This window comes from Sinohyriopsis cumingii, unplaced genomic scaffold (genome assembly GCF_028554795.1).
Source record: "Sinohyriopsis cumingii isolate HCF-2022 unplaced genomic scaffold, ASM2855479v2 utg002437l, whole genome shotgun sequence".
Classification (NCBI taxonomy): domain Eukaryota; kingdom Metazoa; phylum Mollusca; class Bivalvia; order Unionida; family Unionidae; genus Sinohyriopsis; species Sinohyriopsis cumingii.
The window spans coordinates 164,140-236,228 of record NW_028316211.1 but is presented as its reverse complement, the minus strand read 5'-3'; the positions used below and the strand labels follow the sequence as shown (position 1 = coordinate 236,228).

Below are 72,089 nucleotides of genomic sequence, written 5' to 3'. Positions count from 1 at the left end.
GATTGTCAAGAACAAAAGTGTCACCATGGAGTACCACAAAGTAGCTCGTCGCTTCTTGATGAAATTTGAGCGGAGTAAAATCCTGTCCATTTCATTTTGTCCTGAATTGTTTGACATGTTGGGTGGAGACATGGAGATGAGGAAGAAATTTGATCAAAAAGGTGAGCAAGTAATCATTTACGACAACGAGTCTTTTGCCAAGTGTTTTCGTACCCCGGTAGAACTGAACCAAGGACTGAATTTGATCTTTGTGTACTCCGATGTGGTGGAGTACAACGTAGTGGGACACACTTCCGTACCGTTACTGCGTGTCATTCCTTTCAAAGTGGATTCTGCCACGCTCGCTGACGAGGAAGGTGGAAACACTTATCATGTCCACCGCGAATTTGTCCATCCTCACTATTTGACGGTCAGCAAGTCGTATTTGGACACGGTCAACATTACTATAAAAGGAGATTTGGGACAAAATATTTCATTCACCAAAGGAAAAGTCACGGTGAAACTCCATTTTCGAAAACGGTTTTCTCACGACTCGTAAGTAAGTCATGTATCCAGTGTACCGAGGGGTCGCACGACAGCGAGGACACGGTTTAGGAGATATGTTAAAATCGGCCTTTAGTTCGGTGGCCCCAGTGTTGAAACCGATGGTGACACGCGGATTGCACGCCTTGAAAGATGCGGCACTGACGCAAGGCAAAGAATTTCTCCAAAATGTCATCGTCGACAAACAAAACCCTAATGAAGCCTTCATGAGGGCTGGCAAAAATGTCTTGCTGCAAACGGGCAAAGACATTTTGGGTCGACGAGACACACCTATAAATGCCCTGCACGCTACCGAGTCAGCCATTCAGCAAGGACAAGGCAGAAAGAGACGACGAAGAAAACACCCTTTCACCAGACTTCAAGCTAGAAAGGCCAAGAAAAGAAGAACCGTTCGAGACTTAGACGTTTTCGATTATTGAAACACAGGAAAAAAATGATGCACCGAGAGTCTTGCGCTTGTTCCAAGACGGAACTGGATATGTTTGCCATGCCCCCCACCATGATGACCATGCAAGAATCCCAATGGGTGGAATTTCACCCCGTCTCCTCATTGACCGATTCCGCTCCCATCGAGTTTGAAATCAAGGGACAGCCCGAAGATTACATCGATCTGAATAGCAGTTACTTGTACTTGAAATTCCAAGTTCTAGATAAAGATGATGGTCCAGTAGAAGACACTGAAGAAATAGCTCCCGTCAACAATTTCATGCATTCCTTGTTCAGCTCAGTGGATTTGTACTTAAATAACAAACTAGTCAGCAGCAGCATGGATACTTACCCTTACCGTGCCTACCTGGAAAATCTCTTGACGTACGGAGTAGATGCCAAGGATACTCATCTCAATGCCTGTGTGCTGTGGGTACCTGACGAAGCGGGCAAGTTCGACAAATTGGATGGAAGCAATTCCGGCTTTGAGGCAAGAGAAAGCAAAATCTTAGACAAGAAGAGTTTAGAACTGATGGATCGTTTGCATTTGGACATGTGGTTGCAAGAGAAATATTTGCTGAACGGGGTGAATGTCCGCTTGAGACTGAATCGGAGCAGTACCGCTTTCCATTTGCATGCTGATCCTGCTAAGGCTCCTAAAAGCAAAATCGAAGAGGCCAAACTCTACGTACGACGCGTGGAAGTGTTACCCAAAGTAGGTAACGACATCAGTCAAACGTTGAGCAGAACGACCGCCAAGTATCCCATACGACGCGTGGAAGTGAAAACGTTCACCATTCCCGTTGGACATCATTCCATGATCGAAGATCATCTGTTCCAAGGACAGCTACCCAAACGTTTGATCCTTGGTATGGTCTCGAATGAAGCCTTCAACGGAGCCTTCGCTCAAAATCCTTTCAACTTTCAACACTTTAACGTGAAGAAAATCGAAGTCAGTCGCGATGGCAAAACCTTGTGTACCCGACCTTTCGAACCTGACTTTAAAGAGAAGAATTACTTGAGATCGTACTTGTCCCTGTACGAAGCCACCGGACAGTTAGGAACCAACACCAGTCACGGTATTACGTACGAGGATTACGCAGGAGGCTATGCTTTGTGGGCTTTCGATTTCACTCCAGACCAAGGCAGCGACGAGGGACATTTCCACCCTATAAAATCTGGCCAGATTCGTGTGGAACTTCAGTTTGCAGAACCACTGAAAGAGACAGTGAACGTGATCCTGTATGCAGAATTCGATAATACCATAGAAATCAACAGTTTGAGAGAAGTCATCCTAGATTACTAGAAACCATGGAAGACTGTTGTCCCTCTTTACCTAGTGGAGAAACTTTGGAGATGGAATGTGAGGAGACCGTGGAAAAAGAAGAAGTGATCATGATGAAGTCGAGATGGCCAGAACAAGAAGCCCATTTAGTCTCCTGTTTTGCCAAACACTTGGTCGACAAAATGACGGAATTAATCAAGAAAAATTGCTATGGATGTCAAAACGATCATCCCAGTCAAATTCAACACGATAAATGCCTGATGTTGAGCCAAAAAGAAAAATTGGACGAGTATCTGGACGAAGCTTGGAGTCTCATCTCGAACAAAGACGTGTTGCACCAGTGGTATAAAGACTTGCGTGAACATTCTTGTCCACCATTAACTACTCAAGAGATCCATCGTATCGAAGCTCTCCTGAATCAGAGTGAGGAAACAGAACGAATAACCGTTTATTCGTCAGACATTTTCAAGCAAAAAGTCAGGATCGAATTGACGACTTATTATTACCTGTGAAGAAGAAAACCACAAAACAATGGATACCTGGGAACTTTATTACCTTTTGAACCACAGTTCGTATACAGCTTCTTGGAATCCTGTCGTCTGTGCTAAAGATGAACTCCCTCATCGCAAACCTCAAGACCATCAAGCTTACGTGATCAACACGGACGACAGTCATCTCCCAGGAACCCACTGGGTAGCCGTTTACTTTCCTCAAGAAGGATGTGTGGAATATTTCGATTCGTACGGATTGCCCCCTTTGGAAGACGATATCATTGACTTTATGAGAAGAAATGCTCAAACCACCCGATTCAATAATGTGAAATTACAAGGCACAGATTCCTTGGTGTGTGGACAATATTGTGTGTATTTTCTGCATCATCGCAGCCTGGGCTATTCCTTAGAACATTTAGTGACTCATTTCGATCCTCGTTCTTCTGCTAGAAATGATGTGAAAGTAGACCGATGGTTTTGTGACCATTATGCTTATCTTTTGTCTCAAGCTAGGAAACGTAGTGTCCATCAATGGCCTAATGATTTCCAACAGTGGAAATCACAATTTCATTCACAACGTTGTCAGCCCTGTTCAAAGTAGTTAGTATTTGAAGAAAAAAATGTTTGTGATTAGAAAAAGATTGTTTGATGTTATAGTGTTGGATTATTGTTAAAAATGTTAGAAATGTTGTTGTTTAGTGTTAAGTGATTTTTGAATAAAAAATGTTGTGTTTAGAAAAAAATGCCTTTGTCTTTTGTTTAGCTATAAGAATGTTGGATTGATGCTCTTTCATTTCTTACTATCCCTCTCATGACACTCACTAAACGTTGCGACTCAAAAACCGTGTGGGGATGTTTTCCTTCACGTCCGCGCTTTGACTTTAAGAACCGGTTTGTTCCCAGTCTAACCATCCATTGTCGACTCATCCTCCTAAGAAGATGTGTTCCAAACTAGCTAAGCTCAACGAAGCCTACGTGAATTTGCATAGGGTCAGACACAGTCTGATACCGAAGCCAGAAGAAATAGAGAATGTGAGAATGTTAAAAATCACTGAAGACCTGATAGAAGAGCTCTTCAGAGAAGAAATGAACAGGGAGAAAGAAGAATGGACAGAGAAGTACAGACTTCAGAGACAGCAGCAAGAGCAGCAACAACAGCAACAACAACAACAACAGCAGCAACCTGAAGCTGACAGAGGCTTTGTCGATTGTCGTATCGACACCAAAGAGTTCTTCTTCTCTTTCCGAAGAAGCAGACCTATCGCCAGAAAGTCTATCCTCAGAGGACATCGCATTCTTAGAAACTAAAAAAGAATGCCATAGCAAAACAAAAAAAAACAGCCCTTTTCAGGGCTACCCAATACTCTAGAAAAGAAATAACGATCGATTTGCCAATGTGTGTAGGTAGAGTAGTGTAAATATAAACACTAACTCTTTATTAATAGTGGAAGTGTATGTGTTTGTGTGTTTGTGCTTGTAAATGCTGAAGTAAGTTTGTGTGAATAGTAGATTATGGGTTTATTTATTGACTCTTAGCGTATGTAGAGAGTATAGTTAGGGTTATATTATATGAAATGAGAAAGTAGGGGATGTTTTCCTTCACGTCCGCGCGTTGTTGGGTCATGATCTAGGTAAGATCCATTTTATGTTTTAGGGGGATGTTTTCCTTCACGTCCGCGCTTTCACTATAAGAACCCACAGTGTTGGTCGTTCGCACCATTCTACGGAATAACGGAAAGAAAATGGTAGCTGTATCTGATCTGTTCAACAACTTGAGACACTGTTATTACAGGATAGTAGATGGAGTATATGTTGTAGAAAGAGTAGAAAAGGAATGGAAATATCCAGTTACAAGGGATTTTGTGACCAGACAAGTGAGGAGTCTGAAACTAGCTATGGATCTCCTTGACGGTATGTTACAAGAAGAAGTGAAGAAAATAAGAGGATTAATTAACCCTCCCTATGTAAGAGTAGGTAGCTTAAAGGAAGCTCTAGATAATACAACATTAGTAAGATGTTTCCTACAAGATATCTTTGTTTGGAGTGAGTGGTCTTTTGTGAAATGGGGTGTTGACCAAGTTATAAAAGCCGAGGAACTTATGAAACGAGTGCTGACCCAAGAAGTAGAGAACATAAAGGAAAGGTGGACTAAAGAAAGAAAGGAAGAACAGAATAAGAAGAAGAAATTAGAATTCGACCAACTGAATAACAACTGGATGAAAATACAGGCCAAGTTCCGAGCCATGGGTCACCCGGACTGGATGCCGGAAACAGAAAAGAAAAAGAAGAAAGGAATGATGGACAAAATAAGAGGATGGTGGAAGAAGTTAAGAAGTTAAAAGAAGAAGAAGAAAAACCCAAAGGCCCTTTTCAGGGCCAGCCATATATCTCGAAAAGAGATAGCCTTTCCATTGCCTACCCCTTTTTTTATTTCATTTTTTAGAGATAGAGACCCTCCCTGTTTCAATTTTACATAGACCCTATACAGTCCCAGGGTTTTTTTGGCCATGTTAAATTTACATAGACCCTATATTGTCCCAGGGGTTTTTGGCCATGTTAATTCCCATAGACCCTATATTGTCCCACGATTTTTCTCCATGTTAATTCCCATAGACCCTATATTGTCCCACGATTTTTCTCCATGTTAAATTTACATAGACCCTATATTGTCCCAAGGGTATTTTTAATGATAAGTCCCATAGACCCTATAGGATCCCCATTCACTACTGTTGTGTGATGCTTGAAAACATATTTTGCAACTGATCAAACACGTTTGTATTCTGACTTGATGTCGTCGGAAAATTCATTAATATGTTTTTTCAGGAATTTGTCTTTATTAATATAATCATCATAATAAAATTTAAGTTCTATTGAAGTTTTGTACTATCAGATGCAACGGAAGTAGATTCCACATGACTCCATGGAAGATTTTTTGATTTTCGGGAAGCTTCAAGAATATTTTCTTGTCCGTGGAGAAATCGACCCGTTGTGGTTCTAACGGTCCTTGATAAACAGATGGTATCTCTGTCCATCCTAATACTGTTCGGATTAACGATTGATATATATCTACAACATCATTTAGCGAGTTTATTTTTCTAGCGGCTGATAATGTTCGTTCGTGAACAGTGAAAGTTATTTCAGATTCTTCTCTCGTTATAGCTTTAATTCTGGGCTGAAATACATCGCTGATTTGTTCCACTGGATAACAACCTTTGGGAATACTAAAAACGTGCCAATCGGGGATTCCATCTGGTTTATGTTTATGTGAAAATACCAGTGAATTATTTGCTCGCAACCCACTGAATGAATTTGATCTAATATTTGGCCAACTATGATATAGTCGTAATTGTCCTAGTGGTAGTTCCTTTGCTGAAATTGCGGTTGAAAAGTTGACGCTGAACTCAGGATTGGTTGAGCTTGCTGATATCATAGTGGTTTTTAACAGAGTTGTATTAGCGATGATCTGTTACATTAATACTTATGATGACGACATTAATGTTAAATCCTGATTCTAAATCACGATTTTCTAAATTTGATGTAGATTCTGATGCAGTCATTGTCTCGTTGTAAATCTTAATCATTACTGTAAACTCAGTATCTGATATTATTATATCGCTGAGGCTTGATGATATCAACAAAGATAATTTGGAGTACGTTATCATCGCTGTTTGCAACTTTATTGTATACTCATGCAATTTTATATTTGTACACGCAGATATATTTTGCGATGATATTAAGAATATCAGCAATTGTTGTTGCAGCTGAAACACAAAATGTCAAAATTCTGCTCTTGATGTCATTGTTATTGTTGATAGCAATACGCCGGTTTCAGCGATAATAGCGGACACCGACTACACAATTATGTCAACGTCAACTACACGTCTGCAATATTTTTTTTACTTTTACTGTATTCTCGTCAACGATATTTTTCAGTTTGGTTTGCCACTCACACACTTGATTGTATTTGTAATGTTGAACGTCGATTTGGGAGCTCATTAAATAGTAGGTGGTAGTTTAGAGACTAATTAAAGACACCAATAATACCACAAACCTAAATATTCTTCTTCGGGTTCCACTACGAATGTTTCCTCATTGTTTTGCTCCAGCAACACTAACATATATCTAGAGGATCAAGTACTATAGTGGATAACGCCGTGATATTGTGGTAGATATCGTAACTGTCGTAGTGCCGAGTACTGAGAACCTGTATATACCGGTAACCTCAGCGCGATGTTTGATGGATTTATTAAGTGATGTCCATAATGTTGATCCAGATGCTACTGTATATATTACACTGTCGATGATCTTTTTTATGTCAGAGAGTTTAATACCGATAAATGTTGGCTTTCCAAAGAAATCATCAACAATTCCGTTTATTTTTTGCGAAAATTTTTCAACGATTGTACATGATTAAAATATTCAGATCGAAATGTGGTTAATCCATCATTGATTGTCATTGACGATGTCATCATCGGAATGTTGGTATTGTCGACGTATTTCTTCGTTGCAGCTTAATCGTCTATTAATGGTTCTCTCAAATAAGCAATGATATTACTAGCCATATTGAAATTGCCAGTCATTGTATCACCGGCTTTAGCAACATATTTACTGATCTCAGTTCTGATCGTGTTATTGTTGCTGTCTACTGCTGTTTTGTTACTACACCATCGTCTGATTTTGGTTCTCTCACATTAATAATTGTTTCTTTACTCATATTGAGATCATCATACATAATATCCCCAATTCTTCTGATGTGACCAGTAATCTCTCCCATGAGTGTTAAGACTGATTCCTTTGAGTTTTTAATTTTACCGTTTTTAGCAAACATCACTAAGTTATCTTCTGTCGCATCTGGAACCCGCAGAATAATATCTGTCAACGGGATATTACTCGTCTTTAATAGTCCTTGTTTATCCTGAAAAACAACAACTTCAGTTTGGTCCACATTTGCGAGACTCAAAAGATTAGCGAGTCCATCCTTGATCTCATGAAGAGTTGCATATTTAGATAAGTTGCCTTGCTGAGTTTACTCGGGCGAGATCTTGTGTAAATATATACCATTATACTTTAAGATCTGTTTAAAACGATGGTGGACGGTTATACCGTCTACGTGTATACTCGTGCACGACTTCATGAGGTGGTGTCAGAGACCCTGACACGGCGTTGAGTACAGCAATTACTTCACGGCCACATATTGGCGGATCGGATATTGTCTGTGTTGGTAATGTTGAATACTAGACGGGAGTGCTTTTAAGATGAGTGCTTTGCACTCTGCCGACATATTTTAAAAATTCTTTCGGTGGCGCAAACCCATACGAATCGAAATAAATAATTCCACGTGGATCAATCGCGTATGCAACCCAATGAGTATTTGGACCAGAACTTCCATCGAGATTAATGATACCGGTTTCAACACGGTTTCGTTGTTTTGGTAATTGATCACGGATAAAAATACCTCTGAAGTTTTAGATGTTTAATTGTTTAGCAGCATCAAGTAAATCAAAATTGAACATAAGAAGGAAACGCTTTGCATCTAACGAAGTGTCCCGGGGAGTCTTAAACATTTTACGTACCATGAATGGGGAGTTCCTGGTAGTCTTAGGCCCTTTCCCATTTTTTGGAAGTCTTTATTCCGTGACCTGTTACTTTCTGTAGTTCCATCTCAGCAGCAGTTCCAACAGCACCAAGTTCAACTGCTTTTGCAATAGCTGGGGTTTCAGCGGCTATCAACGCTGATATAGCTGAAAGAAGTGGAAATACACCACCCGTCTTGACTGCGTCTTTAATGTCACCCACAGAAATATTAAGTCAGAACCGGGTTTTGATTCTTCAGCTTTATTGAAGTGGCTGAGTTGACGTTCTGGCAATGACAATTTATTTTGACCACCTTCAATTTGTTCTTTTTTTTAAGTGATATTTTTATTCGACAGTTCCTTGCTGATTTCGACTGAAGGTTTTTAATCTGACCAGTGGTCAGAGTAACACTTACATGATGATATGACATTATGATATCATGAGCGATTTAATTACATGTTTTCCATCAATAACTCACTCATCCACCAACACCTTCAAGTAGCATTGTTTTGTCTGCGAGTATAACAGCGATTGCTCTGTAACCACCAGGAATAACTAGTGGATCGGGTATTCTTGGTGGTGATTGCGCTACACGAGCTCGGAAGTGTATATCAACGACAGATTGCCTGAGTAAGTCTAAATGTTTCAAAGAAAAGTAATAGATTGGATACAGCGTTGTAAAATCAGGCTTAGATATCTGAGAACCAGAATCAACATTCTGATCACGCCCCATATATGTCATCAACTGATGATAAGCACGTGATACATGATTGTGATAAAAACTCATTAATAATACTACTTCGGATGATTCCTGATGCACATTTATCCTGAAAGAAACTTCACGAACTCCAAGCGTGTCAAATACCATTGGATTTCGTGCTTGTGTGTTTTCTCGTGCATTTCCTGAAATGCGAGAAATATATGTCGCGGTGCAGAAATACCCTGCTGTGATGCGATCTGCCGTGTAAATAAACCAGCAGCATCACTTGAAATACTGTCTGTTGTTGTCGTCAACCATGACAATGTTGATTTACCACATTGACTCATAAAAGAGAGTAGACGTTCTTCTTCAGGTATTGTTGGAGTCATTACTGGCATCCACTATGAAAGTTTTTTTAGTCTTACTATACACGCACCAGCTGCGTCGGGTCGTCAGATTTCATCATTGTCGTTTTCTTTTCTAACAAGTACATCTGTATGTTTGGCTCCGAAAATAACCTTTCTGACATGTCTACAAAATCCAAATAGATGTGATGGTGGAATCACACATGAAAATTCTTCTTCACTATTTAACATTAGTCTACGTGCCGAAAATCCTAAGTTGAATTCTGGATTAGCATCTTGATCCACCGGCCACACATCAACGTCAGCGCCGTCGGCGGCGTTTCGTGGTCGTCTTATATCATAGTGTCTGCTTTCTGGATGATCAGTTGTATCCTTTGCAAACATCATTGATGGACCAGCTGATCTTGAGTAATCATCGCTGTCATCTTGAAAAGCCAAGTATCGTCTTGGCAATATCGACCTTTTCCAGGCATGATTCAATGGGTCTTCCGTCAGTTATATATATGGCCCTTTTAAATAACGCCATAATATCATTGTTAACAAAACCAGCTCGATCACCAGTTCTGATTCCTGTACCATCTGCTTGTAAAAGTCTACCTTCCACTTCAATAAATGCTTCAGCGGGTAAGAAATATCTGCTTGTATCTTGCACATGCAGTTCGATTCGTCCACGCTGATTCGGTTCCCGTGCGTCGTAAGAATAATACTGATAATCGCGCACAGACTCATCCTTGAGAACTGGCGCATCCTTGTCAAATGCTGGATCAGATACATGTATGAACATTTTTTTTTTATAATTGTTATCGTCTAACACGAAGACCACTTCCTGCTATTAAACTTGCAGTTATATTTGTTTCTTTTTCTGGTAGTGGTACACCAGCCAACTCTGCTAGTTTAAGATTTGCAACTTGATTTATTATTTTCTAACATTTGAAGGCATATGTTCGGTGCTGGGTAATTTTACTGGCTGCGTTTTTCGTCTTGTTAATCGTGCTAGGCTATCCTTGATTGCTGTGAATGCTTTACCAGCAACATCACCAACAGCACCAATACCTTTATCACGAACAACATCAATAGCTTTCATTCCCAGCTGATTTGCAATCGGTATTGTTTTTGGGGCTATCCTTCTAAATAAACCATGAAAAACATCACCGAGTCCATCACCGTAGGTAACTTTATACATAGGTAATCGCGAATTTATCATCCTGACCATGATCGGTTCACGTCGAGCATTATGTATGATCATCTTATTGTAGTCATTGTATCTATTTGCATACCCTCAATCACTGTGGTAATCATCGGCGATTTCATCGATAAGGACCGATAAACATTAATGTCCTTGATACCGCCTGTAAATGATCGTTGACAAATATTGGCTGTTTCATTAATAATTTCTGAGGAATTATTACGGGCTCGTCTTCCGCCAATCAGAATATCTAATCATTCATCATCGGCAAGGACATTTGTGGGACATGGAGTAATAAGACCACTTCCTCGAGTAACAAGAACACTTCCAGTTGCTCCTTCTTCCTCACTTTTTGTTTTATCTGCTTTTTTCTTCCATGCTCTTGAGGCTGATTTCCTTTCTGCTTTTGCTTGTTCAAGTCGCTGCTTCAATTTTTCTTATCTTAGTCTCCTTTCTTTCTTTACTTGTTCAATATACTCATATACTGTATTGTTGAAGAGGTCAAAACTATTAATATCTTGCTCAGATCTGATTTGCGGAGTATCAGTAGCGATGCGATATATATCGCGGACCCAATCTGCAGCTTTTAGAGTATTAATATATATTAATATATTTTTATCGCGATATCCATTAGCGGCAATATTATTTCTTGGTTTGGGTCTTTGACAGAGTGAATTTATTTGTAATGTTAATTCTGACTTTTGGCAGAGGTTGTGGTTGAACTTGAGGTTGCGGTTGAGGAGTTTGCTGGGTTGGTGGTTAAGCTGCCTGAAGACGGCCAACAATATCAACAGGCAAGTCTCATTAGCTTTTTGAGCCGTCCCAGTTGCTGTACAAATATTTTTGTTGATTCGACAATTGGTTTAAATAACTGTTCTGTACCTTCTGCAAATTCCACCCGAGACTCCTGACGCGCTTGTAGTTGCTGCTTGACAGCATCAGGAACAGGGATATATTTCTCAATTGTCTCTAATCTCTCTCTGTATGAGATTGCATTATTGATATAATAATGATTTAATTACTCACACACTACAGCGTCAGGGAGGGTACGACCAACAATGAGTGTCCGGGTGGGTAAACAAACACACAGACAAATTTGAAAACACAAGCATTAAAGATAAAGTAACAAAGTGAGCTAACCCAACTAGAGAAAATCTCGGTCGGTTAGAGGCTTCGCTTTGACGTTATTGACCTTGTATTTGCATTTTTTCGTATGAAGCTTTATTTTTCAAAGAAGACTTGCTCCAAAATAGGTCTGTTCACCCTTCCTGTTGCATTAAATAGCCGACTAATTTAACTTATCGTATCGACATGCTATTGGAACTATGTATCATTGATATTATGAACACTGTAGATAGATCACAAGGAAACTGTAAACTTACGGTTACGACGAACCATTTTTTTGTAGGTTACTTGGTACAAGTTCAGTTTTAATATTTTCGTCCAGAGCAATTTGTTGTTCTCTCTCACTCCAGATTTTTGCACATGTTTTACCTTACGCACGAGAGGGAGAGGGGAACTGAAAAAAAGAAAGGATTCCGATGAAATTATGTACCATTTTAATTTCATTTAGAAAACAGGGACTATTAACACTTGTTATCATTATTTTCATATTTCATTTATGATTAATGAGTAGAAATTCATAATTGATCTATATGCTTGCAGTTGAAAGAATGTTTATATATTCGTATTATTGCGCCATCGGCGGATCACAATTTTATATACCAGTAGTATTGTTATATCAATTTGCTGTATACCAATACTTTAAAAGACATGTTTTTTTTAAATATATATATATATATATATAGAGAGAGAGAGAGAGAGAGCACCCTGTCAAGCACACGCCCTTACATATTCCATGATATTAAGGTTATATAGGTTATATATCATGTACTGCTGTCTGTCTGTATAATCTCCCTAATATATGGTAGGGGGTTCAAAATTTCAAGACTACCATTTGAACGGTTTATTTTAAAGTTTCAGTAGTTTTCTGTTTAATCAATATGTTACTTTATTGTAACGAAAAGGTAAACAAATGTTAAAAGTACCACTGGCATTTCATCGCTGCTACGACGAGAATTGCCTAGGCATCAGTGTTAATCTGAGTTGCAATGATACACGAATACCGTTGTAACGAAGATATCGGCGGTTTTTACCCTTTCTTAAACACAACGATACTGACTGCGTTTCCCCTTAAACAATATTTGTTATATATACCAGTAGATCCTGACACATGCCCTGGTAGCAAAGCATAACTGGTTGTTAGTCATCGATATCAAAATGCGCCGAATTTAAACTTCCTGGTACTTAACTGAAAAATATCCTGTGTGTAAACCGATAGTGTCAGTAATGGACATGTATCAATTGTGGATAATTGTCCAGCTTATGCTACTTTTCTCTGACTAAATGTAAATAAAACTTTATTTTCGCATGTAAACTGCTTGAACACATGCAAATTGGATCGATAAGTCGAGAACAGTCGTTTCTACAGTTGATATTTTGCTTTTGACCAAGTTATAATACTTATAATTTTATCTCGGTCACTTCAGATGAATAGATTAGTAAGGGGTGCAATAATTTGCTTCGGGGTGAAGCAGGTGGGAAGAAAAGATGATGTAATAAACTGACATCCTTTGGGCAGAACTCATATTCTGCTTGTTCTTTTACACTATATTAGCCGTAATATGTCCAGGATATTTGATGTAAATATGCAAAGGAATTTTTCTTTTTATTTATGCAATTATTTTCAGCATTTTGAAATTGTTACGCTCCAATTTCATATACCTGATGGATGACACCTCATATTCATTTAAATTTTGAAATATGAACATGAATTGTCTCCCCTGGTTGATAGACTGGGGATGTGTAATTGTGTTGTAAAAACTTTTTTAAATCACATATAAAACGTTTTTAAAACAATTTTCAGTGATAATTAAGGCAGACACGGTTTGGTGGTCGAGTATAGATATGAAATAGTCATATTAGTACATTACCATTACCATGTTAGTGATTAATAAGACGCAATGTTTCTACATTTTCGATATAGTTGAAATGAATACGATATAACTTGATTAGGGAAGTAACGGGTATCTTTATCTGCATATATAAACTATAACCACAAGAACAATGTACATGTTCATGTTTTAATCGATAACAGTATATATGTGTATTTATGCATGTGTATCGTTCCATGTTGATGTCTATGCTGCTATCTGTTTAGGGCATTGCTATCCATTTGCATTCTAGTATATGAAGGCATCATAGGAAACGAAATATAGTATTCACTTCCATTATGAATGTGTATCATACTGGATACTTATAATGTTTTCATATTGGTACAGCTTTCCATGTATAGCTTTACAGTCATCCGTTCTTTTATCGGTTTCTCTGTTTCATCCGCTTGAGTATTTGACTTTAATTGCAAACTAGTTCAATCACGCCGTAACTAAACAGTGCCAACAGTATTTTGAATTTGTTAAAATGACGGTTTCAAATTAACATTGCCAAAGTATATGATAACATAATTTAGGAATTATCGGGCGAGATGAAAGGTAAGACACGATTATAACAAATGCCTTCTCCTTGAATTTGGGTCTATCCTGATTAAGTACGATTGTGGATACATACATACATACATACATACATATGTATACCATTAGTATAAATATGTATTTTGAAGAGAAAAGAAAAACAGCAAAAAACTCTTTTCAAAACATTGTAGATTTAACAAGCTTTTCAGTACTATATAGTTTCTGATCTATGTGACTTTAAGGGTTATAAAGTTTACTTTCTAAGGACCGTGTTAAGATACCACGGTCAATTTCACTGGGTCGGAATGCTGTCCCTTTGAAGTTTACAATGACATGCGGGGAGATTAATGAAAAAAGGTCGAAGTGATCCTTCACAAAGACTTTCTGGCTTAAATGCGATGGGACTTTAATTGCTCAATGCATTCAACTTTAAAATTCTCTGTAATTCAAAATTCGACACTTCACAATTACACACATTGGACATTCTGTGTTAAAACATGATTTTTTTTCTGTGTAAAATGTTCCGGAAGGACACCTGCTGTTTGATTTACAGTTTATGACACAATCTACTTTTACATGTTAATGGTTGTAGAATTGTGTCTGGGACTAATTTCTATGCAACAAATGAAAGGTGCAGTATATGAGTCAGAATAAAAGGAACGTATTCCTTCTTCTTTCTCTCTAAACAATTTCCATTAAAATAAAACTATGTGATCAACAAAATCTCAAATGGTTAATAATTTAATATTAAATTTATATATAACAATAAATTGTAATGATTTCATCACGTCGACCACATACGATAATTACTGCTTTCACCAGATCAGTTGTTGCTTGTACCCATGTCAATATCTGACTAAATAAAGGCACATAATTTTAAAATTGATTCAAAATAAATCATTGCTTTTATATATTGTACAGTTTCAAACACATCAATCCATTTCAATCCAGTGTTATAGGCTTCTCTTTTTGTTAATCCTGAATCATTATGTTGGAACCAGTCATTCCTCTTCGTGATCATGAGTTACATAAAAATAAGGGTGAACGTGTCTTTACCATGCTTCAACTTCTTTTTGCAGCTATCGAAGGATATTTATACCCGTTTGTCTGCTGTGAAGCAATTGCAATCGTCTCCGGAAATCGAATGTCGAATGTGGAGATTGCTCGGTACAAAACACATTTGTCTGTGCTAAATGTAAGTAATAATTTGGTTTGAAACAGCACTCCTATTCATTCTTTGTTTTAAATATGCATATTACTGTTCTTGTAACGTCGCCCTCTTAGTAAGAGAGGTGGTTAATTGGATTTGGCTGGCGTTATCTAGGGAATGACCTCATTTACTTGCTTAAGGCAACTGTATTTAATAGTATGTGATAAGTAAATTACATAAAAACATTCATTGTATTGATGTTCCAAATAGCTTTAATCAAAAGATTCATAATAATACAAATGTGGTCGTGACTAAAATTAGCAATAAAGTATAGAAATTCTAGCGGACTTTAACGGAACGTGGAAAAAAATCTGAAACATAAGAGACTAAATCTAGGACCAAACTTCCAAACTGTCACGGTCTGTAAAGGAGATTAGAAAAAAGATCTGGATCAATAATATTATAATGACCTGGAGATTAACTCACAGACTTCACGTTCTAAAATTTCAATCAAATACCATATTAAGCGCGGAAAAACAGACAAGCAGTTTCTGTGGCTTTTATTGCTTGGATCGATACACATAAACATATAATTTAAAGTTAAAAACTATATGAAAGCATCAATAATTATTCAGCACAGCTTCGTGTATTGATCGCAAAATTAAACAAAACTCACCCAGAGGAAAAGATTTCTCATCGATGTTTTACCTTTGCCAGGGAACTGAAAATGGTTAAGACAAAACATATTATTTGCAGTCTTTGTGTTGTCGCATTTTAGTTTACAATCGAATAATTCGCTATTAGATCAATGCAACTACTTATGTCCAGTGGGCCCTCGGAATAGGAGCGACATTACCATTGTACACTATGTACGCTTTGTATTAGTTGAATGTGTTTGCTTGAGCCTAAGAAATTCTTGACATTTTGTTGGTGGTTTAAGAAAATTACATTATTTGAGCAAATGTTTAGATATGCGAAGAATAGTTTGAAGATCATATGTTGTCTTCCTGTCTGTAGGTTTTTACATTTTGCTCTTGGATATATTCTCAAATTTTTATTAATTCACCAACCCTCTACCAACATTGCTGATAAACGCGCATACATACCGACCCTTGTATATTGAATGACATTTAGTTTTATAAGTCAGATTCTACCTGTCGCTATAATCTTTCTTATATATAGTGTAAACAATATCAATCTACCGTTTAGTCTGGTACCGATATTTCGTTCCAACTCTACATTTCATTGGTGCAGCGTTGCTTTTGCCGTTGACGTGAGAAAAGTTACCGTTGCAATCAAAAACTATCTCTCAATTTGCTTGATTTGTTTACTGTGTAAAACCGGCTTGGTGTATAATTTTAAAAGTTCTACTGAGTGCGGCCACCACCATCACCAATTAAAATAGAATAAAGGAACAGGAAAACAAGAACAAAGAAATAATACCAAGAAGAGGAAACGATTAGCAAACCGCCAAGCCGTGAACAAAGGAATTGAACAGAACAAAGGAACTATCAAACAAAGGAACGATAGGAACACGTAACAGAAAACAAAGGAGAGACTTTTAGCGGAGGAGCAGACTGGGTTAGGACAAAAACAAAAGATAAGTCATCATTCAATGCTATACGCAATTTAAGTAGAAGAATGCAAACTAGGTCCAAACAAATGGCTCTATTCAATCCAAACACGCAAAACACACAAACCACCGAACAACCCTATCAATAAATCAGTAAAAATATTGGATGTATAACAACTCCAAACAGCACCAATAAAGCATGTAAAACAAGATTAACGCAAATAGTGCCAACCACAGCAAACTCGAATTCAACCAACATCACACTGGGACCCCAAATTCTGATCTCAAACACAGACCAAACAAACCACAAACCAGCAGACATAATTAACACACCCCCACCCCACCAACAGAAGCTACTAGAAATACAAAATTACACTCCAGGGAACAATATAAATACAATGCCAATACTATCGCCAATCCTCTTCAAGAAAGCGGAAAAACCAAACACAAATGTAGATAGACACCACTATTCCAAACCTAACAAATGAATTTGACAGTAACCTACATACCTTAAACTCCCCACAATTAGACCACATAACCATAACCAGCACCCCAAAATTCACCAAAAATGAAATAACCAATTCTAGAAGCATGCAAACAAACCAACAACAGGAAATCAAGCAAACAACAATAAATCAAAACATTAGGAAAGAAACTAGACACTCAAGCCAAACTCCTGGACCATATGGGATAATAACAGCAAGGGAACCACCAACCTATGGGAACAAATCCAATGAATTAGACACTACAAAACGACCCAGCAGCATCACTAATATGGCAACCCAAAGACCCCAAACAACCCAAAACACATACTTAGGTAATGGCAAGGGCCCGCTAAAACCCCAAAACAACCCCAAAAAACCCACAAGTACGGTTAACTCAAAACTGGAAATAAAACAACAACATAGCCCCCAAAACAAAATGTACAGTTATCATTCCATCGAACACACCATATACATAATCAGCAGGTGCAACATAATTACTAGTCTAAGTACCAATAGTATTATGACAGCACTGGTCAAAATTCACACTGGACAATTCAAACTGATAAGACCAAGGCGAAACTACCTCATTGTCCAATGCAGCACAATTCAACAGGTGGAAAAATTCATCCACATTGAAACTATAGGCCCAATAAAGATCAAAGTAGAGAGACACCATAGCACTCAGAGGAAACCACGAGTCACTTCGAACTCCAAACACAGTGAAACCACAACTAATCTGGCTGAACCCACTAAAACCACTATCTTTAAAAAAAGTAATAGCACTAAACGGATACAACAAGGACATAAGCAATGAACTCCTACTTCATAAACTCACAGCAAATGGAACACAGACCACCAAAGTATATCGTCTTAAAAATCACAAGGGACAAGGAACAAACAAAGCAGTTATAGAGGCTACAGAGGCAATACCCTCAATAATAAAACTAGGACAGTCAGGAGTGTACCATAAGCTGGAAAACTACATAAATATGCCAAAATTTTACACCAAATGCCTGCATTGGGGACACTATGCCCTCAGATGTAGATTCAAACCAAGATGTAAGTACTGCGGAGGTCAACACAAAGGAGAATGCCACACAATTAAACAAAAATGTGCTAACTGTAAAGAAAACCATTATCCTAGATCGGCAGAATGCAGATTTTCAATAAAAGAGAAACAAATACTGGACTTAATGAACGAAAAACACCTCACCTACCATTCTGCCAAAAACATTATTTGTAAAAACAACCCCAGCACACCAAAATCTACCTCTGAAACAATCAATGAACACCAAAACTCTCCACGCAGAATCAGAAGGGAAAACATTGCACCACAAAACATGCCCTCGAATCAGGAAACAAAAGAACCAAAAACTACAACCCACATTGTAACAAACCATGACCACCCTGATAACACTCCAGTTACAAACAAAACTGTCACCCCAAACATCCCCAGATCTAACACACACCCCAACACAGAATTAATACAGGAAGTAATGAACCTAACAACACGAACCATAATGCAAGATCTCAGTAGCATAATCAGAACCCTCAAAACCATTTTCACCATACTAGCTGATTGGACCACAAGACTATCAGATAAAGACAACGTCAAAAATGAATAGTACAAAAAAATAATAAAATCACCATCTGGCAATGGAACTGCAGAGGAATCTTTAAAAACCTATCAGAACTGCAGTACAAACTGAATAATACGGCCATAAATCCAGACATAATCTGCCTACAGGAAACCCTCATAACACAAGAACACAAACGCCTGCCCAAACTACAAGGCTATACCCAGGGAATTTTTAACAACAGACCCATGGGGCAGAAAGGGGGTGGACTAGCAATTTTTTTAATAGATACACTAATCTACTATGAAGTAATAGAAGTACCCCCAACCTAAACATCAATAATAGCATCGAAATAATGTCAGTAATGATAAATATAGGAACCACAAACATTCAAATAATAAATGCATACGACCCAGGGGGTACCTTCTGCCCTACCAACCTAATCTCACTAAAGGCAATCACTAATAACAACAACAACAATCTAATGATCTGTGGCGACTTCAACGCACACAGTGAATTATGGGGAGGTAAAAAGAAAGATCAAAGAGGGAAAATGGTTGAAAAATGGATAACTGAGAACAATCTGGTCATCTTAAATGACGGGTCGAACACTAGATTAAACCCTGAGGATGGCACTCTCTCAGCCATAGACCTAACCATCACTACCCCAAAATTGGCTCAAATCACAAATTGGTGGGTGGATCAGGAAGATACGTTAGGAAGTGACCATTTTCCCATCACAATCAATATTCAAACAAAAACTCAACACATTCCTAACGAAACCCCACCTAAATGGAGGTACCAACAGGCAGACTGGGACCAATTCCAATTATTACTAGCTAGAGTAAATCCAGATAACTTAGAAAGCCCAAGTATTGACGTGTATTATGATAACATAACAGACACAATTATAGAAGCAGCTAACCGATGCATACCAAAGACAACTAATATCCAAAAATAAAAACCCTGTACCATGGTGGACTAAACAGTGTACTATAGCACATAAAGACAAAAAAGGGCCTTAAATAAATATAAACGCACCAAAAATTCTATCTACTTCCAGCAATATAAAGATAAAGAAAAAGCACTAAAACAAATTATAAAAACTGCTAAAATCAATCTATGGCAAACCTTTTGCTCTAAACAGAGTCTAAAATCAAACTAAAAACAAATACGGGACAAGATAAAAGCCATAAAATGGAAAGCAACTACCTCAGCCCCAAAAATTAAAAATGCCATAACAAATAAAGATAAGGCAGACCTCCTAGCGAAGCATTTTTCGAACATGAGTAGCGACAATAATCACACCAAAAACTTTCAAGAACACAAAAGTCTAATGGAGGGAACCCAACCTCAAATGTTTCAAGACCAAGGAACAAAAGAATCTCACCTAAATAGCGATATCACAGTACATGAATGGAAGATAGCACTACGATCCAAAAACGAAACATCCCCTGGTAAGGATCAGTTAGGTTACATTATCTACAAAAAACTACCTATCAATATAACAATAGCCATAATCAAACTCTTTAATAGGATATAGGATAAAGGCCAACTACCCACTAAATGGAAACAGGCCATAGTAATACCAATCCCCAAGCTAGGTAAAGATCCCAACAACATAAATTCGTACCGACCCATCTCCCTTACAAACAATATTTGCAAAATATTGGAGACAATAATCGCAAATAGGTTAAAACACCACCTAGAAACCAATGACCTACTCTCCATAAATCAATGTGGCTTTCGGAACAAACGGTCCACCACTGACCAACTTCTCAGATTGGAAACAGACATCAAACTCGCTTTTAACGCACATAGGAAAACCGATCGCAACCTCATAGCGGTTTTTTTTAGACCTAGAGAAAGCGTTCGACCTAGTATGGACCAATGGACTAATGGCCAAATTAAACCAGTTTGGAATAACTGGACGCTTATTCAACTGGATTGGCGATTTCCTCACAGGCCGGAAAATTACCACAAGAATAGGCAACACCCATTCGGAAGAATTTTCACTTGAAAATGGAACACCGCAAGGTAGTGTAATAAGTCCGTTACTATTTAACCTAATGGTAAACGACCTTGACCTCAATGAAGCCTCCACAAAAATAAACTTGACACAATTTGCAGATGATAGTGGCATATGGAGGAATGGAAATTCTGCCAATAACACAGTAGTTAAAGAAATCCAGCAGAGCCTAGACAACATAGGGAGATGGGCGGACAAATGGGGTTTCAAAATATCTCATGAAAAAACTGTGGCAATCATATTCACCCCCAAACGAAATAACAACCTAGTCTATCCAAACTTCTATATACAAAATCAATTAATCAAATACGTAACAGTAGTAAAATTCCTAGGAATGTTCTTTGACAACCACCTCACATGGAAACAGCACATTGAACAACTCACCCAGAATTGTAACAAAGATCTCAATTTACTCAGGAACATCACAGGGACTGACTGGGGATCCAACCAGTAAACACTCCTCACCATATATAAAAGCCTAATTAGATCAAAACTGGATTACGGTTGCCAGGCATATAACTCGGCTAAGCAGCCTGTACTACAAAAACTTGACACTATCCAGAGAAAAGCCTTGCTATTATGTACAGGAACACTCCCCTCAACATCATTAGAAGAACTACAAACACTAACAGGAGAACTACCCTTAAAATTACGTAGGCAAGAACTGCTTCTCCGATACTCCATTCGATTAGATACCCACCCAGACAACCATCGCACCAAAATAGCTATAAATAAGTGTAAAGTTGTTTTCAAACCCAAAATCATACCAATCACACCAAGTGGCAAAGTAATCCTTGAACTAAGAGAAAAGATACCTCTACTAAAAAAAACAGGTAACAAACAATACAGACCAGAACAAATCACCATGGTTACAAAAACCACCAAGGATTAACACTGAAGCATCCAAATTAGGCAATAAAGAAGGACAAGAAAACTTACTAAAACCTGTACTGGTAAACGAAATCAACCAAAAATACCCGAACTAGGTTAAAATATATACCGATGGATCAAAAACAATCAACCCACCAAGAACAGCAGCAGCAATAGTCATCCCTGAATTCAATATACAAACGGGATCCAGATTACCTGTCTATTGTTCCATTTACACCACTGAATTCTGGGCTATACTTGAATCACTACAATTGATCAAAGACAACCAAATACCTAAAGCAGTCATTATAAGCGATTCCCTAAGCGTTATCAAATCGATCCAAAATCGCAATACACACTCTAGGGAACAATTCCTCGACAGAGCATGCCAATTAATCGACGATATCACAACAGCACATCAATTAGTCGAGCTCATGTGGATACCGTCGCACATTGGAATCTCTGGCAATGAAACAGCAGACAAAGTTGCAAAAACCAAACTAGGAGATCAAAACTCTATCAAGCTTAACTATAGCTTTACAGAAGCAATAAGCTTCGCACAAACATATATAGACCAAACATGGCAAGATTTTTGGAACTCCTCCACAAAAGGTAAAAAGCACCATGAAACCCCAAAAAAACGTAGAAAGGAACATACAGCTACCTAAGGGTACCTATTTAGAACAGGAAACCATAAACAGGATAATAACTGGAAAAACTAAACTAGCAAGCAGTTTTGGAAGGTTTATAGGACCCAAACCAGCAACCATTAACTGCTTTAACTGCCACACCACCGAAGATCTACACCACGTATTCAATATATCGTTGCAACAACAGGTGTCCGAATATTGTTGCTGCGGTATTTAAATTCCATTGCAACGGTATGCGGATAATGTTTACAACGACACCACTGTTAAAAATATGATTGCAAAAATTACCGTTGCATCAACAAAAGTTGGAGTTGCAACGATAACTTGAAACCGCAACAAAGTTTCCAACAATTTCGAATAGGCATAGGTATTATCTATAATAGCTCTATATCAGTAGATAAATGTAAGTGCCTTGATAGCAAAGGAATACAATCTATTTGTCACCGGTGTCAACAAGCGCTGAATTTTGAACTTCCTGTTACATAGTGAAAACTATGCTATGTGTAGACTAACAGCGTCAGGGAAGGACATGTCTAACATGTGGATAATAGTGTGTGTCTTGTGGTGGTATTGCCAGATTGAATGTAAGTAACACTTAAGTTTCAGATTTTGACCGTTTAACATTTGGACTCAATACGAAGGGATCGAATGCAGCCGGTATCACACTAATCATTTGTCTTTGTACAGTTCTAACACTTGTAAATTAGTGTGGATAGCTTTAGAAGAATAAGCTAGTAAATGGAACGATCATTTGCTTCGGTTTGAAGTATTTGGGTAGAATAGATATTTTTTTGCGATGAACTAACGTCCCATGATCCTAAAGACCTTTACTCAACTTGAATCATTTTACGCCATATTAGCAGCAATAGTTTCCACGCCTAGTGAACCAAAAGGGGGCAGCTATGTCTTCTTTCTATACGGTTATTTTCATCCGCTTGAAAATTGTCTCGCCCGTTTAATAGAGACGTGTACTGTTGAATATTTATATATATTTGTATGAATTGTCTCCCCAGTTAAACAGGCATTGAGGAAGTTTAACTGCGAACTGACGTCTATATTAAGCACTCTTAATCCGTTTTAACATCACTTCCAGTGAGACTTAAGGTAGAAAACTAATCATCTCTATAACATAATGAAATTGATTGCATTCAGATTTGGTAAAGTTTGATGTAGGAAGTAAGCTAAAGTGAAAGAAGTTGGGTTAGCTGAGGTAGTTAAAAGTAATTATCTCAAACGACCTTGACTTCAAGGGGATTTTGTCATTGATATATATATATATATATATATATATATATATATATATATATATATATATATATATATATATATATATATATATATATATATATATATATATATATTTTGTTACATGGTCATGCTCTTACAAAATGTAACAAGAAATAGTGAAGACAACAAGCTTTGTCAAATCTAACAAATATATTATTTCCCTTTAAAAACAAGGTAAAAATGAGAAGAAGAAATTACGGTTTTAGGAATCAAATCCAAAAATAATCAAAGAATTAAGTCCTTAGAATAACAAGTCCTAATGAAACTGAGTTCGAATCCCGATGAAATCCAAAATGGAAGGCGATGACGTGTGCTGTGGTCAGCGTCGTACTGACGTATCAACAGTTTTTTGTTGAATCACAAAAGCTAATATTCCAGTTTTTGAATTGTGTGTAAATTTCGATAAATGTCTTTGTCAAAGAATTAATTTAGAGCACTAGTATTTCCAGGTAAAATAATCATTTTCTAAAAAATAAGTTGAAGATAATTAAAATAATTAGCTCAAAACTGGTCACAACACAAAACACTTTAACATCTGAAGTGTTAAGGCAAGAATACCAATTAATTCTCATAACATCAGTAATAAATCTAACTACAACGCAAAACAGATGCCCGGATGTGGGTCAATCCTCTGGAGAAAACAGAGCTTGTAACAATTGCTAGATGTTATTTGTCACCTAGTCCAGGTATGGCCTCGAATCCGCTTTGAAAAACTTACTCTGAGAAAGAATAAGAAAAAATTTAAAAAAACGTTGTTTGCTAAAAGCTATTACTGGTTCTGAATCAAGGTCAGAAACTAGGTCATCATTAGATAAAATGTTTTTATAAAGTTGTTTACGTAAAAAATACAAGTAAAAATCAGTCAGAACTGAACTGAATTTCTGGACAATGTCAAATCCAGTAAATAAAGTTACATTACAATAGCATGTAGTGGAATAAAAAATCTGAACTAACAAACAAACAATTAAATTAAATCAAATAAAACTTACATCAAATATACATAACAATATACATAGCAGTTCAGTTTTATCTATCAGATAAAATAGGAAAGTTATCAAGTACATAACTGCTTGATTCATCGCAGACTATGGCGGACAGTACAAACTTCTCTGTTATTTAAAATCCACCAATCGAGCTGGACTCAGGAACGCGATATAAAATAGGTTTAGTTTCAGCTACTTCTTGGCACACTATGGCAAATGTGAAAACTAATGTTAATGACGATTTTACATTTCAATCGATCCAGCCAGCTGGTCCAGTTTGGACTTCTATTAAAATACCAAAATATAACGTTACAGATCTAAATAAAGCAATACAGTTATCGATGACAACTAAAGTTGAATCTGCATTAGACAATTTTGAGCTTATTCCAAACTATAACACACTGCGTGCCAGAATCACATTGAAAAACAATTTTCTTGTTGATTTTAGTACCGCTCATAGCATCGGGCCGTTGTTAGGTTTTGATAGAAAACAATACGCTTATAAATCGCAAAGTGCTTCAGTTTTATACACTGGCAAGTCACCAGTGGATGTAACAAAAATAAATTCGTGATAAGCATAATGACTATCCATTTTGTCCAGAATCAATGTTGATCGATTACAGTTTATTATTTGATGAACAGAGAAATTATTCGCAGGGTAAATCTGTTGTTCAAAACTTAGTTCCTAATCTGCTTGACAAACGTAAATACGTTTTGCGTTACAAAAATCTTAAGCAAGCAGTTTATCATGGACTTGTTCTAAGAAACGTTCATCATGTGTTAAATTTAATCAGTCACCGTGGATGAAGGGTTATATAAACTCAAACACAGCACGACGAGCAAATGCCAAAACAGAATTCGAAAAAAACCCCCAACTTTTTCAAGCTTATGAACAACAGCGTCTTTGGCAAGACTATGGAAAACATCAGCAAGCGAGTCAATATTGAGATCGTCAATAACGTGGAATGTCGTAATAAACTTGTAACATTTGATGATTTTGTCGATATGAAAATATTTAATGAAAACTTAGTAGCCAATCAACGAAGAAAGACAAATCTAAAGTTAAACAAGCCCGTTTATGTCAGTATGGCAGTGCTTGAAATTTCACAGTGACTAATGTACCAATTTCATTACGATTGTGTTATGGTTAAGTGGCCTGATGCAGAGTTGCTATTTACAGATACTGACTCGCTTATGTACAAGATGATATTTATCAAGAGTTTTATGATAATCCGAGACATGTTTGATCTATCTTTCAGATTATCTAAAAACAGCGGATTTCGCTGTTATGGTAATGAAAAAGTAATAGGAAAATTTAAGGATGAGACAATTTTGATTCCTATCGTTGAGTTCATCGGATTACGGAGTGAAATGTTCTGTCTAAAATTAACTCATAATAAAGTTAAAATACGAGCCAAAGGAGTCAAAATAAGTGTAGCCTGTAAGGTGATAGGATTCGATACTTATAATTTCTAGTTATTTTGAGATGATGGTAATCAAATTGTCATAAAACGAAAACTGATGTTATCATAAAATCTCGTCTGAAGAGTGTCGTTGATAAAATATACTGCTCTGATGGGATCAGTACATTTGGGGTAGGATACATAAAGTCTGATAATGTTGATTTTAGCAAGGTGGATTTTTTAGGTCGGTTCTTAAAGTAAATTTTATGTGAATATTAGTTATAGTAATTTTGTATGAAAATAAATATATAAAATAACCGCAGTAGTAGTGATGTGATAAGTGGGAGTTTCTAAGCCAAAACTAAATTTTATATGACGACGATGATGATTCAATAACATATCCTCGAGTAAGGTAATCGATAATGAAATCGACGCTGTTGCCTCAGCAAAGATGTTTTCGTATTATGTTTAGACTAACATGGGGGGGGGGGAGGGTCTGGTGGGGTAAGAATATGCTTTCGTCCGAATACAAGATAGGGTTTGGCAGAGAAAACCAACTAATTACTACTATGCTTGTGGTTTTTTTTAAGTACTAAAGTACCAGTAGCCGAAGTATGATGATGTACTATCAGTCTTCCAATTAATCGCAAGAATACAATCCAAGATACCCTTGTATGAATTGACTGTAATTCCAAATTAACGTTTCTGACCAAGAATATTATTAAAAGTACGTTGAATTTCCAGTGAATAAAAATTAGAATGAATAATGCACCCAAATCAAATACTGAACACAACAATATCATTGATTTTGCTTCAAGATGTTTTACAGCAAAGAATGAGTAATTTTTAGATAAACAAGATTATAAAGCCTTCCACTTGATCTAGGTCACAGGTAACATTTTCTGGAAATACAACGAATTAATGGAATGTTCCATCCTAGAACATTCCAATTTGTTTGCAAGATAAAATCTGTTACTAAAATTATAATAAGGATGTGGTGAAAATCATGTAGGCAAAGTATTTTTTAAGGGGAATACCAATCTACTTGACCCAAACCCAAATAAATATGTTTAAGTCTATTAATAATAATCTTTATATTTAACCCACACTCTTAAAAATATTAGTGTATTATTTGTTTACCAAAATAAAAGCTACTGGTCAGGTCGACAATGAACTTGATTTGGGACAATTTTGTGCAATTAAAGATAACATAATCATGGAACAATAACTAACAGTAGTTAAGGGGGGCACTTTACGGACAATGGGAATTAGCATTACAGACCCCCCTGGGTTAGATTACGGACAATGGAAATTTAACATGGCGAAAAATCGTGGGTCAGATTACGGACAAGGGGAATTAACATGGCGATAAATCGTGGGTCACTCTACGGACAAGGGGAATTTAACATGGCGATAAATCGTGGGTCACTCTACGGACAAGGGGAATTTAACATGGGGAATAGTTTGGGCTTGTTTAGGGACAAGGGGAATTTAACATGGGATTTTTTTTTTTTTAAAAAAATTTTTTAAAAAAAGGGTAGGCAATGGAAAGGCTATCTCTTTTCAAGAAATATGGCTGGCCCTGAAAAGGGCCTTTGGGTTTTTCTTCTTCTTCTTCTTTTATCTTCTTAACTTTTTCCAACATCTTCTTAATTTGTCCATCATTCCTTTCTTCTTTTTCTTTTCTGTTTCCGGCAACCAGTCCGGGTGGCCCATGGCCCTGAACTTCTCTTGGATTTTCATCCAGTTTGTGTTCAGTTTTTCGAATTCATCCTTTTTTCTTCTATTTTCTTCGTCTTTTCTTTCATTGGACCACTTTTCTTTGATCTTCTTGACCTCTTTGGTCAGCACATTCCTCATTAGTTCTTCAGCTTTCTTAAGTTTTTCTAACCCCCACTTTGCGAAACACCAATCTGTCCATTCTACAACGTCTTCTAAAAAGCACCTTGCACTTGTCACATGATCTATTGCTTCTTTTAACTTACCCACTTTCACATACGGTGGGTTAATGAAACCTCTGATTCTCTTCTCCTCATCCTCTATCATTTCTTTCACGATGTTTACGGCTAAGTGCAGGCTGTTTACTTGTCTTGACACCAAGTCTTTTGTCACTTCATACCTCCATTCCTGTTCAACCCTTTCTGCTACACTCAATCCATCTACCATCCAATACCAACTTCCCATAAGATCGTTATATAAAGCTGAAGCTGCTGGCATCTTCTTGTTTGCTTATTCCGTAGAATGAGCTCCAATGGCCAACACTGTTAGTTTTATACTGAAAGTGCGGACGTGATGGAAAACATCCCCTCTAAAAAAAATAAAATTGATCTTACCTAGATCATGACCCAACAACGCGCGGACGTGAAGGAAAACATCCCCCTACTTTTTCATTTCATATAATATAACCCCAACTATTCTCTTCACATACTCTAAGAAACCCATAATCTACTTTATCACTTACAAACACAAACACACAATCACACTAACACTTACCCTCACATTTTTTAAAGAAAGAGTTAGTGTTTATATTCACACTACTCTACCTACACACATTGGCAAATCGATCGTTATTTCTTTTCTAGAGTATTGGGTAGCCCTGAAAAGGGCTGTTTTGTTTGGAACTTCATGGGCACCTGGTTAATGGTGGCACCTTCCGGGCCTGGCGCCACATACACATCTTATCCCCCAGTTACTTTTTACCTTTTGGGGGGAGAGAGCAGACGCAGGATATGTCGCTTCAGAATCCCAATTTTCGCTCTCTGGGATTTTGAAATTTCTTCTCTCCTTTTCCTCCTCCTCTTCTTTGTTTCTTCTTTCCTCTTTATATCTTCTTTCTTCTTCTTCTTTATATCTTCTCTCCTCCTCTTCTTTGTTTCTTCTTTCCTCCTCTCTTATCCTTCCCTCCTCGACAATGGCTTCCGCGGCCAGTTCATTTAATATGCGCCTGGCATATTCCAGATGCACATGAAGCTCCAACAGTTTCTCGAGTCTCGTGTTCATTTTTTGGTGTTGATCAATCAACAAGGGTAGCTGGACTGCCGAACGAGTTTCAATTTATACTGAAAGCGCGGACGTGAAGGAAAACATCCCCTAAAAACATAAAATTCATCTTACCTAGATCATGACCAAAAAAACAACAACGCGCGGACCTAAAAGAAACACTCACTCACTTTTTTATGCTACCCATCACAATTATAAAATTTTTTATAAATCACTTCAATAGACTATCCACATAAGCAAAACAATCCAATCTAACTCCAAATATACACCTCAAAAACCCAAAAAACATTATTTTAATCTACTATCCTCACCAACTTACGTTAGCTCTTACAAACACAAACACACCAACACATACCCTCACATTTTTTATAAAAGAGTTAGTGTTTATTTTCACACTACTCTACCTACTCACATTGGCAAATTAATAGTTATTTCTTTTCTAGAGTATTGGGTAGCCCTGAAAAGGGCTGTTTTTTTGTTTTGCTATGGCATTCTTTTTTTAGTTTCTAAGAATGCGATGTCCTCTGAGGATAGACTTTCTGGCGATAGGTCTGCTTCTTCGGAAAGAGAAGAAGAACTCTTTGGTGTCGATACGACAATCGACAAAGCCTCTGTCAGGTTCAGGTTGCTGCTGCTGCTGCTGCTGTTGTTGCTGTTGTTGCTGCTGTTGCTGCTGTCTCTGAAGTCTGTACTTCTCTGTCCATTCTTCTTTTTCCCTGTTCACTTCTTCTCTGAAGAGCTCTTCTATCAGGTCTTCAGTGATTTTTAACATTCTCACATTCTCTATTTCTTCTGGCTTCGGTATCAGACTGTGTCTGACCCTATGCAAATTCACGTAGGCTTCGTTGAGCTTAGCTAGTTTGGAGCACATCTTCTTAGGAGGATGAGTCGACAATGGATGGTTAGACTGGAAATAACCCGGTTCTTAAAGTTAAAGCGCGGACGTGAAGGAAAACATCCCCCACACGGTTTTTCGAGCCGCAACGTTCAGTGAGTGTCATGAGAGGGATAGTAAGAAATGAAAGAGCATCAATCCAACATTCTTCTAGGTAAACAAACCACAAAAGCATTTTTTCAAAACACAACATTTTTTATTCAAAAATCACTTAACATTAAACAACAACTCTAACATTTTTAACAATAATCCAATACTATAACATCAAACATTTTTTCTAATCACAAAAATTTTTTTCTCAGTGCACAACCTACTTTAAACAGGGCTGACAACGTTGTGAATGAAATTGTGATTTCCACTGTTGGAAATCATTAGGCCATTGATGGACACTACGTTTCCTAGCTTGAGACAAAAGATAAGCATAATGGTCACCAAACCATTGATCTACTTTCACATCGTTTCTAGCAGAAGAACGAGGATCAAAATGAGTCACTAAATGTTCTAAGGAATAGCCCAGGCTGCGATGATGTAGAAAATACACACAATACTGTCCACATACCAAGGAATCTGTGCCTTGTAATTTCACATTATTGAAACGGGTGATCTGAGCATTTCTTCTCATAAAGTCGATGATATCGTCTTCCAAAGGGGGCAATCCGTACGAATCGAAATAGTCCACACATCCTTCTTGAGGAAAGTAAACGGCTACCCAGTGGGTTCCTGGGAGATGACTGTCGTCCGTGTTGATCACGTAAGCTTGATGGTCTTTAGGTTTGCGATGAGGGAGTTCATCTTTAGCACAGACGACAGGATTCCAAGAAGCCGTATACGAACTGTGGTTCAAAAGGTAATAAAGTTCCCAGGTATCCATTTGTTTTGTTTTCTTCTTCACAGGTAATAATACGTCGTCAATTCGATCCTGACTTTTTGCTTGAAAATGTCTGACGAATAAACGGTTATTCGTTCTGTTTCCTCACTCTGATTCAGGAGAGCTTCGATACGATGGATCTCTTGAGTGGTTAATGGTGGACAAGAATGTTCACGCAAGTCTTTATACCACTGGTGCAACACGTCTTTGTTCGAGATGAGACTCCAAGCTTCGTCCAGATACTCGTCCAATTTTTCTTCTTGACTTAACATTAGGCATTTATCGTGTTGAATTTGACTGGGATGATCGTTTTGACATCCATAGCAATTTTTCTTGATCAATTCTGTTATTTTGTCGACCAAGTGTTTGGCAAAACAGGAGACTAAATGGGCTTCTTGTTCTGGCCATCTCGATTTCATTACGATCACTTCTTCTTCCACAGTCTCCTCACATTTCATCTCCAAAGTTTCTCCACTAGGTAAAGAGGGATAACAGTCTTCCATGATTTCTAGTAATCTAGAATGACTTCTCTCAAACTGTTGATTTCTATGGTATTATCGAATTCTGCATACAGGATGACGTTCACTGTCTCGTCCAGTGACTTTGCAAACTGAAGTTCCACACGAATCTGGCCAGATTTTATAGGGTGGAAATGTCCCTCGTCGCTGCCTTGGTCTGGAGTGAAATCGAAAGCCCACAATGCATAGCCTCCGTCATAATCGTCGTACGTAATGCCGTGACTGGTGTTGGTTCCTAACTGTCCAGTGGCTTCGTACAGGGACAAGTACGATCTCAAGTAATTCTTCTGGGTAAAGTCAGGTTCAAAGGGTCGGGTACACAAGGTCTTGCCATCGCGACTGACTTCGATCTTGGACACGCCAAAGTGATGAAAGTTGAAAGGATTTTTAGCGAAGGCTCCGTTGAAGGCTTCATTCGAGACCATACCAAGGATCAAACGTTTGGGTAACTGTCCTTGAAACAGATGATCTTCGATTATGGATTGATTGTTACGGGGAATGGTGAACGTTTTCACTTCCACGCGTCGGATGGGATACTTGGCGGTTGTTCTGCTCAACGTTTGACTGATGTCGTTACCTACTTTGGGTAACACTTCTACGCGTCGTACGTAGAGTTTGGCTTCTAGGATTTTGCTTTTGGGATTGCCACCAGTAGTAGCATCAACATCAGTCAACAAATGGAAAGCGGCACTGCTTCGATTCAGTCTCAGGCGGACATTCACTCCGTTTAGCAAATATTTCTCTTGCAACCACATGTCCAAATGCAAACGATCCATCAGTTCTAAACTTTTGTCGGCTCCCGTGATTCTCTTTCTTCGTTCTACAAATCCCTCATTGGCGGTTGTTTTTAATTTGGGGTCAGGGTCAAGACCTGTTTGATCAAATTCGCCCGCTTCGTCAGGTTGCCACAGCACACAGGCATCGAGATGAGTATCCTTGGCATCTATTCCGTACGTCAAGAGATTTTCCAGGTAGGCACGGTAAGGGTAAGTATCCATGCTGCTGCTAACCAGTTTGTTGTTCAAGTACAAGTCCACTGAGCTGAACAAGGAATGCATGAAATTGTTGACGGGAGCCACTTTCTCGTCACCGTCTATACCACCTCCATTCTTATCTAGAACTTTGACTTTCAAGTACAAGTAACTGCTATTCAGATCGATGTAATCTTCGGGTTGTCCTTTGATTTCAAACTCGATGGGAGCGGAATCGATCAGTGAGGAGACGGGGTAAAATTCCACCCATTGGGATTCTTGCATGGTCATCATGGTGGGGGGCATGGCAAACAGATCCAGTTCCGTCTTGGAACAGGCGCAAGACTCTCGGTGCATCATTTTTTGTTGCTGTGTCTCAATAATCGAAAACGTCTAAGTCTCGAACGGTTCTTCTTTTCTTGGCCTTTCTCGCTTGAAGTCTGGTGAAAGGGTGGTTTCTTCGTCGTCGTCTCTTTCTGCCTTGTCCTTGTTGAATGGCTGACTCGGTAGCGTGCAGGGCATTTATAGGTGTTTCTCGTCGGCCTAAAATGTCTTTGCCCGTTTGCAGCAAGACATTTTTGCCTGCCCTCATGAAGGCTTCTTTAGGGTTTTGTTTGTCGATGATGACATTTTGGAGAAATTCTTTGCCTTGCGTCAGTGCCGCATCTTTCAAGGCGTGCAATCCGCGTGTCACCATCGGTTTCAACACCGGGGCCACCGAACGAAAGGCCGATTTTAACATATCTCCTAAACCGTGTCCTCGTTGTCGAGCCACCCCTCGGTACACTGGATACATGACTTACTTACGAGTCGTGAGAGAACCGTTTTCGAAAATGGAGTTTCACCGTGACTTTTCCTTTGGTGAATGGAATATTTTGTCCCAAATCTCCTTTTATAGCAATGTTGACCGTGTCCAAATACGACTTGCTGACAGGCAAATAGTGAGGATGGACAAATTCGCGGTGGACGTGGTAAGTGTTTCCACCTTCCTGGTCATTGGTCGTGGTACTATCCACTTTGAAAGGAATGACACGCAGTAATGGCACGGAGGTGTGTCCCACCACGTTATACTCCACCACATCGGAGTACACGAACATCAAATTCAGTCCTTGGTTCAGTTCTACAGGGAATCGAAAGAACTTGTAAAATTCCGTATTGCTGTTGATCTTCGGTTTAAAATTTGGAGCCATGTTTGTGTCTCCACCTAAAATATCAAACAAGTCACGATTAAAACTGATGGACAACGTTTGGGTGTCCTGAAATTTCATCAGTAAGCGACGAGCCACTTTATGGTACTCCAGGGTGACACTTTTTTTGATTCTGTTCAGGGCTTTGCCAAAGACTAACTCGAACCTCTCCGCAATGGTGTCCACCAAATGTTGGCCACTAAAATAAAACCCTGCCGGAATTTTCAAGGTGTAGATTTTGAAGTTTGAATTGATGGTGGATGTTGTTGTGATCCCTGAAAACCCGCTGATTTCATTCATGGTGTCTTGTAATTGTTGGTTTAGGATTTCGACCTCAAAAGTGTTTTGCGTTTCAGTGATGTTTCTGATTTGTGTAGGGTGAATCATTTCTACCAAAGCCACTTCCCAATGGGCTTCGTGATCTAAGGGGATGGCTTGAGGTAATTTGGCCGTGTAACAGCACAACGTGTTGTGGGGAAACACCTCCATGGAACTGTCACTGGGTAAGGTTAAGTAAAATTGGTTTTCGTGACTCATAATTCCAGAGTTCTGTGGCTGTCCGAGGGGATATTACTGGATGTCAGAGGCGTGTCTCCGCCCAAAATGGGGTTCTGGTTGTGGTTGTTGGAGTGGTGACTGACACTGGCACTGGACACAACGTTTCCGTTCGAGGAGAATTTCAGGGAGGGATTGGGAAGCAGGTAACCGATGCAACTGCTCAATAAAATGGTCCACAATTGTTTGTCTCCTTGTTGCAAACTCAAATTGGCAATGGCTGCCCCGATGACACAATACACCACGAAGATTTGGCAGAAAAAGACGATTTGCGTTTTAGGCACACGTTCTCCACACCACACCCACAAGGGTTGTTTTTGTAAATCTTGCACAGAAGAACTAGGGGAAGAAGGAGTGGTCGACGTAGCTGCGTCTGCTGTGTGAAAGGGCATGATGGTCACTTCTTCTTTTTATAGTCGATGACTTGCGAAGCGTCGATCCAAGAATCGAAACTGGGTGGATATCCTTTCCAACGTACTTTGACTTCTTTGACACGTCGTTTGCCCACTTTACGGGTTCTGCGCTCGAGAATGCTTTCGATGTCGTACACGTCGTCTTCTTTTTTGGTGACACGTTGTAACTCGGGCAAATAAAACGTTCCTTTGAGTACTTCTCCGTTCATGTCTTCCAATTTATAGACGGCAGGATGACGGCCATGCACTCGTCCAGTGACGCGAAACAATTCGGTCGTCCAGTTAGGTAAGTAACCTTTGTCGAAAGTGCGTTTGGTTTTGCCAATGCGCACCCAATCTCCTACGACCAACTCTCCACTTTTCTTGGGGACAGCCCTCGTCGGGGACGTACCGAACAGGCGCTCAAACACCAGCACTTCGTTGTCGGGAGTCACGTCTTGCGGGGCACGTCCGATGCTTCGATGGTAAGATTGGTTGTACGCTTGCACTAGGTGCGGTAAGATGTCGATGTACTTCAGAGTGTGGTGATGCGTAAAATATTTCCACATGCGTTCTTTCAAAGTGCGTTGAAAACGTTCCACGATGCTGGCTTTGGTTTCGGGATTCTCGGTGGTAAAAAAATGAATGTCACGTTTCTTTAATTCTTTTTGGAAAGCTTGGTTCAGAAATTCGGTGCCTTTGTCCGTTTGCCATCGAAGAGGGCGACGACCGCTTTGTTTCAACACCCGTTGCAGGGCTCGCACTAACTCGCTGCTCGATTTGGAAGTCAAGGGCACGACCCAGGCAAATTTGGAAAAGACGTCGATGACACAAAACAAATATTTGTAGCCACGATTGTGGCTGGCCAAATGAGAGACATCGGCTAAATCGGCTTGCCATTGATGATCGATGCCTTCCACTCGGGTGCGACTTCTGGCAAACTTGCGTCGAATGGGTTTGTGTAAAGTGTAGGTAGCTTGTTCTTGTAACCATCCTTGCACTTGAGGTAAACGGAGACTTTTCAGTCGCGTTTTGGCAGCACGATACAATTTTTGAACTCCTGCGTAACCTGCAGGATGCGAGGGATCGTAGTAAATGCTGGCTAAGAGTTTTTCCATTTTTTGTGTTAATAAGTCACCCACTCTTCGGTGATGCTACTTTGGGTGGGTCGAAAGGGTGGTTTGGAAACAGATTTACGTGTCCGATGGGCTACGGGAGTAGAAGTCGAAGGTAGTGGTGGAGGTGGCAATGGAATGGGTTTGGTTTTCTTTTCTTTTTTCACTTCTGGTTTCCCTTCTTTCTTTTTCACTTCTGTCGAAGGAGGTGTGGACATCATCTTTTTAACCCAAGCTTTCATTTCTTCTCGTTGGGGTGTGGGGGACGGGGTCAACAAGGATGCTGCAATCTTACTCGAAATGGGAGCTGCTGACGGTGTTTGAAACACTTCGTGCATCTCTTCTTCCTCAGGTCTTTGTGGGGTAGCATCTCTGGTGACCCTTGGGGATGGTATTGGTGGTGGTAATGATGATGATGATGGTGCTGGACTTTTCATCAAGGTCTTAAAATCTTTCAGAGTGGGTAAAGCTGTTTCGTCTAAAGCTTTCTGGTGAAAGAGTTGCAGTCGTTGCAAGAGTTGACCGTACTTTTGCGATTTTTCTGTTTCGGACAAATCTTGGCGATCCATCAAGGACTGCAATTCGTGTTGTAACTGGGACATCTCGCTCAAATTGGGATTGGGAGGTAAATGCGGGGTGCGTTGTTCTTGCCACCGATGGTATTCCATCCATCGTTTGTAAGGCACTAAAGGTAGTTTTCGTCCTTCCATGGGGTTGTCAGCGGTCGATTCTGAGATCTTGGGACTTTCGAAGGCCTTTTTATCTTGCTCCCATCAGTCCTCCCAACATGGTTCCCAAGACTCCTTTCAGTATGGGGCCTAACAAGAGAGGTAAAATGCCTCCACGTTGGACCAACATCTTCTTTTTTTGACGAATGGGAATTTTCTTTTGAACCATTTGGCGAAGAACGTGACGATGTTTGCCTAAGCATTGTTTCTGGTGTTTGGACAAAGGGATCGTGCCTTTCAAAACGTTCAAACAACATTCGCACACGGTATCGATGACCTCTTTGGAGGCCGTTTGAATGAGTTTTTTTCGTAGCGGTGGAGAAGTTTTGGACAGGACAGATAACATGTCCCCATGTTTGGCTAAACGTGGTGGCAGTCCTTTCCTTTTCATTCCTTGGGGTTTTCTGGAGGGTGACATCTTTGAGTCTTCAGGAGCACCAAAAAACACTGATATCCTACTCGGTCACAGGCCTTTTTTATACTGGAACGCGTCGCCATTGATTGTCTTTACGTCGTATCAGTTTGAGGACAGGCATGACACGTCGTGCAGGGGTACGTAACGGACTAAATCGAGCCAGTTCTTGCTTGGACAAATCCAGTAAACTTTGTAACATGCCCGATCTTTCATGGACTTTGATTTTGGGAGAAGGTACTTTGTGAGCAGCAGCCACTGCCGCTAAATTGGAAGGTCCTGCCACTGGGGAAGTTCTTTTGGGGGTCATCAACGGAGAAGTTCTTGGTGTAATCAACGTCTCCAAGTACTCTTCAGTTCCTGGTGACATCAACGGAGAAGTGGACAAACGTGAGGCTGTCGGAGACGCTGTGGCAGGTCGTGGTTTGCGAGTGTAAGGCTGCGTCCTGGCCGCAGTGCCTCTCTTGCGACTAGTTTTCTTCTGTGGACTTTTCTTTTTCTGAGGACTTTTTCTCTGTTTCTTTTTCTGGGGGCTTCTTTTCTTTTTCCGGGGTGGTGTCTGGTAAGAGGAGGGTCCCGCCACTGGAGAAGTTCTTCTCTTTGGGGACTTGGTCTTTTTCTTCTTGGGGCTTCGTTGGACTTTTGTCTTAGGGATAACTTTGGGGGCATTAGGATCCCATCTTAAGAGTGAGCGAATGATGACCCCTCCTAGAGTACCGCTCCCTCCAGGTTTCAAAATGATTTGTTTTTTGGTTTGAGTGTCGATGCGGGGATCGGCCAGTTGGACCAAAGCGACTTTGTTTCGATCGAAAAAGCGTTGGGTTTGATGAGGAATCTGAATGATTCCTTGGAGTAATTGACGTGCCGTCACCGTGAACCATCGTAAGACTTCTTTGAGACTAGCTTCTAAGACACGGGCTCGTGTTTGTGGATCTTTTTCTCGACTGATGCCATACAAGGCACGAATCAATTTGACGGGAAGATGCGACTGAAGGGACGTCATGTTCACACTGTGTGAGACAGACGAAAAAGGGTCTGAGGTTTTTATAGATTTTTTCATGGGGAGTGAAATGAAGTCGAGGACGGAGACGTGTACAGGACAGGCCCTCCGTCTTGGCACCAGTGGTGAAACAAGTGGGTACGAAATCGCAAATCCTCGGGGGTCGTAGGTTTCAAATCGACGAGTAAATAGGCGTGTGGCGTTTGAGTGGCATCGTCGTACGCCTGAGTCAGCCAAGGCGTTCCTAACTGTTTGGCTAAGACTTGCACTTGCGATTTATCTCGAGGGCTTTTAAACAAGACCACGTAATGCGCATTGAGACTGATGGTGCGATGGGCTTTACTTTGTTGAAACAAATTTTGGGTGATGTAAATGACACTGGCATTACGGTGATGCCCTTTGCGCGTGAACCACAATTTAATTTCTTCTTCGTCTTCTCCTAACATGTCGTCGAAAATGACCAAATGGGTTTGACGGGAGTCAGAGACGATGCCGTCGTCTTCTTTAGGAATGCCTTCCACAAACACGATGGAATCGCCTTGACTTTCTCGCAAGAGGCTGTACGCCGATTGCCACTCTTTGTAACACCACACGATCCGTTGAGGGGGCCGATCGATCAAATCATGTTTATGTTCGATCAAACGTTTGACGAATTCGGTTTTGCCTGAACCGCTAGGTCCAGCAATGAGCATGTTAAAGGGATGGCGAAGATACAAAGCCTCCCAACTGGCACGATCTAAGTGTTCGTCGATGACTTTGACAGTAGAGGAAGAGGGAGCAGAGACAGCAGAGGTAGCCATGGTGTGAGAAATGTCACTTGTGACACGAAAAACAAACAAGACAAGAGTTTATATACTTTTTTCAGAACACGTTTATTGAATGTTTCAAATATGAACACGAAAGACAAAAATACATACAACCCAAATAGTGATGTACAGGAATATAAAACACAGCAAAGCGATCAAAGTGGAATATAAACAAGTGTCTGTACAACATGTTTTGGGTAACCAAGATGTCCTAGGGACAGTGTGTAATGTTCTTACAGTCTCTACATGAGGTATTGTCACACAAGTGTCCTCCCGGAATGACCTTTCAGGAATGTCCATGACAGTCCTGTCCTGAAGCGAGTGGTTGTTCTCGGTGACGGGTTCTTCTGGCACCGTCACTAACACAGGTTGAAAAGTAACTTTTTTCCTTGAACAACTCTTGTGCATACTGGGCCACTTCTTGGGTCCAAGCCTCAAAACCCCCCTTTTTCCAGTCACGAACATCTGTCCAATGAGGGTGTAAGTCACAAGCTACACACACATCGTCATACACGTCTTGGGTAGCTAAAAGTTGACGAATCTTTTTTTCCTGTTGAGGTCGAGAAGTATCCAGATGAAACCGCAAGGCTTTGAGCAAAAGGAGTTTTTCGTGACCATTTAAGGCCATGGAGGTGGTAAGTACTGATCGTAAAGAGTCCACAAAGAATCGGCTGGTAAACGAAATCCCAGAAAACAAGTCACTAAGACACACACCACTTGTCGTCCCAAATTGAATGGATACAGTTCTTGTAATAATCGATGGTAATGATCCACGGTTTGAATATGGTCATTGAGTTCCTTCCACGGAATCTGTTGGATGACATGTGACATAAGTCGTGGCATGGCAGCCTGTTTTTATAGTCTCTTTGTTTCGGAAACAATACACGTACTTTCTAGCCAGAGATCTTCGTTCTCCAGTAGGGAATCTAAATCTTGCATACTGTAACCGAAACTTCAGAGTTCGTTTAGAAGTTTCCTCTTCCTCTAAGTAGATTCCACGTAAAATATGTTGATAATCCTTTAACTTGTCTTCCTCAATGTATTGCTGTAGGTGAATCTCGAAGTAACCAAAATAATGAACATTTCGATCATTCACTAACTCAAAGTGTTGAACAAGGTCTGACCACTGAAACAATTTCTGACGAATCAGTTCTCTTATACCATTCAGGTACCAGTGGTTAAAGATCTGGTGACGTAACGGATGCAATTGTTCTTTACGTTTCACTTGTATTTTCACCAGCTCTCGGTAAATGCGTTCTCTCAACTCCACAGGCAAAGCACGAATGTTCTCTAGCAAAGTATCCATGAATAGGTCATACTAAATCCTCTTTGGTCTGACACAAGAAATGTACTCTTTGCACAAACATGGTTTCACTTCAGTGTCGAATTTAAATCGTTGAGTCACTAATCTACACATTACAATTCGTTCAGAAGTTTCCTCTTTCACTAAGTTGACATTGTGTTCAAGATGTTGGTAATTCGTTAACTCTTCCTCTGGAATTCGATGCAGTACGTTTACAATGATGTAGGTAGAATCGTCCATACCAAACCAATCCTTTTTAAAACTAGAGGATCGTTGATCAATGTCTGTCCGATGGAACACTTTCAATTGAATCAATCCCTGTATAGCCTTCAGGTACCAGTGGTTCAAACACCGGTGACGTAACGGATGCAATTGTTCTTTACGTTTCACTTGTATTTTGACCAGCTCTCGGTAAATGCGTTCTCTCAACTCCACAGGCAAAGCACGAATGTTCTCTTGTAAAGTATCCATGAACAGATTATTATTATGGTAAGAAGTTACTTCAATGTCTCGGTCCCACTAAGGGTAAGTAATGACAATTCGGTGACCATCGAGCATGTTCTACGTAGGCCGAATCTTGCGGTTCCCAGTGGTGAAGTGTCACATCGCAACTGAAGCACCTGACTTTATCTCCTTCGCCCAAGTAGAAAAATCCGGCTCTGGCTAATTCTTCGGGGGTCGGTCCTCCCAGATACTTTGGCCATTTTCCTTTGAACGATTGAAGACGATTTTCAAAGTCGCAGTCTTCCGACAAACGCACAGGAAACGAATATTCGTTTTTCACAGGTTCGTTTCGATGAGGGTTGAGTGACATGGGTAGGAGTTTGCTCAAGGCTGGATGACATCCGTAGGGGGGTAGACGTGAAGGTGAACATTCCCCTTTAAACCCGGTAAAATGTCTAAGAGGACGAGCGGCATCACTTTCGCATCCCTCAGGTTTGACACGCACAGCATCACTTTCCATGACAGGGGCAGTGAGAACAAAGTTCCCATGATGCTTTACGGCATCGCTCAGGTCACAACGTACAGCATCGTATCCATCGCAAGGCTCACAATCGCACTCGTCTGCAAACTCCGTTACGCAATTACAATGGTAACCACATGGACAATCGCAGTTTCCTTCTGGACATTTTCCGTCGCAATGCCTGGGTCTTATCCATCCAGTATTAGTCACACTAGAGGAAGATACAACTTTTTTACAATCCCCAAACTGGAACGATGTCTCTTTCAAAGTATTCATCTTGTTCGCTCGGTCTTGGTAGTCCCAATGAACTATCGATCTTGCCTAGGGTTCCTTTTTATATACAGACCAATACCGACGTGACCGTACGGTAAGGTGAAATGATTGGGAAGTCGCACTCGCTTCTGGTACACGATTTGATAAACTTTTTCCAAAGGTCGACTGACGATGTGGTGAGTGGGTAAACGTACAATCTTGTTCGGTTGGTAAGTGGTCACTTTAAAGTTTCCATCCTCTCCAGATTGCAAGGCTTCTTTCAATACCCCAAAGTTGACCACTCGACTGGTACGATGATTCAGAGTCAGTCCTTTCACTTTGCACGTCGTGTGCACTTCTCCTTGTTTGTCCCGGTATTCGTAGCCGTAATTTTTGGGACCGCCACTGACGAAACTTAGAATCTTGTCGTCGGGATGCTCGTCTGTCCAGGCTCCTAAACGGTCTCCTTCGATGTCAGGGTGATGTTGAATCGGGTGATGGATGTAAATGCAACTGTACAGGACGCGTTCTTCTAACAGTTCTAAAGCTTCGTACAATTTTAAGCGAGCATGGGCTGTCACGTAAGCCGCAATGATGACATTTCCAAAGGGGTCGTCTTGTACAAAGTCCAGATCTTCTTCGTAATTGACTAAGATCAAATCCTCGCGAACGACGTCCACGTGTTTCATGAATTTGGTTTTGTCGTGAATCATCTGAAAGTAGCGGGAAGGTTCTGTCAAATATTCCGTCTTGGGTAAACACGGTCGTTGTGCCATTTTACCCCACAAGCAATTTAACATCACTTTGGCAAACGATCGCCTGCCTTCGTTTTTCTCGATGTGGTCTAAAGTGATGCCTTCTTGTTCGTAATATTTCTCTTTGAATTTTATTTGGTCTTCGGGAGTGTGACACCAGGAAGGATAGCCGCTGGCTTCTTGCTTCAGTTTCAAAAAGGCATCCACGTAGTCGGCGAAAATGCCTTTCTGAGTAGGGTCACCCTTGTGGTAATGTTGTGTCTTGGGAAAGTGGCAAATTTCGTACACTTCTAACAGTTGGTATCCCATGTCCAGAGCTTTGAACAATTCTACGCTGACCCAGGTTCCCGTCAAGGCCCGTTCTTCCTGGCTGTGCTGACAAGGTTGGTCTTGGTTGCACGTTTCGGCACAAGTACGGCACAAGGGAAACATCAGTTTGCCTTGACAATGGTGAGGTAAGACGGGATGGTATAGGTTCGTGGGAGGCAAAACTTTGCACTTGATCAAGCCTTCGTATTGTCGAATGTTTTTCAGGTCGATGTGTTCCGTCAGCAATTGCGGGTGCCCTACAGGAAAGCGACAATATTTGCACACGTAGGGATACAGCGAACACACGTCCAAGTATTTGATTTCTTCTCCTTTCTCTTCGTCGGCTTGGTACAGCAAACAGGTGGCATTGGTCCTTCCTCCGTACAAACTATCCCTCGCGTTCAGCGGGTCCATGAACTGGTAACTTTCCACGAGGCGTTTAAACTCGGGATCGGTTTTCAAACGGTGATCGTATTCGTGTTCCCACATTTCCACCACTTGGTATCCTTGCTGTTCTAACTTTAGGCGCCGCTGACAAGTGTCCTGGTACAAGTCTTCCATGGTTCGTTGCAAAAACTGATTTTTAGTGCCACGGTCAGGGTAACAGACGGGACATCCGTGAAATAAGCAACCGTTAAACTCGTACACGATCTTGGGGTTTTCTAAGTCCCAGCCATCGACCGAATACGTTCCGATGGTCTTTTCGCCCCCTCCGTTGCGAGCATGCTGAATCCACTTGTCTTCCTTGTCACACAAGTAATGTAACCAGCGTAAGGCTTTGACCGAGTATTGACGTTTGACAAAGTGGGTCGTTTGAGGGCTGATGACAGCCACGGTGTTTTCAGGCATGAATCGTTGGCGGTACACTAAGGAACACGCTTTGGCAATGGTGCAAGCTTCTTTCAAAGGATCGACCCCTCCGTGTTCCATGAACAGTTCTCGAAATTTTCCACAGCAACGCCGTAAAATGTCCACGTCGGAACGACAATACTTTAGCATTTCTTCCTGAAAGTCGAAAGGGTCTGAGGCGTGAGCCTGGTACCAAGCGTAGAAAGCTTCTCGTTGTTCGGTACGCATGTTGTCGGGGTCGTAATAGTGAGCCTCAGGTAAATGGGGTAGAACGGCGTGTTGATTGGCTTCCGTATTGAAAAAGTGTGGAAAGTACCCTTTAGCCATTTCTGTCATTCCAAACGTTTTAGGCATTCGACTCAAAGGCATGGCCAAGTAACTCATCGAATCTTTAAACTGTACTTGTCCCACTTGCATGAAAATGATTTTGGCTCCGTTCAAAGTCACTTTAGGACGCTCGGTGCCTTGTTCCGTATAGTACCTCAAAAGAAACTGTCCATCGTATCCGGAGAAATTGTGAGCCATCACCGTGGCATGACGATGACAATCTCCGTAACGTTCGATATCCTCTTGGCTCCACGTCTTGTCGACGGGGTCTAAGACCCATTGGGCAAAATCGGCTAACGTGTTTGGCCCCCGAAAGATTTTTTCACGTCCTCCGGGAATCTTGCTGCAGTGAGGGCAATGACTGAAGATAGGTTCTTGAATGCACTTCTCGCACGCTCGATGAGCCACGCAGAAATTAGGAATGTGAATGCCGGTCTCTTGCATGCATTCGAAATCGAAAAAGATGAAATTGCCTTTCTTCTTGTGACCGTCCTCTTTCTCTGGTGGGGGTTGGTATTTTTGCACGTAACATTGGTGTTCCAAGTCCACGATGCGGTGACAAATGTGACATTTTTTCTTTCCTGAACATACGTGTGCCTTGGTATTATTGGTACGTATGACTTGTTCACACGTAGAGCACAATCTCAGCAGTTGACAAGCGCATTTCTTCTGTGAACCTTGCGTCTTCAAATGTTGTTGGTAACAGGTAGGGCTGACAAACGTGCGCAGACAAGTTGAACAAGGCACTGGTTCTTCGCTCAGACAGGGTGAAGAGGCCAAACATCCTGTGCATTTCGATCCGCAATGCTTGTGTTGCTCTCGATTGTTATAACCATGGTCACATTTCTCACAGTAATAACTGTATCCCAGGAATCCAGTGATAGTGGTAATCGTATCGAAATGGTCATCGTGATAATAGACATGAATGTATTTTCCGTCCTTAAAGTCTTGCCCTCGAAACAATAGAGGTCCGCGCACTTCTTGAGGGTGCACTTTCAAGGTGTATCGTGGAGCTAGGACATCTTGCAATTTTTGCATCTCAGGAATGCCGCAGGGTGTGTCTTTGGGCAGTCCGGCTTGTTGTAACAGGAGTTCTGCTTCATTTCGTTGTTTGGCTCGGTCGGAACGTTGAATAGTGTCCCAGGTTCTTTTCCATTCTACCGTGTCGTTCTTGTTGGCATAGGTTCGTCCCACCACGATGGCACGGGCTAAGCACATCTGGTCATGAGGGTTGTCAATTCGGACGAGACTCTTTTTGGTGTTGCGAAGGTCGTCCACCAATAACATCTTTTTGCGTCCTGTCCCTTGAGGAGGAGAGACGTGGGTCATGTCCAGTGTGGCTTTACCATCGGTGATGTCAAACTGATCATTAGATTGTTGTACGTGTTGAATCTTGTCCATGACTTTGGAAGCAGTCAATTCTGCAGGGGTGCTAAACTCGATCCAAACAGGGGATTTCAAACCGTCGTGTTGTATGGAAAGTCTCAAGCGATCGTCTTCTTTGGGTTGACATTGTCGCTTAAGTGCAGTGAGCAGAGAATCCCACACTCCGGTGATGAACCCTTCTGCTTTCTCTAACGGCACTTCGGACTTGAAATCTTTAAACTTCACCGTGTATTTGTAAGCCGTGGTTCTAAATTTTCTAGAGGAGCGCTTTTCCGTCTCTCGAATGGAATAGTATTTTTCAGGGTTGACTAAGGGTGGTAAACTTGGTTTAGAGGTTTCAAATTCTGGTTCACTCATGTCCTCTTCAAAATCACTGGCATGAATTTGTGCCAAGATTTCAGCCCTGGTACGAGGCGATAGATCACGTTTCTGCCTCTTACTTCTTTCTTCTTCTTTCTTCTCGAATGAATGGGATCGTTTCATCTTGAAAGCAAAAAGTCAAATGACTCAAGTTCAAACACCATAAGCTACTTTATAGTCATAGCAGACCAGCGTATATAAAAGGGTGTGTGTCTTGTCCTTTCACTATTCATTTCACTCTCAAGCCGAGCACAACGATGGAAGAGACTAACCAGATGGAACGTTTCGTCAGAGCTTTGCGAGGGGTCATTAGAAAATTCTCTTCAGACCAGCCTACGGACTACTCTCCTTCCTTTAGAGATAAAAGTCAAGATACTTGCTATATCTGTCAGAAGAAAGGGCATTGGTCTTCAGAGTGTCCAGACCGTGAAAAAAGAACAAAAACAGGGACTAAAAAAGACAAAAGTCAAGATACCTGTTATTATTGTAAAGAAAAAGGACATTGGTCTCCAGATTGCCCAAAAAAGAAACAAGAGGAGTCAGAAGAAAAGAAGGATTCTTCAGAAGAAGAGAGGAATTCTTCAAAGGAAGAGAGGGATTCTTCTGAGGAAGAAAGAAGACAGGTGAAGAAAAAGAAACAGGAGAAAAAAAGAAGAAGGGAAGAAAGCGAGGAGGAAGAAGAGGAAAAGAGTGTGACGGTGAAGAAATTCAAAAAACAGAGAGACTAAACAAGGAGAAAAGAAAAAATCAATGAACTTTTTATTAAAGTGTTGAGTTGTGAATTGTGAATTGGATTGTAAAAAATGGAGAAAAGAATAAATGAATGATATAAGGTAAGAGTCTTTGAGTTTTGATTTTAAAATAAGAAGCTACACTCACGCACTCATACACAGACACGTACTATAAGGGTAAAATGGGTGGGGTTTATTTGTGACTTATTGGCAAATTGAAATTGTATTTCTTTTCGAGAAATGTGGCTGGCCCTGAAAAGGGCCTTTTTTCTTTATGGTGCAGGGGTGAGTTTAAGCAATCAATTTTAACTGCCTTAAGCCTTTGCCACGGCCAAGGCCTACTTCTGGACTGCGTAATGATGATAATGATTGGGTTGAAATCACTAAGGGTGGTACGGTAGGCTTAGTCACAGGGTTGACGTGTTTAGCTCGGGAAGGTCGTATTCTCTTCGGTCGTGATAAAGAAGTCTGATACATTTGTTTCAGACTTCTTAACTCCGCTAAAATGTCCAACAGTACCGTGACCGTTTGATTTTCACCCTCTTGTTTCTTTGCTGCTACTTCTTCTTGCTGTTGTTTTTTTCTTACCTCTTCTTCTTGTTGCTGTTGCTGTAAGAGAAAAGCCTGTTCCGCTTCCTTTTGTCGTTGTATAAATTTCTCCAATTCTTCTTTCTGTCTCTGTCTAAAATTCTCCACTTGCGGTAATGAAGAAGGTAACGCAGGTTCCGGAACAAATTCTTGCGAGGAGAGAAAATCGACAAAATCCCAATTCACCTCTTCTGAAAGTAAGTCCGGGTTCCCTTGGGCGGTCTCCCCTGCTGGTGCACCCCATTGGATCGTTTTCTGAGTTTCCGTCATGTTGAATCACTGTCGCATAGATTGACTGCACACAAGCGCTAGCGAATCTATATAGACTACGTGACGTCACAGACTGCTCTCTTCGGATTGGATGCGGGCTGACTGAATTCTGTAACGCGTGTTCGGATTGGTGAATGAACTCAATCCGTTTCAATCCTTTCTGTCCCTATAAATAAGCGCAGTTCACTGCATTGATTCACCTATTGTAGGAGCCTCAACATGTGGACCGACGTTGAATCTTCAACCCTTGTGTCAACAATGATGTTCAGGACGGACATGCTCATGTATGTCCGATCCAAGTGGACCGTTGTCCACAGGACCAGCAGCAGCCTGTGGATAAGAAGAGTCTATATAGAGAGACAAGGTTGCCTCAAGAGGACTCTGATGTACGGCCCTGCTGTAAGACGAAGTTTGAGGACAAGAAGATGTCGCAAATGCCCTTTATGTTAAAGGCATATTAACATAAACCAAAGGCCCTTTTCAGGGCCAGCCATATTTCTCGAAAAGAGATAGTCTTTGAATTGCCTACCCCTTTTTTAAAAAATTTTTTTTAAAAAAAAGAAAAAAATCCCATGTTCCATTCCCCTTGTCCCTAAACAAGCCCAAACTATTCCCCATGTTAAATTCCCCTTGTCCGTAGAGTGACCCACGATTTATCGCCATGTTAAATTCCCCTTGTTCGTCGTAGAGTGACCCACGATTTATCGCCATGTTAATTCCCCTTGTCCGTAATCTGACCCACGATTTTTCGCCATGTTAAATTTCCATTGTCCGTAATCTAACCCAGGGGGGTCTGTAATGCTAATTCCCATTGTCCGTAAAGTGCCCCCCTTAACTACTACTAACAAACAATACAAATTAAATAAGTAAATAGTTGCATACATACATAGATATATACATACTTACCATTGTGTATATATATATATATATATATATATATATATATATATATATATATATATATATATATATATATATATATATATATATATATATATATATATATATATATATATATATATATATATATATATATATAAATCATATGGCTAAAAAGAGTCCGGCGAGAGATCACTTGTGTCAGGGATTGATTAAGATAAATGCAATAAACTGCCAACGAACAGTACAAAACTAGTATCTAATTAGCCTGAGCTCTTCAACTCTTAATGAGTCGTTTTGAAAGGCATATACAAAACAGAAAAGACAAACAAATAAAACCGAGAAACCGTTGTGTTTGCAAACCTTTACATGGCTATTTCTACAGGAATGAAACCTTTAAATGTATTATGTTTCAACTAGTTTATGTTTATTTCAAGTTGTTGCGGATGCTGGGAAATAGTTTATATTGACCTAGAAATCGATGAGCTATGAACGAAATCTGTTATTTTATATACATTTATGTAAACGCAAATTATATCCCGGATATTTCATTGTTATAGTAGTTATTATAGGCTATTCGGTAAGTAATAAGCAAATTTAGAGAATTATTTAAAAGAAAATGTTTCGGTTGTAAAAAGATAATTGTATTTGTGCATTGCTCTCTTTTTCTAGTCTTCTTGGTTTAAGCCGCCTAATTTCAATGGTCTAAAGCGGAGTATCCAGTAAGATTATTTCTTTCCTGGCTTCGGAACTCCAGTTGGGGTTGTGAGCAATTGTAATAAGTGTTATGTTACTGATAGTGTGGCACGGGAGGAGAAGAGTTCTGCGACTGGGCTTCTGTTCAGCTTCTTTGTCATCCAATCAGATCTATGAAGGTTGATCCTTTTGTGTAGCTTTTCAGTTTCTCCGTCGTACTGAAGATTACAGATCTTACATGTGATGAGATAAATTACATTCTCTGTTTTGCTCGTTTTGTTTGGACCATGTATATTCAGTTTTTATCTAGTCACTGTGCTAGAAAATGTCCTGGTATCTATCATATGTTGACAGGTTTTGCACCTTTTATCGCTACAGGGGCCAGACTTACTTGGTCTTGGTTAGTGATTGGCGTTAGCCTCGCCCTGACTTAGATGTCCTTGAGGTTGTTTCGTCTCCGGTAAGCTACTAGAGCTTTGTTCGGTAGGATTGACTTTCGTGCGTCACACGATTCAACGATAAGCCACTGTTTCCCGATGATACTATATACTCTGAGGTTGTCTGGATGGTAGGTCAGGATAAATGGTATCCTATCAGCCGTTTCCTTCCCTCCATATTTTAGTTGGTCATTGCGATTTGTCTGTTTAGTCCTTTGGGTCTCAGGTCTTAGTCGTAGTCTCGGTAACCCAAATGTTTAGATAACTCTTCAGAGCTTTTTTGGAATGTTTCATCGTCGGAGCAAATTTTGTGTACCCTCAGTGCCTGGCTATTTTGGATGCTCCTAATGCAGTGTTTTAATTGACAGCTGGTTGGGAGGATATACTGGTGTTTGTCGGTTGGATTCGAGTAGAAGTCTACATGGAGTTTGTCTTTTACCAGTCTGGTTTGTTGTGTCAAGGAAAACGTGGTTTGAGTTGGAGACTTATGCCGTGAATTTTATTGAAGGATGGAAGTTGTTTGCCTTTGATATGACATCATCCATATATATATATATATATATATATATATATATATATATATATATATATATATATATATATATATATATATATATATATATATATATATATATATATATATATATATATATATATCACATAGTCGGTTCACTTTGTCCATAGTGTGTGCAGTTTCCTATTTTTTATATTATAGCATAGCATGTTAACATATCACTTTATGTGATTCTGATTGGTCCAAATAAGCCCATGATATTATTGTGCAGTATTTTCTTTACTGATTGGCTGCGATCGTGTGAAAACTTTTTAAATACCGTATTCTGGAAGTTTTGGTTTTCAATGAACATTTTGTCCGCCATTTTTTTCATTCGATTCACGAAAGGAATTGGAGAAAAATGGTGTCGTCTGTCTGAATGTGACCAATAACCTCAACATGGGCTTATTATTTCATGTATAACATATCAAAACATAAAATATGGCTAAAACCCCAATACAAGAACAACGATAACAACAGGAAAAATTAAGGATATTGCTCAGTTCGATGAAAGTGTGTACTTATTACGTGAAATGAAAGGGTCTGGCGAAAATTTATCAGTAAATTAAAATCTTCAAACGTAATAGACTTTCTGCAGAGAGACTGTGCCATTTTTAACGTAAAATCTGTTTCTAATATTACGGTTAACGGACTAATTTGTATCATAGTTGATAAATATAAGTCGTTGTTCAACGAGAAAGATTTTGAGTGAAACACATATTTTTTAAAACAAGATTATATGTGATAGACTTTCATCAACGATACCTTCAGAAAAGGATGTTTGACTTATAAATCATGATTTATGTCTTGTTCAATTTCGTCTGTAATTAATTTTCATTAGAATCATCCATCCTCGTAGATGGTACTATTTATTCAGGGATGAGTGTTTGCGCGCTAGAGGTTTGTCTGGGCATAAGTTGCTGTTCTATTTAGCAATGTTCGTACATTAAGGGGACTAGACTCTGCAGATTTATTCGAACTAACTGCAATACGATAAATTGAGACGATTGGTTGGTATAGTGCAAACTGATTTCTTAATACCATTACAACTTGAGATGATCACTAATACTTCCAGTTTAATATTTAACTTATTTTCTTTTATATATGTTTTTCTGCTATCGGTGTATAATGTTTATGAACAAGTATGTTGCGTAGTATTCTTACTCATTTGATTCGAAATATAAATATGCCTTCAGTTTTAAATGTGGAGAGGGATCAACTTTTCTGGGATTCAGAAACAAAGCTAGAGATATATGTCAATTAAAATCTATCGAAGCATTTACGAGAAGACATTATACACTTTACGTCGTATTTTATTCCCATGGACAGACTTGATAATATGCTGAAATACTTACCAATCAAACAATTAAGATACATATAGAAATATGTTTAAAATAATACCGATTTGTTATGGTCTTTCAGCTCAAAACTGTTTATGTATTAGAAAATAAGTGACGCAGTTATGCCTAATTGCTATATTTTGAAATACATAAATACATACAAGACTGCTTTACTAAAAGCATGTATTTAGCATCACGCACTTCTTCCTTGCTTTCAGCCCAAACAGTTCATATAGTACAAAACAAAACAGACTGGTTCACTGCTTTCCAGACCTGTACAATGCAACATGGAAGATTACCAGCTGTAAACATTTCTGATCACCAGCTACAACTGCAAGACCTCAGTGATACAAAAAACATTTCTTATCCTTTCTGGATTGCGGCAACATTAGATTTCATGGATTTTAATCATTACGAGCCACATTACGGTGGGTTAATGCTTTCTAGGCTGCCGCATTTTATCACTTATAAAATAAGTTCTTGTTATTCACGTGAAAGCAAAATCTAGGACATTTGCCACCACGATGTTTTCATTAAATTAAATTAAAGTTGAAATTTAAAACTGAATGAAAATTTGCAAAAGGTTCGAGGTTAATGTATATTTTCCCAAAATATAGAACCTTGTATAACTTCAATTTTCATATCTAAATCAATAACGCTATCTACTAATGTTTTCCTACTGTTTTTTATTTACACAGAATTATAGTACAGGTAAAATAGTAAAAAGCGTACTAATTTTGTCGTTCTTGCAATTATGAAGAAAACACCTTTTGCTTTGTATAGACAAACTAGAGTCTATAATGAAATAGTGGTAAAACAATTATTCCATGGTACAAATCATACACTACTAAATCTCTAAAGTTCAAGGTCAACTCCATTACCGACTGTCCATATGAATGGTTTCTTTGCCTTATTGTTGTATACTGACTACACAAAATTGGTTCACCTCTGCTTTGTTGTTCAGGTGTGTTAGTAACCTTGTTTATGATTGAATGCAGCTGGTCAAAAGGCACCAAAACATGAGATTGATGATCCAGGTTGTACCCAATTTTCGGTTATAGAGCCAAACTTATAGTCTTCTTGTCCAAAACCAGAAGCCGCTGAGGGGTCACAATAATCGACATTAATTAAAAACAAAGGCATGTGCCATGCGAAAAGTATAATTTATACGTGTGTTTGTTTAAAATACCATAGGTGAAAATCGTTCCATATTTGGCAACGAATTGAACCTAGTAGTCAAGTCGCCTTATATATGACTTTTCAAATGAAACCTTATATATAGCCATATATCGGCCAAATGGTTTAGATGAAAAAATATAGTACTATATTAGTTTTTGCTTAAACAACTCTTTCACGCGTGTCATTATCATTTTGTGAGATGTTGTTGCTTCTTGTTTTACTTCTGTATCAGATTTGTGCCCATATACCCGCTGTGAAACGATTGCAACCTCTTCCGGAAAGGAAAACGTCGAATGGAGAACTTGCTCGGAATGTAACAACTTTTCTTGTGCTAGATGTAAGTAACAACTTAGTGAGAAACACTGCTAATATTTGTCTTACAATTTCTTTTAACAATTCATAAACGAGATGGGGAGGGACCGTTAGAAGGGAAAGACTATATCTTCTTGATGGATTACTGTATTAACCCTAGTAAAAGTGTACTATTATTACCGACAACTGATAAGGCTCATGACTTGAACTAACGCAGCATAAATGTGATTTAGTGTAGCAAACAAATGTCAAGTTTTGAGGTGAAAAAGCACTCACATTAAATTGTGTATATGTGAGTAAGCATCGGTCTTATATTGATTATTATTATATGCTCATTTTTCCCCCGTTAACTTTACATTGTCAGAATTGTTCAATATTCCCCGATACTGAACGCGCGCGACAATACACATAGCATTCACGTGAATAAAGGAACTACTTTCTATTGTAAACAAACAATGACGCATACGCCAGCACTTTTGATTTGTAAACAAATCATATACACTCGAGTAAGAGGCTCTTTACGTTGTGGTTGTTTAAATTTGTTTCTGAATGAACTAAAACATGTTTCGTGGACTGCAAAAAAAAACCAGCTGTTTTGGCACATTCCGCGTTGATACAATGTGACGCATTTAGGCTAGCTACATTATATAAAAGACGGAAGGTTAGGTCCTTACAAATAACATACAAGTGACAAGGCATATACTGTCTTATTTATCTGGTGATAAGAATGGCAAAATAAAATATACTTACAGTTTTACATCCTGAATTTCCTCAAAATGTTTTTTCTTAATTCTGCAAATCCGAATTACATCAGCCATGTCATAGGTTTTCAGTCTGGATTACACATTTCGAAATTGTGCTGTAATTTCGATAAGTGCAACTGCATCCTCCTTACTGCACTCAAAATGAAATAAGCATTGAATTCCATAGCGTTTTTTTATAATTGAAATTGAAAGACTTCATATTGTTCCCACGCTATTATTTCAAACATTCAATGACAGAAACAGAAACACATCTGCAGACGTAAACACGCTTCTCCCGCGCCACTTCAATCTGATGTATTTCATGTATAATTTGCACAGATGAATCCAGTCCAAAATCACAAACTTTCGTCGAATCGAAACAAAATACCAAAATCTATTCATTCCAGATCAAATGGAAAAGTTGTTGCAATGCGCATTCATTCACAATATGACTGCAAATTTCAATTTTAACTAGACACGCCATTTCTTTCGAAAGTCATCTCGAGCGCGCGACTAAGTTCAAATTTATCTGGGCGGAGTTATGTGCGCATTAATAATGATGTCATTGTGTAATGACAAATCTGCGCTTGTGTATTTAGTTTGGAATACGGCATTCATTCATTTACGTTGTTTCTTGTAGTGTATTTTGTTTATATAATTAAACCTTAGGCAGAATTTTAAAAAATGAGCATATAATAAAAAGGTTACTGCATTTGTATGGGAAAATATTCCATCCAAAAACTCGTTCATATTTTCCCATACAAATGCAGTAACCTATAATTATTATTACCGACAACTGATAAGGTTCATGCCTTGAATTAACGCAGCATAAATGTCGTGATTTAGTGTAGCAAACAAATGTCAAGTTTTGAGGTGAAAAAGCACTCACATTAAATTTTGTATATGTGAGTAAGCATCGGTCTTATATTGATGATTAATGTATGTACCTATTCAGCGTAGCTCCAAAACTCTTGGGCAAAGGGCTTACATTTATTATAGTTTCCTACATCTGTAGTTTAGAAAGAAGTGGATTCAAATTCAGGGAGTTCATTTTAGTCTTTTTTGTTGGGGGGGGGGGGTCTCTTACAGAAAGAAAAATAAACAAGAAAAAAAGAAATTAGCTGTTTTTTTATTTTGGTCCTTTGCCCGTTTTTCTTTATTCCTTTTACAAAATGAAAAAAAAAAACAAAACAATGAGCTCATTTGCTAATGACATAGAAGAAAATATTCGCGGACTGAAGTACCATGAATTAGTCCTCAGTATTAATGATGATCTGCGAACAAATTTTGCCACATTTCCATCTCAAACCCTTTGAATAACGAACCTCAAGGCGAAAGAAGAAGACGAAATAAGCGTAATAAGCTTAATAAAAATAAGGACCATATACAAATTGGACTACTTCATCAGAGCCAACATCCTGGCTATGCATTATAGTTTTCTATAAAAGCAATAAAAGCAGTCATGCTAATGGTGCTCTAAAATCACGTGACAATGCATCTAATCACCAGCAGTGATTCGATCATCATAAACTGCCACCTTCAAAGCACAAAAAACTTGTGATTAGTTCCATTTTTAAACTGATCAAACTTATTACACACAACCTAGTGAATATATATGCACTCTTCCTGGAGCCACTATACCTTACTCAAACAAGAACCTTGACAAAATGGGTCTCACTAACTTGTTCAATAATCATGTATGCCAGAGCCTCACAGATCTTCGTACGTCAAAACAAAAACGAGTCACTTACTGGGTCCATTTCAGCAAGTCGCAATATTATGGTCTCTTGTCTAGCGTTATTGTTATTCTTTATGTTAGGGTGCTAATAGATCTCTGTTCAGAATCGCATGTAAAATACATTCATAATGGCAATTCATTAATAAGTAGAACAGGAGAAATGCTATCGATTCTTCTTCACAGAGATAGGGTACACCTGAAACATTAACATCGTGCATCGTATCCTTTCCCCGCGGATACCATCGAACAACTTTCACAACAACTAGTACTGGCTGGCTGCTGACAGAACGAATATGTCAAAATACTCGTTACGTGAAAACTAAACGTAGAGGGATCACATACAGTACAATGCATCCTCATGACAAATCATTTCTGACAAAAACAGACTATGACTAGGTATTATGCAAACTGCATTTCCAACAAACATGTCATTACAAGTTAAGAGCACGACTTGGCTTGACGTATAACCATGACTCCTCTGTCTGTTAGGATCTCCATTTATTTTTTAGGAAATCTTTACTGATATGAAAAATATGACAAATACGTGTGATAAATTAAATATTGTAACTGTATTTCAACCACTTGGCAATAAGACAAATAATGAAGGCAGCTTTACGCTCTTATTTGTGTCACTATGAGATGAAATATAAAACCCAAGGATAAAGACTGCCCATATTTATGTTTTAATGTGTGAATGTATCAGACAGTGTAGAAAGTATGAGTCATATTTCTGCGTATAATGTGAATTTAGAGTTTAACTATTCTGTTATATGAGGACTATATACAAAATTGGTTGATTCAAAACCAAATGCATTACTCTTAGAAAGTTATTATTAGTATTATTAGAGAGTGGGCATAACATATTTAATTGCTTACATCACTTATTGTTCATTTGGTGTATGGGATCAATTGAGTACCTAAAATATAAGGGGTATGGGAAACAATAGCTTTCATTATTTACATGGTCACTTCTCAGAGTAAAGTTTGTTCTCTTTGCAAATGACTGGGTTTGCGAGAGCTATTCAAAGGTCTGCGCTGGTGTCGGAGATACAAAGATGATGTTTACGAATAGGGAAATACAGTAGTGGCCTCGATATTGATTGTATTAAAATTTTGGTTTGGATAGACTGGAAGCATATTGAAAGCCTGAACAAGAGAGAGAGAGAGAGAGAGAGAGAGAGAGAGAGAGAGAGAGAGAGAATAGTAGGTGGAAAAAACAACTAGGAAATATTCTTTAATCTAATATGAATTGATTTGATGCATTGGGAATAGTGTAGTCGATAATTAGCAGTGCAAACAACGTTTTTATTATCACGTAATTATGTACTTGATGACTGACAATTGAATATAGTATGCACGCTCTTTTATGCTTTTAACTTGTTGCTGGAGTTTTCCAATCAATGTCTGCAGAAAGAGAATATATGGAACCATAAATGAAATCACCTGTAAGAACGGATGGAGACACTGGGTGGCCGAGTGGTCTAAGGCGGTCGCCTTTATAGATCACTGACATCTCACGTCTCTCAGCGTGGGTTCGAATCTCGGCTCGCCCAACATGAGTATGTGGTAAGTTGACCAATACATTTCCCTGGGTCGGTCGTACTTCCCCTGGTCATCATGGGTTCTTCCTCCACCAAACATCCTGGCAGCCATGTATAACCACCATGTGCTGAAAAATGCCGTCAAAACACAAAATCCAAAAAAAAAAAAAACATAAGAACGGACGCTAGTAGACTCTGAAATCGTAGAAAGCAATATACATATGTGTATATTTCTAGGTTGTTTTTGTACCAATGTATCTATGTATGCAAACACATTATGCTTCATTTATTTAGTACAACATACATATTCGAGCACTTCAGTTGCTTAATGTTAAAATTCAGATTGTTGCAACTGATACTCTACTAACTTGTATCTGATGACAAGCAATCGGTTTAGGAACCGTAAATTATTGCATAAAATATAAGATAACACATTATAAAAGTGGTAATGAAAATGTATATATTTAAAAATCTTACGATGTTCGTTTAAATAAAAACACGTTAACGCTCAAACACTTCTGACACTCTTAACGTTGATCAACAGCTGCACTTTTTCGTCACTGAGATATTGTTCTTCAGTATATAATAATTATTATTTCCCAGTACTTAATCATTATCTTTGTGTACAACTTTCAAAACATGTTTTGGTTGCTTGCTGATTTTAATATTTATTTTTCCTGAAAGCAAATATAGAGATTTATAATGAGGCTGACTTCAAATTCGAATGTAAAGACTGGTATGGTGCATTTCAAGAATGCAAAAAAAGAAATTTAAGTCTTGCCACAAGAGAGAATGAACAGTTTCTGGAAAGCGTAAGAACGTCTACGAAAACTTTCTGGTTGGACGGCTTACGACAGGTTAACCTTACACCAGATACAGGTATGCCAACTGAATGTTATTTTGTATCTTAAGTTTGGTTATACGTGTTCTTGATGTAAATATTCACGAGTTTTCTTCGAATCCCATAGCTTATGAAAACCTGGAAATATGAAAATAATTTATTTCCAGTCTTTATGATGTATGCTTTCAATACGTTCTAGAAGTATATTTGTCTAATAAAATAAAAGCATATTAAATACATACAAACCGAAATTATCAAGATTCGAAGTATGTTACAGTGCCATTTATTCCTAGTAACGACAATTTCTGAGTAGATTTGTTAGTTTGTAATGTTTGTTAAGACATCTTTTGAAGATTGGCATGGTGTATCGATGTTGATATCACGACTTTTTGTTAAACCATTTCAACGTCATTAATTTTCTGTAATTATTCACCCCATAGGGATGCAAAATAGAACCTGCTTTTACAGTTTTAACGGGAGCATCCAAGAAAGGAACTGTTCTGACACATCAGTGACTGCTGTTTGTATACTTGGTAAGTTTATTAACTTGTAATTCAACTACACTAACTCGCACATTGTGCCTAAGTTATAAAAGGTTGCATGTGTTTTATTTTTGCAAGTTGATACTTTGATAAAGAGCCGATACAGAAATGATGAAACATTACTAACCCGCAAACCCAACCATCACTGATGAAACGCTTGCTCCGTCACCTAGCCATCACGAAAGTTTTGAAAATTCAATCAATATGGCCACTGACGAGAAGAGCGTGATAGGTTAGCATTTTATTTTTCAAACCACACATTCTTTCCCATCTCGTAGCTTACTCTGTCTGATTCAAAATCTTTTCTTTAATCTTTTATAAATCTGTGTAACATTGGTCGGGAAAACTATTTATCTTTGACATGAAGAAACTTGTTGATCATCCTTAATATTACATACTGGATGTAAAGTCCGCCTACAAGTTTAATTTTGAAATATAATATTCATATGAATTCTGTATAACTGCCCCTCAAATGTACATCATCAGTGACACGACTAGACTTCACCAACATATCCAATGATTATTGTACCGTTTATATCAGTAGTTTCAACTCATCTTCTACAATATATGAAATGAATTGTGTGTGAATCTCTGCTATACCCTCTATGATTAGTAATGAAAGAAAGTTAATTGTTTGCCTGTTTTCAAAACAGTTATAACATCCCCTACAATTTCATCTAAAGACGAATACAAAATAGATATGACTAAATCCAGAAAAGTAGGCACAGACGCCACTAGATTCAGTATATTTCCGTCTCAAACAGTGTACACAACAGGTATGACACCTACTACCTCCGCTATGTTTCCATTTCAGACGGTGTACACAACAGGTATAACACCTATTACCTCCATTATGTTTCCATTTCAGACGGTGTACACAACAGGTATGACACATACTACTGCCACTATGTTTCCATTTCAGTGAAAACAACAGGTATGACATCTACTGCCTCCACTATGTTTCCATCTCAAACGGAGTACACAGGAGGTATAACACATACTACCTCGACTATGTTTCCATCTAAAACGATGTACACATCAGGTATGACACCTACTGCCTCCACTATGTTTCCATCTCAAACGGAGTACACAGGAGGTATGACACATACTACCTCGACTATGTTTCCATCTCAAACGATGTACACATCAGGTATGATACATACTGCAGAATACTCTATCACGAATAAACCATTAATTACTTTATCAACAAATCTTCTGGACACTTCACATTCCTACATGCTAGATTCTTCAAAAAAAAAAAAAAAAAAAAACAGAGAAAACCTCAGAAACGCAAATAAAAGGTAATAGTATAAACTTTGAATAAAGACTTTTATACATTTCTTAACATCATGTAGCTGCTTTTGAGTCTTACTTATTTCATTGTCAGATATTTTATATCTTATTTAGGAATATGGCCCATTCTTGGAAGTGTGCTAGGTGCTTTTGTCGTAATTACCATCGTAGTCATCGTGATCATCGTCTTATTAAAAAGACGCAGGTAAGATAACATTCTTGGTAAATCGTCTTAAGCAAAACATTTTGATTGGACTCGATAAAAATATAATATTCAGTATGTAAATATGATATTCAGTAATTATGTAGAAGATTCAATGAATTTTTTAAGTAATACCGATTTTTTATGATCTTTCAGCTCAAAACTGTATTCTTTCCTAAAGTTAATTTCAGATAATATGGACAATTTGCTCTTTGATGATCATAAGTATGCAAAATGCATCAGACCCCAAATCTGCCACGTGAATGTGTTTTATTTTCGGAAATTAAACACAGTGTTGATGTTAGTCAGTGTTTTGCAAATTAAACTCACTTTACCCAGATTAAATTCCCGCGTTGTCTTGTTTTCGATTGGATATTTAGACACTTTATGAGGTAAAACATGTTTTTAGTCTGGGACAAATCGTCTTGCATTGACACTCAAATAACATAAAGACATGCTCTTCACCTGGTTTTGCCAGTCTTCAAATCAATGACTTGTAGGCTGCATACAATCAAGTGTGCCATAGTGATATTATCGCCGGGTTGTTAATGGTGCCTTCAAAGCCACGTACTGGAAATCAACTTATCTGATTTAGATACAATCTCTCCTGTCGAACGCGTAGAGACTCATTGTAACCTCTTTTACCTGTTTCTGATGTACATTTATGATAAAATAATATATACTTATTTATTTAATGATTCTTTATTTTGCTAGGCATTACGACGCCTTTGTTTAAATTTTTGGGTGGACAGAGAAAGCAGTCTTGAAAAAGATATTTGTTTAAGAATGTCGTCTACGTTGTTGTAGGATGAAGAACGATCCTCGAAAAGCCTTATATTCAACTGCTAATAATAAACCAGCAACCAAGAACACGTCTCAGACGAAACTTTCGTATGATACAGTTCTCGAAGAGAGTTTCGCTTTGGAGGCGAAGATTGCGACGTCCACGCAAGTACCTACTGCACAAGGAGAAGAACCTGGGATATATGCTCAACCCCCGAAAGTAAGGACAAATTGTCGTAACCCAATTGATGTTCCATTTAGTATAAAACAAACGACTGATGAGAAAGAAAACACTGGTTTATACAGCGTGGTACAGAAGGGAAAGAAGTCACACGGTATATCCAACAACCTCGGCAATGATGAAGCGCTTGGCAAGGACTATTACGACATTTCTTTTACGGACTCGGGAAAAGGGGAAGCTGTTGAAAATGTGTATATCAAAGCTAACTTTAACCATCCCGGATGTGATGAGGAGCATACCGTGAATATCTATAACAAGGCTAATTTCCATCACGATGTGCTTGAATCAAATACAGGAAATGATTATGACAAGGCAAATTTCCGTCACGACGTGCTTGAAAGAGCTTCAGGAAAGGAATATGAAAAGGAAACGTTCCATCGTCCTGAAAGTTCAGATTATGATACAAGCTGCATTGTTAATTTCACTGTCGATTCAACTTATGATCACCTAAAATGAAGAAGATGATTCCTTCTAATAAATCAAATTTACCCACCTGCAGATTGATAAAACCTATGCCATATACACATACTTATGATGTCATTCATATCAATGGTAGTAATCTCCTTTGTGATAACACATATGCCATACACACATACTTATGATGTAATTCATATTAATGGTGGTAATCTCCATAGTGATAACACATATGCCATACACTTAGACCTATGACATCATTTATATAATTGGTCTTAATCTGCATTGTTGCTGCAGTTACTCGAACATTGAATGCTTTATTCTTTAGAGTATATTTTTTACCATTAGTTGCATTATCAATTAGGATTGTGTCAGTCTAGCCTTCTTTGCTTGATTGGCCATATGTACTTTTCTTTTGCTTCTCTTTCAGGTGTGTTAATTGAAACTGAAAGGAAGACAGCCGATATGTTTAAAACCTACTTCTAATTCTGCAATTATATATATATTCCTATTTTTGTAAGTATAATAGCTAATAACTCTTAGCCTAAATCAATAGTAGTTTGAAGGCAGATGACGGAAAACAAAATCCTGATTGAATCATATGTGTATGAAAGAATTACTTAGCTATGCAAATCAAATAATGATTCTTACAGCACAGAGTTAATTATATATGTTTGAACATACATAAATGCATACAGAACAGTTGGAAAGCTACATTAAACTTCATAAATTAACAAGTTAAAGTCAAACTTTATATTATCTATGTAATAACTCTATATAATACGAATAATACATTTAATTTTGAACAAGATACATATACCAAAATACCATTTCAGCATACCAAATTGATTATTCGTGAATAAACATAAAATTTGTATATTCTTCTTTGTATACAAGCTAAAACAAAAATGTATTTAACCAAACAAATGAAGATGTTTTTATTGCTGCTATTTTCTATGTTTAAAATCACTTACAACAAAGATACTACACACGCTAAGGAAATTTCTATCAACATTAGGATTAGCTGTTGATAGTGGTGCTCTTACATGTGCAAAACACCAAGCTATAGTTGGGTCTCATTTTAGGACGAAACTAAGTATGGATGAAACACAATTTTATTTCACATAATATAATAATATGATATTCCAAAACATTGAATTTCGATTAAGTTTAAAACAATTTCAAACAGATACGTCACGAGAGTTAACAATAAAACCACCTCAGCAAGTTACACTAAGAATTGAGTAGTCTCATTTCCATGGGAGAAGTTGACAACAATACAACACTACAAATGAAACTTATTAGGAAAGCAAAATAAAAACACATCACGGTCTTGATCTAAAAGGTTCACGTGCACAAATTCAAACAGTACAAACAAAGTTGGTGTATTGGTCCATTGTTTGCTGGTTTAACAAGACCAATGATTACTCACCTTTTTGTACAGGTTTATCACCAGGAGCTCAAAGTATGTGTTTCAGTTTTTATGAAATTCAGCCAAAAGAGCTTTTGACCAGAAACAGTAACCACGTTTATAAAATAATAAAGTCTCTTACAAATTTACAGATAGAAAGAATTATGAAAAAGAATAATATAAAGTGTTTTGAGGTATCTTAAGCAACAATACCTGTTGAACGTGAGTTTGATATATAATGAAATCCACTGTATGAACTGCAAGAAACGAGACTGTCCCAAAAATGACTTTATTAGAAAAACTATGATAGATAGAATATAACGAAGAATGAAAACAAACTTTCTGCCAGAAACTATGTTATATAGTTATATGAATATGAAATAATATTGCTTAAAACTTAGAAAAGAAACCGATGCAAATAAAGAAATTATCATACAAGCAAAACCAGACTGGGATATTATGAAGGGTATTGTCACAACCAATGATTTTAAAGCAACCATAAACACGAGGAAGCTTGAGCAATTGTGGTTTGACCCAGGCGTTGAATTTCATAATAAATTATTTATAAAATGGTTGCATGAAGGTAAAGTCTTGGATGCTGAAAGCTTTGATCGAACATCAAAGGATCCAATGTAAAAGTACTTCAGATCATCAAACAACACAAAGAATATTTTTGATGTCTAACAAGAAATGATGAATAATATAATAATACCAAACATATTCACATTAAAATGACTCATATGAATGTTACAAGAAAACAAAATTAAAACAGTTTATTTACATATAAATGATGACTGTGTTTTGAAAGAAGAAAAACAAAATACAACATAGGTCACTTTTATGTTTTCTCACGTAAAAGGTCAACATTCCAAATATCGAGTATATTAAAACCGAGTTGTGTATGAAATGAAAGATTTAAACAAAACAAAAAAGATGATGGAACGTTTGATGGAAAAGAATTAGACAAAGCAAAACAACCTGCATAAAGAAGTGAAAACCATTTTAAAATGCGACCATCAAAAGAAAGACTTATTTGTTACACGGAAATGTTACGGATAAGAACTTTGTTCATGCGTACCATTTAATGATGTACATCATTTAAATATTTAATCTGTATAGTAATAACAGAGATTAATACTGTGTGGGCATTTTTACATATCATGGAAGGGTGTATTGAAGTATATCATTAGAAACCATTAAAAACTCATCATCTGAGTAGATGTTAAAGACATAAAATATAACACAAACCATATGGAAAAAACACTGTAAACGTACCATTCCTGAATCTGTACAACACTATAACGTATCATTCCAGAGACCTTTAAGTAAATATCCAGAAAGCCTATTTCATATATACTGATGATATAACGCCAAGGACAGATAAGATAAAAGCAGCAACTACTCGGGTTGCCATGATAAGTTTGGAGACATGTTTATACTAATGAACGTTTGTTACTTCTCATAGCCATAAAGCCACAAAGGGTAGGATACAGTTGTGAATATAATCTACTGCTACTACTACTGTTACAACCACTACTAGACCGCTCCGGTGGCCTTGTGGTTAGAGCGTTCGCCTCAGATGAGGGATGTCGTGGGTTCGAACCCCGGCCTAGTGATACCAAAGACTTAAAAAAATGATACTAATAGCTGCCTCGCTCGGCGCTCGGCATTAAAAGGTTACTGTGAGTACTGGTCGGCTTGGTATCAGGATAGCGCGACTGGGTGGGACATCATGCTACATGTCTGCGGCATGATGCCCCATTGCTAGACATCACTTTAAACTGCCACACTGCAGACATCGTATTAATTATTTATGTTATTAATAAAGTTCATCATACTAATCATGTTATAAGTAATGTTAAGTATTAACATGTATGGATGTATTCATAAATACCATTGCAAATGTTATTAATAATATTCATCATAATAATCATGTTCTTCTTATAAATAATGTAAAGTATTAATATGTAGATATGTATGTATGTCATAAAATCCATTTATACCATTGTAAATGTTATTAAATATGATTGAAAATACTACCACTTGTAATAATAATCAATTATTATTATTATTATTATTATTATTATTATTGTGTAGCATATTTTCACTGTCACGGAATGGTGTAAATGTTGTTAATGAAATACATGTACTCGGGTTTCGTTTCTTTTTCTCTGTACAACGATACCCGAGGGTGATTATAATATGGTCTATGTATTTCGAAATCGTGAGTACGATTCGTCCTGTGCCACACGTGCAAGGTGCCTTTGATAAAGAATAACGAAAATTCTAAAGGTATAAATACGTTACTACATGTAAAGGACCTTGACAATACTAATGGTTTTGTCAGCAAGCGGCCTGCTTAAAGGATTCGCACAACTCCAGCTGTAGGGCTGAGTTTTGATGGTAGGAATATCCGGGGTGTCCGGTGTTGTCAGAGTGTAGAAACGTCCGTGTGTCCGGAGCGTTTAAGGTGCCGGAGCGTCTAATGTCTAGCGTCCGGAATGTCAAGAGTGACTAAGGTGACCCAGCTGTAGAGCCGTCAAAGGACCAGGGGGTCCGGAGGGTCTAATATTTCAAGTATCCAGAGGGTCTAATGTTTCAAGTGATCATAGTATTCCGAGGGTCCGGAGTCTATATTGGTTGTGAAATTGATTCGGAGGAGCTGTGGAGCGGATATGGTGCACGGGTGACGGAGTGCATCTCCACACATGTATTTTTAGCTGTATGCTAATTTTGGGTTAGTAAGACCCAGTGTATTATTCAGGACTGGAAGGATAGATTGTATATCCGTTCTTGTTTAGTGACATAATTTCGCTACCTGAGCGAATACATTTTTTTTTACTATGTGTAAACGCTTACATTGTTTACTATTTGAGTGAACTATATTCATCTTTCCATTATTGAATGATTTGTGAAATCATTTATCCTAATTTAGGGCTACTGACCTAAATTTATTTGTACATTTTTTTTCATCTTTGAAACTGTGCGTTTTTTGTTAAATAGATCCAATATTTGGATTATAAATACGCACATATCTTCATCATCCACTACTCATATAAATCGCCACATTAAACCATATATCTGTGTCGTCAAAACGTGTTCTGTTGTTAATCCGAAATATCCCACCCGGTTATCTTGTTACAAATGGTGTCAGAAGTGGGATCATTTCGGATATAACAGAGCACTGAAATTGTTTTATTATATTTGTATGCTTTTTGTGTGTTTCAGATGCGTTTGACAAAGCACCAAGGTTAGGTAGATACCTAATATTACTTATTTTTTTTATTTAATATTTTTGTTGCATTTCGTGAAAGAAAATACGGTTTGTGGTAATTACGTGGTTTGTATAAAACTGCACTTTAAGGTTGGTCACCACCAAACTTTTGAAATGACTTCTATGAAAGAACTGGTAGAACTGGGGAAACAGTTTGGTTATGAGGGGGAGTCCCTTAGAAATTTCGTTCGTGAAGAACAAGCCCGGGAGAGGGACCAAAGATTAAAGGAGAGGGAATTAGAGAGGGAAATAGAAAGGGAAAAAAGGGAAACCCAGAGGGAAATGATAGAATTAGAGAAGGGTAAGATTGAACTAGAGAAACAGGCTGAGAGGGAAAGGATAGAATGGGAAAGGGAAGCAGAGAGGGAGAAGTTAGAAGGGGAAGATAGAAATCGGCAGAAGGAATATCTAAGAAATTCTGAGCTATTGCAAGCTAAAAAAGAGGGGGAACATGATGTTAAACTGAGAGGTCCAAAATTGCCCCCATTTGAAGACGATAAAGATAATATGGATAGTTATCTAAATAGGTTCGAGAGGTATGCTACGGTACAAAAATGGAAGAAAGACGATTGGCCGCTCCATCTTAGCGCGTTATTGAAAGGTAAAGCGTTAGACGTGTATTCGCGTTTATCCACGGCCGATTCGCTCAATTACCCCGTGATGAAAGAGGCACTTCTCAAGAAATATGAACTAACCGAGCAAGGGTTTCGCAAGAAGTTTAAGTATAGTAAACCAGAGAGAGGCGAAACATTCACCCAGTTCGTCAGTAGGACTTGCAATTATTTGCAGCGATGGGTGGAATGTGGTAAAGTCGTCAAGACATTTGAGGGTCTTGTCGATTTCTTGCTTCGTGACCAGTTGTTAACAACTTGTGGCAAGGAGTTATATTTATTCTTGAAGGAAAGATCCTTCACAAATGTACATGAAATGGCCTCACAGGCGGATTTGTTCGCCGAAGCTCGGGGAGGTTCGCAGAATGTCATCACGCGAGATGTCAAAGGTGGGAATCAGGTCAACGACAGAAAACCCAGGGAACCTGAAAAATCTGGTAGGAGTAACCAGGGGAAGCGGAGTGACATGCAATGTTTCATTTGCAAGGAAGTGGGTCATATCTCCCACTATTGTCCTAAACGGAAGGGACCAGTCCAGAAAGTAGCGGTAGCCATTAAAGGCAGAAGATCGGTAAATGGAAAACTTAATGTTTCCCAGCAAGTTAAGCGGAAAGCGGTGCGTGAACCGGTGGTGCGTTCAGAGACCAGTCGCGATGTGATCCAATCAATCGGCACGTGTATTTTTCCAGAGGCACGGGTGCCGACCGCAAACGGCACTGTTAACGGACAAGAAGTCACCGTTCTACGAGACACGGGATGCACTACTGTAGTCGTGAAACGGAGTTTAGTCCGCGATGATCAATTGCTTGGGGTTAAATCGCCTTGCATGTTGCTTGACCAGACAATCGACCACGTTCCAGTTGCAAGGATAATGATAGATACACCTTTTTTGACCGGGACTGTGGAAGCTTTATGCGTAGCCAACCCGATCTATGAACTGACGATTGGCAACGTACCGGGTTCTAGACTCCCAACCATAGCAGATTTCCGATTCCCTATCATCCAGGCAGTGCAAACTAGGGCTCAGGTAAAGGAGGAAAATAAACCTTTGCGTAAGTTAAAAGTACCGGAAGCCATTACTGATATATCCCGCGAAGAATTCCAAAATGAGCAAAAACGTGACGCGTCTTTACGTGCAACCTCTGAGAAGGCATTAACGGGTACCGTGAGAAAGTGTAAGAACGGGGGTTCCTCTAAATTACTTGTTCGAAAGGGTTTAATGTACAGGGAATACTCTACATCGGATAGGAAGTTCTTGCAATTAGTGGTTCCCCAGAAATTTAGGGCACATGTATTAAAGGTCGCGCACGAGTCGAGTATGGCAGGTCATTTAGGCGTAAAGAAAACAACGGATAGGGTATTAAGAGAATTTTATTGGCCTGGCTTCAATAGCGACATAGCGCGGTTCTGTCGCTCGTGCGACGTTTGCCAGAAGACGATCTCTAAGGGCAGGGTAACTAGAGTACCGTTAGGTCAGATGCCCTTGATAGATACTCCGTTCAAACGAGTAACCATCGACATTGTAGGACCAATATTTCCGCATACAGATCGGAAAAACCGATACATCTTGACACTGGTAGATTACGCTACCAGATATCCAGAAGCCATAGCTTTGCCATCAATTGAAACCGAACGTGTAGCCGAAGCGCTCGTAGACATGTTCAGCAGGGTCGGAGTGCCCGAAGAAGTTCTTACGGATTGTGGAGCGCAATTCACCTCAGATCTTATGGCAGAAATTAGTAGGTTGTTGTCCCTTAAACAGTTACGCACAACACCTTACCATCCTATGTGCAATGGATTGGTCGAGAAATTCAACGGCACATTGAAGCAAATGTTGCGGAGAATGTGTGCGGAAAGACCGAAGGATTGGGATAGATATATGAACGCCCTTCTGTTCTCATATCGTGAGGTTCCTCAGGAAAGCTTGGGTTTCTCCCCGTTTGAACTATTGTACGGTAGGACAGTTCGTGGTCCTATGCGCATACTTCGTGAACTGTGGACAGACGAGGTCGCGGACGAAGAAGTTAAGACCACATACCATTACGTAGTTGATTTGCGCGAAAGATTAGAAAGTACTTGTCAAATGGCGCAAGACGAACTCGCGAAATCTAGTCGTAGGTACGCCAAGTACTACAACCGAGGGACTCGGAGTAAAAAATTTGACGTAGGCGATCAAGTGTTGGTGCTTCTCCCAACGAATAACAACAAGCTGCTAGTCCAATGGAAAGGGCCATATGAAGTCAGGCAGGTGAAAGGCGAAATGGATTATATCATTGATATGGAGGGGAAGTCCAAGACATTTCATGCCAATATGCTTAAACTCTACGTAGCGAGATCTGGACAAACGATTGATAAAGGGATTTTGAATGTAGTATGCGTTGCGGTGATAGAGGATAGGTCTGGTGACGAAGCGGAATTCGTCTCCAGCACAGAAATACCCCTTGAATACCCCATGGACGTTGGTAAGGAAAGTATTGACCAGATAAATGTATGCCCTGAGTTATCGGAGGGTCAACGTACACAGATTATGGAGGTTTTGTCCAAATATCCAGATGTGTTCACGGACAGACCAGGCTGTACGGGTCTAATTCGACACGAGATCAAATTGAATACCACTGAGCCTATCAGGATTAAAGGATATCCGATACCCTTTAATGCACGGGAGACAATCAGCGAAGAAGTGATGAAAATGTTAGACCAGGGAGTGATTGAACCTTCAAACTCCCCATACTCGTCCCCCGTGGTGTTAGTCAGAAAGAAAGACGGGACCAACCGGTTTTGCATCGACTTTCGGCAATTAAACAAGATCACCGTATTTGATGCAGAACCAATGCCAGATATGGAAAGTGTATTTTCAAAATTGGCAGGTCATAATACATTTCCAAATTAGATCTAAGCAAGGGATATTGGCAGATACCCATCGCCGATAATGTCCGCGAGTTGACGGCATTCGCGACTCCCAAAGGACTGTTTCAATTTAAAGTTATGCCTTTCGGTTTAGTCAACGCCGGTGCGTCGTGCGTTCGTCTCATGCGCAAATTATTAAACGGAACGGAAAACGTCGACAGCTTCGTAGACGACATCTTTGTTTACACGCATACATGGGATGAACATGTTAAGGTATTACGGGATCTGTTCGATAGACTTCACATTGCAAACCTTTCAGTTAGGCCTACTAAGTGTAGCATAGGGTATTCCAGTCTGGAATGTTTGGGACATCTGGTAAGTGGACTAGGCCAGTTGCAACCTCATCCAGATAAAATAGGAGCAATCAGGGATGCCCCTAGACCAGAGACAAAAAAACAAGTAAGGTCTTTCCTAGGTCTAATCGGGTTCTACAGGAAATTCGTCCCCAACTTTTCGGCTATTGCCAGCCCATTAACGGATTTGACTAGGAAGGGGCAACCGAATAAAGTTTCATGGGGTGTATGCCAGGAAAAAGCGTTTAACACTCTAAAACACAAACTGGTAAGTGCACCAATTTTAAAGTTGCCGGAAATAGATAAACCTTTTGTACTGAGGACTGATGCGTCCGATACGGGTCTTGGGGCTGTTTTGCTACAGGAGCAAGGGGGGATGAAATTGCCCATTGCTTATGCAAGTAGGAAATTGCTCCCTAGAGAGGAAAAGTACTCCGTGATTGAAAAGGAGTGCCTAGGTTTAGTATGGGGAATAGGGAAATTCCATACATATCTTTTTGGGAGGGAGTTTACCTTGCAAACGGACCATCAGCCGCTTTTATATTTGAATAAAGCAAAGGTCACCAATGCAAGATTGATGCGTTGGGCGTTGTCTTTGCAACCATACAGTTTTCGAATCGAGGCAATTCGAGGGTCAGAAAATGTGGGAGCTGATTTTTTAAGTAGGGTGTAATTAGCAAATCATTTCGTTCGGTCTGAAAATTGGAAGTTTTAATAATGATTCATTGTTCACATTCCGTGATTGTTCTAAAAGTGATACCACTTTTTTTTAGGGGGGAGGTATTGTCACGGAATGGTGTAAATGTTGTTAATGAAATACATGTACTCGGGTTTCGTTTCTTTTTCTCTGTACAACGATACCCGAGGGTGATTATAATATGGTCTATGTATTTCGAAATCGTGAGTACGATTCGTCCTGTGCCACACGTGCAAGGTGCCTTTGATAAAGAATAACGAAAATTCTAAAGGTATAAATACGTTACTACATGTAAAGGACCTTGACAATACTAATGGTTTTGTCAGCAAGCGGCCTGCTTAAAGGATTCGCACAACTCCAGCTGTAGGGCTGAGTTTTGATGGTAGGAATATCCGGGGTGTCCGGTGTTGTCAGAGTGTAGAAACGTCCGTGTGTCCGGAGCGTTTAAGGTGCCGGAGCGTCTAATGTCTAGCGTCCGGAATGTCAAGAGTGACTAAGGTGACCCAGCTGTAGAGCCGTCAAAGGACCAGGGGGTCCGGAGGGTCTAATATTTCAAGTATCCAGAGGGTCTAATGTTTCAAGTGATCATAGTATTCCGAGGGTCCGGAGTCTATATTGGTTGTGAAATTGATTCGGAGGAGCTGTGGAGCGGATATGGTGCACGGGTGACGGAGTGCATCTCCACACATGTATTTTTAGCTGTATGCTAATTTTGGGTTAGTAAGACCCAGTGTATTATTCAGGACTGGAAGGATAGATTGTATATCCGTTCTTGTTTAGTGACATAATTTCGCTACCTGAGCGAATACATTTTTTTTTACTATGTGTAAACGCTTACATTGTTTACTATTTGAGTGAACTATATTCATCTTTCCATTATTGAATGATTTGTGAAATCATTTATCCTAATTTAGGGCTACTGACCTAAATTTATTTGTACATTTTTTTTCATCTTTGAAACTGTGCGTTTTTTGTTAAATAGATCCAATATTTGGATTATAAATACGCACATATCTTCATCATCCACTACTCATATAAATCGCCACATTAAACCATATATCTGTGTCGTCAAAACGTGTTCTGTTGTTAATCCGAAATATCCCACCCGGTTATCTTGTTACATTCACATCTGAATACAGTTTGTGGTCTTTTTACAATTTATTTATCATTCACTCTCTCACATTTCTGACATGACGTGTCTCTCTCTCCTAAATTTCTGCCGTAACGGCACAACTCCCACCCAAGCATTAGTCAGTTTCCCAGTGATCTATGCCTCGCTAGACGGATGCCACGCGTTGCTCTTACCTTGTGGTGATGTTGCTTTACACGCATGCGTGGGTAATTAAAATCTGAGGTCAACAGACTATGAAAACACAGGTGTTCTGTTCTCACAGGGATTTATACTAAAAAAAAGTGAGTGTTCTAAAGGATTTAACGCAGTGGATCATTAGAAGAGGGATTATACTTACCGTCTGGATACAAAGGTTAGTCTAAATAAATTTATTAATTAATAGCGTGCGGTCCGATCATCCGGTTTATAGACCGACGGACGCTTCATCACAATTAGTGCATAACACCGTTCGTCTCCGCCGCCAGTCAAACAAAAAAGAAAAAAAAAAAGAGGTGGAGAACAGCTTGTTGGTCTACAGAGAGGGTCCACAGACCACTTGCTGGAAGGTCCATTTTTGAAAAATGAAGCTTCCTACAAAAACGAAAAAAACAACAAATAAGGCCAGTAACGTCAAACCGAAGCCTCTAACTTACAGAGACTTTCTCTAATTGGGTTAGGGTTTTTTTTTTTTGTTCCTTTATCTTTGTCGTTTGTGTTTTTCGTATTTGTACGTGTGTTTTGCTTACCCACCGGAAGTTTCATCGTGGTCGCATCCTGTTTGCTACAGTAAATATGTGAGTAATTAAATCATTATTATATCAATAATAGAATCTTATACTTGTAGATTAGCTCGAGAAAGATTAGAAGCGATTAGAAGATATCTGCTTGTTTGTAACGCTCTCAAACAAAAACTGCAAGAACAACAAGAAGCACAAGTTGAATATGCAGAAGATAAAGAATTTTTTGTAAACCTGTTACAAAGGTTGCTGAAAGAGTTGCAGAAGCTGCTGAAGCTCTTCTTCCAGCATTAAAATAAACTGCTTAGTGAACTGAAAAAATAACAAGAAGAACAAAACAGACACACAAACAATTTAAGAGATCTTCCAGCTGAAATAGCTGCCGCTCAACCACAACCTACTCATCAACCTGAAGAAGAACTTGAAGGCGTTGTTGGAGAAGGACCAAAACCAAAAACAGAAAGAGAAAAAGTTTAAATGCTTGATACATTTACTGAAGAAGCTATTAAGGATATAAGAAAAAGGCAAACAGCGGCAGATTTAGCTGCATTTGATTCTGCGAGTTATAGTTATAGAGAAAGATTTTTTAAACCTGCATATGCTAATAAGCCGTTTTCAAGAGACACTTGGTACACTTGTATATTTCGAATAAAAAAGGAGGCAAGC

The 72,089-nt window shown here is 38.8% G+C and overlaps 1 protein-coding gene across 5 annotated transcripts; it reads left to right on the top strand.

The window, feature by feature from the left end:
* The first annotated feature begins 22,880 nt into the window (after positions 1-22,880).
* LOC149770735 (uncharacterized) lies at positions 22,881-60,921 on the top strand. Of its 5 annotated transcripts, none has more exons than XM_089949182.1 (8): positions 22,881-23,018; positions 50,772-50,981; positions 51,965-52,069; positions 56,751-56,945; positions 57,348-57,440; positions 58,372-58,545; positions 58,857-58,947; positions 59,752-60,921. In XM_089949182.1, exons 1-8 carry the CDS (start codon positions 22,934-22,936, stop codon positions 60,422-60,424), a joined length of 1,626 nt encoding a protein of 541 aa, XP_089805308.1. In that variant the 5' UTR covers positions 22,881-22,933; the 3' UTR covers positions 60,425-60,921. The 5 variants fall into 5 exon arrangements, with proteins under 5 accessions (XP_089805308.1, XP_089805307.1, XP_089805310.1 ...); XM_089949181.1 differs by having other exon boundaries at positions 58,372-58,599; positions 59,752-60,918; XM_089949184.1 differs by lacking the exon at positions 59,752-60,921 and adding an exon at positions 59,659-59,732 and having other exon boundaries at positions 58,372-58,599.
* Positions 60,922-72,089: the final 11,168 nt, after the last annotated feature.

Excerpts from the sequence above, each read along its gene's own strand:
- LOC149770735 (XM_089949181.1), top strand. The coding sequence starts at position 22,934 with ATGTGTAGACTAACAGCGTCAGGGAAGGACATGTCTAACATGTGGATA. Across the intron at positions 23,019-50,771 it reads GTGGTATTGCCAGATTGAAT|CCCAAACAGTTCATATAGTA; the intron begins GTAAGTAACACT and ends CCTTGCTTTCAG. Across the intron at positions 50,982-51,964 it reads TCATTACGAGCCACATTACG|ATTTGTGCCCATATACCCGC; the intron begins GTGGGTTAATGC and ends CTTCTGTATCAG.